The following is a 72,089-nucleotide window of genomic DNA, read 5'->3' on the forward strand; positions in this document are numbered from 1 at the left end:
ATGATATCTACTAGACCAGATCTATCATACAGCACTAGTCTAGTCAATAGATACATGTCTAACCCTGGAAAAAGACACTGGGAAGCAACAAAATGGATTTTAAGATATCTAATTTGGTCTAAATAGTCAAAATTAATATATCAAAGTACTAATAAATCAAATTTAGAGCTATATGGATATGTTGATTTAGATTTTGCAGGTGACCAAGACAAAAGAAGATCATTAACAGGTTATCTATTCTTATTTGGTCCTAATTTGTTGTATTGGAAAACAAATTTACAATCAATCACAACATTATCAATCACAGAAGCAGAGTACATGGCTTTATCAGAAGCAATAAAAGAAGCATTGTGGCTAAAGGGGTTGATAAAGAACTTTAGTATTAATCAAACAATAGTAAAAATCTACTGTGATAACCAAAGTGTCATTCACCTATCCAGAAACCCTCAGTATCATTCAAGGACCAAACATATAGGCATCAAGTATCATTTCGTAAGAGACAGAATAGAGAAAGGAGAAGTTGAGGTGCTTAAAGTTCATACCACCGAAAACGCAGCCGACATGCTTATCAAACCTATGAGCAAACTCAAGCCAGCAAACTGTCTTGGTCAGATCGGATTTCAACTTCCTGAAAAAGGGTGAAGACATGTTAAATCCAGAAGGAGAAGAGCTTGCATGTTGAGCTTAAGGTGGAGATTTGAAGAATATAAACTCAAACATTCAACATTCAAGAACTATTTCACATTTCGTTAACTTTTACAATCTGTTATTGTAACTACTTGTATCATAAAAATTAGTATAAATACTCATCATTTACGAATTTTCGTAGCATACAATACAATAGCTTCAAGAAGAACTTGAAATCTATAAAAGAAAGAATTTGTGACTTAGCTCTTAATAAAAGATCTCCCTCCTTCCCGTGGATGTAGGCAACAATAAGTCAAACCATGTATATCGTTGTGTTCTTCTTCTCTTCTTCCCTTCGTCTACACGATTGCATGCAATGTTCTTCATCGTTTACTCGAAGCAGTCGCACAAAATCAAACAGATACATTAGAGTTAGAAGAAGTTCAAAGAATTCGAAAGGACAGAGAAGAGAGAGCAAGAGAGAGAAAGGAAATTAATTCTGATTAATCACCCATCAGAAAGATAATTTTTCTTTCACTTCCATCAGGCAAAGAGTAGTGGAGCAACCACATGGAGAGCATCAGTTGGAAGTTCGTGGTCAATTGATAGCCAAGCATTCTACCAAACTAGAATTAATTTGGGGCAAAATGGGCTCACGAATTGGATCAGCAAGAAAGACCACAAAATCATTCATCATTTGGGCTTAATTCAAACATACATTAAGAAGCAGGCCCAACATTTACACTAAAGATCCTCGAAAAAAAAAGTATTCAATAATCAAAATGACTCAGTTAAGAATATGTATATTCTAGGAGAAATCCTAAATATAAGTAATCATAAGAATCTTGAATTAAAAGAGGATAATAAAAAGATCTCAATAAATTATATATCATGACTTGAAAAAGATGGAACCATACATAAATAGTTTGACAACTTTTTGCATACAATGTTGCTCACGATATCATTTATCAAAATGAGTATTATATACTCATATATATTTTTTTTAAAAAAATGTTGCGACATAGAAATGATTGACTTATGTGGAATGAAACGATGTAATAGAAATAAACTTAATTTTTTAAATCATGAGAACTAATAGTTCAAACATTAGAGAACATCAAATATATGAGATACAAGTGAATATTTGTAAGAAAAACAAATAGAATGGGGTCACATTATATCATATAAGACAAATTCTACAATAATTCTCACAAAAAAGTAGTATTGATTATAATGAGACATATTCTCCTATGGTGGATAATTACCATGAGATATCTAAATTATCTAGTTGTGTATGAAAAACTTAACATACATCTTATGGATATAGTCATTATACATTTATATGAATCTCTTAATAATTATATCCTTAAATGATTAAAGGTACCAAATTCATATAATTCAATATATATAGCATAGAGATTCTTATAAAACATTCTTGACGAATGTGATATAATCATTTTATTAAATATTTGTTGATACGAAGGTATTAAATTATCGCTATTTATCCATATGCTTTTATAAAGAAATCACAACTTGAGATTTACTATAAATTATTTATATATATGTTGATAATTTAAGCATAAGCTCCTGAAGATTTCAAAGACAAATAGAGTTTCTTAAGAAATAAATTGAGATGATAAATTTTGCCTTAGCTTGCAAATAAGGCATAAAGCAGAAGGAATTGCATTAATTTATGCATATAAGATTTTATATGGACTAGTTCCACCATTGAACATTCCTATGATAGTTTGTGTGAAAATTTATATCACCTGATATCATTAAGATAATAAAGAACTTTGGGTCCCAAAGAACCTTATTTTTTTAAAAATAAGTGTACTTATATCTTTACTAGTTTATACCCTATCTATCGTAGCATAAATATAATATTCCTAGAGAAAGATATTGGAGCAGAGTTAAATATATGTTATGTTTTTATTTGAGAATTAGTTTACATAAATTTATTTTATTCTCATAAATCTAATTGTGATCTAGTTAATTATGAATATGTAAGTTACTTATCTAACCTATAAGAACTAGATCTTAAATAAGTTATTTAGTACATAGAGAATAATTTTTATATCATGGCAACTTATGAAGCAGATTATAACAACTACTTTAAATCATGTTAAAATCTTGATGATGTACGAGGCTAGTCAATAGTGTTTTTATATGAAGATGATAAAGCATAAAGTATAAACATCATTATTTAACGAATTTCTTCAAAAGACGACTTGGGAGACTTATTGACGAAGGAGTTACCTGCAACAACATTTGAGAAGTTAACCCACAACATGAGTATCAAGTGATGTTTATATGATGAAGAGAATGTGTTATACTCTTTTTCCCTTGACTATGGTTTTGTCCCACTAGGTTTTCCTAGCAAGGTTTTTAATGAGACAGTTATCAAAGTATATAAATGATGTACCCTTTTTCCTTCACTAAGTTTTTATCCCATTGATTTTTCTTAGTAAGATTTTAACCGGATATATTCTATACATTATGGACATCTAAGTAGGAGTGTTATAAATATTTTAATTAGATATAGATATCCATAGATTATATATCCCTGGATATTATTTCCAGATATCTTCCCTGATATCTTCCCTATTATCTTCTCCATATATTTACCTTTTCCATATCTTGTAAACTCTATAAATATTTATCTTATTCTTAAGCATAAACTTCATATTGAACAAAAAAAAATTGTGCTAATTATCAAACGAAATAATAGATTTGTTTTTAAACTTTCAATATTATGAGATTATTTTTAAATTGTTGAGGCAATTGTGTGAGCCGCCTACTATTAAAATGGCAAGTTGGGGTTTTTGTAATCTTTTATATTTTGATGCGTCTAGGAAATTGACATTGGAATTAAATTATGATGGTCAAATTGAAACTGCTATCCAAATGCCTTTCTTTTTTCATAGTATTGTTTCTTGAATGGCAACTATATGTTCCACATCTTTTTGTATATATTAAGCTCACTATCATATTATATATTTATTTTCATGGAAGATGACTTATCTAGTACTATTAATGAAATTAAGTAATCACTAATTCATGCTAGTGTAGTTAAATTTTTAGACCTTCCACTAATGCCTAAACAATCCTATAAAGTGATGCAAAATCGTTTTCAAAAATGAAAAAGCTCAACAAAAAAAAAAAAAAAAAAAAAAAAAAAAAACTAAAAAACTAAAAAACTAAAAAAACTATTAAAAAAAAATATAATTCTAATATATATAGATAGATATTGATTTCAGTTCATAAACTCTAACTTGCATTTCATTTCTGTTCTCAAATTTTGAAAATGTTTATATTAGTCTCCAACCTTCAAATGACAACAAATTTAGTTCTCATTATTTTTTTGTTAATTGTTTAACATAGATAACATCGTTTTTAATATATGTGGGTTAATTAAGATGAACTAAAATAAGTATTACATCCACGTAGGTTAACTGAGACAAATATTAAACAGACAAAAAAAATGAATATTCTAACACTAATTAACATGATTATTATTAGGACTCTTTTAAAATATAGGAAAATAAAATAAAATATTTATAACTAATAGATATCACAGTCTATCTGGCCGTAATATGTTAAGGATGCCAACACATAAAATACAGTCTTGTCTCTCTACCAAAAGAATAGGGCTTACCAAAGGAATAGGTTGGTTACAACAAAGTGTCTAACCATTTGTTTTGTTGAGTTATTCTTGCATTCCCAAATTAGGGATTCCAAATTATATAAATACATCACCTATGTACATTTCAACACACAAGAAATTATAAAGGAAAAGTTGGCTTGCCACTGTCATGTACTGTCTGAGTTATCGTCTGTCTGATTGAAACTATCGTTTACCTTTTCTGATACTATCGTCTACCTCCTGACGCTATCGTCTACCCCCTGACATGATCGTCTATACGATATCATTTATCGTCTACCTCCTGACGCTATCGTCTACACGATATTATCTATCGTCTACCTCCTGACGCTATCGTCTACACGATATCGTCTATCTCTTTAAGCTATTGTCTACCTCTTTCAGATGTCATCGTCTACCTCCACCAAATGTTATTGTCTATCTCTTGACGCTATCATTTACCTTGTCTAAATGTTATCGTCCGCCTCTTGACACTATCGTCTAGCTGTTGACGTTATCGTCTACCTCTTCAGCACTATCGTTTACTGTCCAATCATATACCTCTTCAAACGACAACAAGCACTTTGACTTGCCGCGTGAGTCAGCCATATCATTCAACCTCACATTCTAACTTGGTATCAGAGCTAATACTGACCAACGTCAATCAAGGAAACCTGAGAGCCACCCTCGGCACAGCCAACTTCAGTGACCCACGCTTGAACCAACTTCTCAATCAGATAACCTCCATTAAACTTGATCACAGGAATTTCCTCCTATGGAAAAACTTGGCGCTTCCAATTCTTCGGAGTTACCGACTCGAAGGACACCTGGCTGGACAAAAGGTTTGTCTCCCAATGTTTCTGCAACCTACAATCGGTGAGAGCATACCGACTGGATCGACTGGAGCAGGAGCTGCTCCACGCAGCACAAAAGGAAGCTTCGGCAATGGTGCTTCCAGCTCGTTAATAGCACTTGAGGTAAATCCTCAATACAAAGCATGGATGGCTGTAGATCAACTCCATAACACCAGAGGTTGCCATTCAAGTGATGGGATGTGAATGTGCAAGGGATCTATGGACCAGCATTCAACAACTCTTTGGTGTTTAATCCAGAGCTGAAGAAGATTATCTGAGACATGTGTTTCAAACAACCAGGAAAGGTAATTTAAAAATGGAAGAGTACCTTCGAACTAGGAAAATGAATACTGACAATCTCGAGCAAGCTGGTAGTCTTGTGCCACCAAGAGCTCTTGTTTCACAGGTACTACTAGGACTTGATGAAGAGTACAATGCCATTGTGGCCACGATCCAAGGGAGAGCGGACATGTCGTGGCTTGATATGCAGTTAGAACTTCTCCTGTATGAAAGGAGATTGGAACATCAGTCAAACCAAAAGACGATAGTAGGCTTCAACCAAGTCAGTAATGCATCAGTGAATATGACAAACACTAGACATGTCAACCAAAATAACAAGACCAATAGTAGTAATCAGTCTATTGGGGGAGGACAACGAGGTGGTGGTGGCCATGGCAGAGGTCGAGGCAGGGGAAGAAACAACAACAAATCTGTGTGTCAAGTCTGTGGGAAGGTAGGACACATAGCGTTCTACTGCTTCAATAGGTATAACAGAGATTTTGTTCCCAATTCTCCTCAAAACAAGGGACAACCCTTCCCCAACAACCAGACCAAAAACACACAACCTCACCCACAGCCCTAGCCACTGCTTATGGAAGCAACCCCTTTCTAATAAGACAAGAAAATATGACTGATGCAAATTGGTATGCTGACAGTGGTGCCTCCAATCATGTTACCTCAGACTTCAACAATCTTGGTAATCCGACTGAATACTCAGGTACTAAAGCAGCCATTATAGCTAATGGTAATACTTTAGAAATTTCTCATGTTGGAACTACATGTCTGTCTAGTGATGCCTGCAATTTGAAACTGAATGATATGTTATGTGTGCCTGCCATAGCAAAAAATTTGGTCAGTATATCTAAGCTAACAAAAGACAATTACGTGTTTATTAAATTTCACACGGATTACTGTCTTGTTAAGGATAAGGGTACGAGACAATCAGTAATGAAGGGAATGCTTAAAGATGGACTATATCAGTTAGAGGGTGCAGAAGTCAGCTCAAAGCCAGTAGGAAACGGAATACCATCACAACCAGTGCATAAGAATAAAGATCTTTCTGCTCTTAGCATATCTTCGAAGCATAGGGTGTCTAAGGTTACATGGCATAGAAGGCTTGGCCATCCTTCATAAAAAATACTAGAGTTTATTATCAAAGGTTGTAATCTCCCTATGTTATCTAATGAATAGCTCAAATTTTGTGATTCTTGTAGCTATGGCAAATCGCATTCTTTAGCCTTCTCTAACTCTATCTAAAGAGCATCTGCAACCTTTGAACTTATACATACTGATTTGTGGGGTCCAGCTCCTCTCTTGTCTACAGATGGGTACAAATATTATGCTATCTTTGTTGATGATCACAGTAGGTACACATGGATTTATCTTCTGAGGTTAAAAAGTGACACACTGGCAGCTTTTCAACACTTTCTCACCATGATACAAACTCAGTTCAATACACTGATCAAGTCCCTACAGTCGGATAATGGTGGAGAATTTTTCAAGATACACAACTCACCGATCGTTTACCTTCGTCGTCCACTGCCCAATCTTCACCCAATACTGTCTCACACCCTGTACCCATGTCTACTCATCCCATGATTACCCGAGGAAAGGCAAGCATCTTCAAACCCAAAATACTATCCTCCCAAACCCAGAAAGACTGGTCTCTAACTGAACCTACTCGCGTCAGTGATGCACTCAAAACTACGCAGTGGAACAAAGCGATGAGTGATGAATTTCAAGCACTGATGAAAAATCAGACTTGGACTTTAGTTCCTCCATCACCATCGATGAACGTTGTTGGTAATAAATGGGTATTCAAAATCAAACGAAGTCCTAATGGCTCCATTATACGCTACAAGGCATGCCTCGTAGCAAAAGGCTTCCATCAAAACCCGGGCATTGATTTCTTTGAGACATTTAGTTTAGTGGTAAAGGCATCCACCATCCGGATCGTCATTAGCCTTGCTGTATCCAAAGGGTGGCACCTGAGACAGTTAGATTTCAATAACGCCTTCCTTAATGGTGTCCTCGATGAAGAAGTTTACATGTGCCAACCACAAGGATTTATTGATCCTCAACTACTAAATCATGTATGTCGTTTATAGCCATATATGACCTCAAAACAAGCGCCAAGGGCCTGGAACAACACACTGAAAACAGCACTATGTAGCTGGGGCTTTCAGAATGCTAAGCCTAATACATCTCTCTTCATATATCAAGCACTTCTACCTTGATACTATTACTGTTGCGGGTAATCAACAACTTGTAACAGCCTTGGACTCTAAGTTTGCTCTAAAAGATCTTGGCCAATTCCATTACTTCCTTGGAGTCCAACTGCACACTGTCCCCAATGGAGTTCGACTGGATCAGGAAAAGTATGTCGAGGACCTACTTAACCGCCTTGACCTTGGAGATCTAAAACCGGCACCCTCTCCGAGTGTTCTAAACAAGAAACTCTCCATCTCCGATGGCACTCCTCTTGAAAATCCCTATATCTATCGAAGCATGATTGGCCCCCTACAGTACTTAACCACCACAAGACCTGACATTACATATGTGGTTAATCATCTAAGTCAGTACTTAAAGCAACCTACGGACGTTCACTGGTAAGCGGTGAAGAGAGTACTAAGATATGTAAGTGGCACTCGATACTTTGGCCTCTATATTCAACATGGGTCCGACCTGTCAATTTCGGCCTTCTCCGATGCTGATTGGGCAACCAACATAGACGATCGAAATTCAGTTGTTGCTTATTGCATCTTCTTTGGAGATAATCTTGTCTCTTGGTTCTCAAAGAAAAAATTCGTTGTCGCCCGATCCAGCACAGAGTCTGAATATAGAGCACTCACTCATGCCTCTGCAGAAATCATCTAGATGCAACAACTACTATCTGAGATTGGTGTCAAACATAAGGCTCCAGTCTTGTAGTGTGACAACCTCAACGTCGGTGCTCTAGTCGTCAATTCGATGTTTCATGCACGGACCAAGCACATTGAGATCGACATTCACTTCGTTCGTGATCAAGTCCTCAGTGGTCAGCTTGGTGTTCGTTATGTACCATCCTTCGACCAAATCGCTGACTGCCTCACCAAGACCTTAACACACTCACAGTTCTTCCACCTTCGATCCAAACTCGGTGTAAATGAGAGGGGGGGGGGTAATTAAGGATGCCAACACATAAAATACAGTCTTACCTCTCTACCAAAAGAATAAGGTTTACCAAAGGAATATGTTGGTTACAACAAAGTGTCTAACCATTTGTTTTGTTGAGTTATTTTTGCATTCCCAAATTAGGGATTCCATATTGTATAAATACATCACCTATGTACATTTCAACACACAAGAAATTATAAAAGAAAAGTTGGCTTGCCACTATCGTGCACTGTCTGAGTTATCGTCTGCCTGATTGAAACTATCATTTTCCTTTTCTGATACTATCGTCTACCTCCTGACGCTATCGTTTTACACGATATCGCCTACCCCCTAACGCTATCGTCTACACGATATCATCTATCGCCTACCTCCTGACGCTATCGTCTACACAATATCTTCTATCGTCTATCTCTTGACGCTATCGTCTACACGATATCATCTATCTCTTGAAGCTATCGTCAACCTCCTTCAGACGTCATTGTCTACCTCCACCAAACGTTATCTTCTATCTTTTGACGCTATCGTTTACCTTGTCTAAGTGCTATCGTCAGCCTCTTGACACTATCGTCTAGCTGTTGATGTTATCATCTACCTCTCCAGCACTATCGTTTACTGTCCAATTGTATACCTCTTCAAACGATAACAAGCACTTCGACTTGCCGCGTGAGTCAACCATATCATTCAACCTCACATTCTAACTTGATAGACTACTATCAGTGTGGTCTATCACAGATAGACTATGATATATTGCTATTAGTTATAAATATTTTTAGTAGTTCTGTTATAGTTCTGTCATTTAAAATAATTTTCTTTATTATTATTTTTTTTCTTTTTAGTTAAAAGGGCCAAATTGTGTATTTAAAAAGTTGAACCAATTAATTAATTTTAAAAATTTATAAAACCTAGATTGAACTTAAAAACACTTTTTTTTCTCTACAAATTAAAGTGAAATACTCATTATAATTTTTTTTTAAAAAAAAAAGAAATCATTAAATTCCGATTGGAATTATATTGTTTGGTGAAGGAATTTGCTTAAGTCGTTGACCAAACACGCGAAATATAATAAGATTGCACAACTTGGCATGTTGCTGTTATATGCATTTGCCACCCACAAACCACTCTCCCCCTACACCACCAAAATCAAAACCTTTCGGCATTCTACAGCCCACGTGTCAAACTTCTAGTGGACTTACGTGTTTATTCATCTAGATTTTTCCCTTACGTCCACGGCTTATATTATTAATGTAAATTATCTAAGCCTAATCCTACCTTATAATAGTTATATTTATTAAAGAAATGAAATTAAAAAAAAAAAAACCTTATAATCATTTAGCCACGTAAAGTTGGTTAAATTAACGTCGCGTCTGGAAACATTATTTTAGTTTATTTTATTTCATAAAAAATACGTACAACTTATATCAATAATTTTTTTGTTTTATTTCATAAAAAATTTGAAACCTTTTAGGTCCTTAATTTAGTTTCTTTTTAAAGAAAACTAAAGACCCGTTTGATAAAATTCTCATTTCCTGTTTTCTGTTCTCTATTTCCTATTTTATGTTTCTTCTTTTTTGAGAACAAGAAACAAGAATATGTTTGATAACTATTTTTTTTTTTTTTTAACATTATAATATAAGAAGAGAATATATGTCATACATTAAACATCGAAAAAAAATATTATCAAAAGTTTATGTCATCTAATACAAGTAATTCCGGTAAAAACTAAATATAATAATAAATTGTATCATATCATCTCTAACTTGAGTCATTTGTCTTAAATGAAGTTAAGTCAAATCCAACTTAATTATATTGTTATGTAAATGATTAAAATTAAGCTAAATGAATGTGTCAGTCAAAAAAAATTATATATATTAAGTCAAATCCAACTTAATTATATTGTTATGTAAATGATTAAAATATATAGCTAAAATATTAGAATTAAGATAAATGAATGTGTCAGTCAAAAAAAATTATATATATCGTAAAAGTCTACTCAATTTCATATATACTAAAATATTAGAATTAAGATAATATATAAACATGCATATTGCAAAATTTAATAATCAAAAGTTGAAATATAAAATATATATATATATATATATATATATATATATATTGAAAATTAAAGTAATATATGGGAGCATTTTAAAATTTAAAATTAAAATTATAAATATAGCAAAATTATTTTTGAAAATGTAAAATTAATAAAGAAAATAAATGAAATATAAAAGATGGGGATAAATATAAAAAACAAAGAATAAATAAAAGTGTCTCTTGAAATTTGAAATATAGAAAAATTAACTACCTATTGAAAATTAAAATAATATATAAATCTAAATATCGGAGAATTTTAAAATTCAAAATTAAAATAAAATATAAATATAGCACATTTTTTAAATTATAAATAAAATATGAAAGATGAAAATAAATGTAAAAGAAAACAAATTAAAAGTGCCCATCTTAGGCTTTGAACATGCAAAATTATCAATAGGGGAAGGATGCATTTCGTTAAGTAAAAGAAATAGTTTAATATAAGATAGAAATAGGAAAAAAAATTACTTTTTGTAATTTCTCAAAATTTGTCATTTTTTAGCAACGTTCTTCAAATTTTAGAAATAAGTAACAGAAACGGTTATCAAATAAATCTGTTTCTTAAAAGATGAGAAACATAAACAAGAAAAAGAGACAGGAATGTTATAAAACGGGCCACTTCGATCATTTTACTTTCAGAATAATTTTAGGATTTTTTTTTTTTTTTTTTTTTGAAATATAAAAAATAAGAAACTTATTTAACAAAACCAGACAATTAAAAATGAACCCAAATAAGATTGGAGAACCTTTTTTCCCTGCTTTGCGTTGACCTTCCATGCTTCATTTTCACGTGAAAAGTTGAAGATCACATTGATTTATATGAATAATTATATTAATTAAAATAATAATAATAATAATAATAATAAAGTAACTTGCAGTTTCGTACAATATATTTATTTAAATTAGGTTAAATGTCAAAGTTTGGTTGTAGCGTAGTATGTATTCGGTAATTTCTTTCAAAATTGTGTAACTATCATGTACTTGCTTAAAAGAGGTCCTAAAATTGCTTTCAAATTTGAGTCTATTAAGTTTAAATAACTTTTAAACTATTCATTAGTTTGGTAACAATGAACAAATTTGATTTCAAATATTTGGCAACAAACAACAAAAAGTATTAGTTATTAGTTAAAATGATAAGTACCTATTAAACACTACAGATCAAATATTTAAAAAATCAAGAATCTACTGAAAGATATATATAGATATGTATAAAATAAGGAGAAGGTGAAAGGAAGGTAAAATTGAACCTCAAAAGTAATGTAGAATAATAAATATATAGTTAGGTCCTTATTAGTAATTAGAAAGAGTATGTATATTATAATGGTTTTGCCGTTTGGGAGAAATTGAGACAAGTTGAAACCAATCCAAAATGTAGAACACAAGTGGACGTAAGCTCAACGTCCCAACCAAAATCCCTCTTTTAACTTTTCTTCTCTCTTATCATAAACTAAAACCACTTTATAAATACTTACTTTAATTTCTCCATCTCCATTTCATTTTAAACTCTCTTTCTCAAAAATAAAAGAAACAAAAAACAAAAAATCCACCACCATGCCCCGCGTCTCTATTTGCAGAAGTAGGCCACAGTCTTCACGAACCCTAATCGACGCCGTCTCCTGGTACTGCGCCGTCGGCCTGTTGGGCCTGATCTTGATTGGGTCCATCAGAGAAACTTCGTCCTCTTCCTCCTCCTCCGATGACCGGTTGCTGATCAGAGGGAACTTGGAGACGGGGCGGCCGTGCGATGAGATTTATGTGGTGGGAGAAGGAGAAACGCTTCACACCATTAGCGACAAGTGCGGTGACCCGTTTATCGTGGAGCGGAACCCGCATATCCATGACCCGGATGATGTCTTCCCCGGTTTGGTTATTAAAATTATCGCCTCCCATAAACCTTCCAACTTCGGATTAATCCAACCTGCTTAATTTTCATCCTTTTCTCTTTTTTTTTTTTTTTTTTTTCTAAATAATTTCCAATTTCCAAACCAATAATTTAAACTCTTCCCGGAGTTTTCAGGCAAATTTATACCCCCACCCCAAAATATATACATATATATAAGCTTTAGATTTTTTTGGAATTATAATTTCCCAGACACAGACTTGTATGTATTTTCTTTCTCAGGGATATAGAGGTAAAATATGGCTCATCATCTTTCTCTTGTATGTACAAATATCCTAATTAATATATATATATATTTAAGAGAAAGAATATGTCTATTTGTAATTTGTCTTTTTTCTTTCTTTTATTTTTTATTTTTACTTTCAAATATCTAAATTTAATAAACAAAATATATATGAACTATGGTCATTTCAACAGTAACTCGCATTTTTACGGTAGCTCAATTTTTCTAAATATTGCTTTTCAAAGGTAATAAATTATAGTTAATTTTTATGCTGTAAGCTCTTATATGACTTGATTGGCCTACTCCTAGAGCTCTTACTTTTATGATTTATTAATTGATATTTCTAATTATATTCAAAGTTCAAACAAATAAAATGTGACGGTTCCTAGTAATGTTATGTATAATTGAATCAATTTATCAAATTCGAGTCCATATATCATCAATTAAAATATTAGATATTTGAATTGCTTAGCAATGGAATGATGTTTAGATTAATTAATTTTCATAATTAAATATTATCACATATTGTATAGCTCATTAGGCAAAACATGTAATATTTTTAGCTTTAGTTGTAGGTTTGGCCCCTACATTTGTTGAATTTTTTAAATCAATAAATTCAGTATCATCAATTCCATTCAATATATATACAAATAATATGGTTCATAAGAGCATAAGTTAGTGAATAAAACAATAATTCGTAGATTGATGGTTTAATTGTTCAACTAATTGAATTGTAAATAATTAAAAAAACTATAATAGTTTATTTTTTTTAAAAAAAAAAAAAAAGTATGCGTAAGAAAATTATAATAAATAAATAAGAGGGCCGAACATTTGGCGGTTGCAAAACAAAGCAACGGATTCGCTTCTGAAACTAATTGTAGTAAGCAAGAAACCGTTTTTTGTATTGTATACGCTACCATAAAACTGATTATTCAGATTTTGTCTTCTTCTATTTTTTGAATTATATTACCAATATTCTTTTAAAAAAATTGTTTAACATTACACATTGAACCAACACAAATATCGACTTATAGTCTTAAAATTTAGAGGTCGTATTAACTAAGATATCAAACTAATAATTGTATCATTTTAAACTAGAGTTTTTATAAATGAACCTAAGCTTTCATAATTACACAAATTTTGATTCGTAGCTATTTTTATTTGATTCTATTTAAAATCAGCTCAAAATTACTTATAAATTTGTTCTACATGATCGAATTCCACTAAAAGTAGCAAATCATGTGATTGTAATTCTTTCTAAATAAGTCTAAGCAACATAGAGGAAGGCAAGCAAATGTAAAGTTGTACATTCAAATTTAATAAAAAAATTGCAACTATCGATTTAGATTATGACATTTCTCTATAATATATAATAATCACCGTATACATCTAAAAAAAAGTCTCATGCATGTGTGAAATTTATAAATTAACGATCTTAAAACAAAATTCTATTGGATTCTAAATTAATTAACTTATGAAAGTTCAGGGTTTGTTTGGGATGTGTGTGCTGCTTGGGATGAGGTATGTTTGTCGAAAGTTGAAGGGGGTTTGGATATTCATCATACTTCTTTTTGGAATGTGGCGGCTATTTTGAAATTATTATGGTTATTGCTGGTGTGGTCTGGTTCCCTGTGGGTTGCATGGATGGAGGAGTATGTGCTTTGGGGTCGTTCGTTATGGGTGATTCGTACTGAGATGAAGCAATCCTGTTGTTTGAGGGTAATTTTACGCCGTCGTGATAGCTTAAGCCGTTTGTCAGGATGCAGGAGATGCTTTGTTTGGTGGGATCCGTGGCTGTCTGTGGGGTCGATTTTCAAGATTTATGGGGACCGCGTAACTAATGATGTTGGCAGTTGTCGTGAGGCTAGACTGTCATATTTTTAATCCATTGATGGTTGTTGGCTTTGGCCATCGCTTTCTTGAAAACTTCTTGAATTGTGGGGTTTGGTTCAGGATGCGGAGTCGAGGGTGAGTGGGGAGGATTGTTGGGTTTAGGTATCGAGTGGTAATGGTCAGTTTACTGTTGCTAGTGCTTGGGAGAGTCTACTCCGAGACGTCCTAGAGTATCCTGAGCTCATCTAGTTTGGTTTGGGGGTAATATTTCGAGGCATTCCTTCTGTGCCTGGCTGGCAATGAAGGACAGATTAGGTACTCGGGATTGGTTGAGGAGGTGGGATCGAACGGTGGATGTTGCCTGTCTGCTTTGTATTGATGGGGTAGAGTCTCGAAATCATTGATTTTTCGATTGTGTATTTGGGAGTGAGGTCTGGGAGGGTGTGTTGCGTCTGTTGGGTTAGTCTCATCGGGTTGCTGGGTGGGATGTGGAGTTGAGATGGGTGTGTCGGATGGAGTCAGGTAAGTGTGTTCGGAGTAAGTTATTTCGAGCCTTCTGGTGTGCGTCAATTTATTATATTTGGCAGGAGAGGAATCGTCAGTTGCATGGCGAGCGTCCAAGATTGGCGTCTTCTTTGTTACAGTTTATTGTCTCTATGGTCCATGCACGTGCGCAGATTGATTTTCATGGCCTCCTCTGGCTTGTTTGTTGTTCGTTGTCTTTTGTTTCCCCTTGGTTTCTATGGTTCTTTGATTGTTCCTGGTGTAGGGTTTTTTTATTATGTTTACTTTTTGCTTGTGTTTAGTTTGTTCGTCTCTCTATTTTTTGTTGTTCTGGTTTAGGTTGGTTGTTTTGAGTCTTCCGGCTGTACGTTTTATGTAGGTGCTTTGTTTGCTATGATGGCTTGATCCGGGGTTATGGGATCTCTTGTTGTTGTATAATAATATTACCTATTAAAAAAAAAGTTTAGGGTTTTGAATGGATATAATTGTTGGTTTAGATTTTAATGGATACAATTTTATAAATTATTATAGCTTAAACATTTCATTTGTTCTCTCATGGGTGTCAACGTTTCCTTCATGTACACTTTAGAGACTCAATTCAAATATTTTAAATAACTTAATATTTTACTTATCGAATAAAATAACTTCATTAGTAATTTTGTTAGAACTAAACTAATATAAAATCAAACAAAAATAAGACTTGTATTGTAATTAATTTTCATCTTACTCGGTACTCAGCAAACTAATACTTCAACTCGAATTGAATGAAGACTTTAATAAGCAATTTCAAAATTCGTACCAAAAAGAGTGAATTAAATATTGCAGTTTTTCTTCCTTTTCTTTCCTTTTCTTTTCTTTCTTTCTTTCTTTCTTTTTTCCCATTTTTTTTTGAAGAAATTAAATATCTTAGTTGGAATTCTAGAAAAAAGTAATATAATCAAGCTTTTTTTTTAATTAATTTCCAAAAAAAATTCTTTAAATTTTCAAAAAAAAATTAATAAAATGAGATATAATTTAGATAACTATAATTGAGTTAGAACGGATGAATGTTTATTTTTTTTTTTTGCATATTGTAACTATAAATCTAAAGATGGAAATTTTAGGGGGTGTTTGGGAGTGAGGACTCTCCTAATACTATAATAACCACACTTTGAATGTTATTTCAAACCTCCAATTAACTATTGTCAACACTATTTCAAGACCTCTATTTGCTACTGTTTTTACTATTTTACAATTATCATTTTTTTTATATTTTTTACTATAATATTTACTATTTTTTTCTCATACTAAAATAGTTTACACCTCAAACACATATTATTATAATTCAAACTAAAATAATCTACGCATCAAACACAAACTATTATAATCCAACTATAATAATCAACTTCTTGTTCCAAACGGCCTCTTAATGTGTTAATTTTTTTTTTTTTTGAGAAAATAATATTTGATTTTTCTATTTTTTTTAACATATTTAATTTTTCAGTCTTAAAAACTGTTTCAATAGCGAATTTCAATATCATAATTATTTTGTTTTATTATTATTATTTTTGGAGAACACGTCACATCCAACTTGATACGCATTCTAATTTTGATAAGTTTAGTTAATAAATGAATTGGGATTCTAATGGATTCATTAATTACTTCAACCATTTTGTGGAGCAATTAACCAAAACAAACAGTAGTGACGATCCAACTTGGCACAAAGGAGCAATGTGATTGGACAACCTTATGGTCCATTCACACGTGTGTTTGCGTGTGACATGCTCTAAATTTATTTTCAACTAATTAGATTTCAACTACACATTAGCAATTAATTTCCATACCAAATCAGAATTTCCACCCATTATATTTTAGTCACATAATAAACTCGTTAAATTGAATATAACTCAATTGATATTTAAATGTGTTGGAGACCACAAAGTTCATAATTCAAATCCCCACTTTTAGAATCTAATTTCAAATTAGAAAATTAATTATATTTTAAGTTACCTAAATGAATACTTTTAAGATTAAAATGTTATGTGATTTGGTAAAAACCTATATGACAACTTTTGTCCTAGATCTCATTAGGATAGTAACTCTGAAAAAAATGAAGATAAAGTGGCAAATTACAAGCATTTTTTAGTATATATTGTGATAATGCTTTTGGCCTTTATTTCCTTCACCAAACTCCCTTTATGTACATGATTTTTACACTGGCATTAGATCGTAATAGTTAGGGGCGTTAAAAAAATCCAATGATTCGAAAAAATCGATCAAATAAATGAAAATTTTATGGGTTGGATTGGTTCATGGATCACCTAAACCAATCCGAACCAACCCGAATTTATTATTAATTTTAAAATATATTTTTTTGTTACTTATAACACAATTATTTATACATATATTTATTCTAATTTTATGTAATTCCAATATTTTTTTAATAACTTATTCTTCAAAAACTCTTAAAAGTAGTTTCTTTACATTTTAGAAAGAAAATTTGCATTATATAAATTGAAGTTGAGTAGTTAATCTTAATTCAATATATGAAAATAATTAAATTAGATTTTTACATATTTACGTTTTGCATATTTAAATAAATAATTTAATTAACCTGAACCAACCCAACTCAAATATTTCATGGTTGGGTTGGGTTGGGTCATTTTTTAATAAGGATTATTTGGGTTAAAAAAAAAATTTACAACCCGAACAATTGGGTTGAGTCTAAAAAGTCTTTTAACCCAACCCATGAACACCCCTAATAATAGTAACTTGAGTTTTACTTCTATATAAAATATAAAATTATTAGGAACCAAGTTGTAAAATCCATGAATTACTACATAACTCTTTTTTCGAAGCAGAAGAGAACTAAACAGCATGGATTCTTTGACAAAGAAAATTACTTGTAATATTCATAGGTTTGATGTCCCTAATCAAAAGTAATCGATAAAGACCTTATGTTATGCTAATGATTTCTTGAAAACAAACAAGTAAAAATATATATATTTAAAATCACTCATCCCGCCATGATCGCCCCCACTTGCACCATCAATTTGATATAAATATGTTGATGAGGGAAAAACAGGAAGGGCCTAAGCTTCTAATTTGACGGGAGGACACTGAATCTTTATATGAAGTGGTGATGGGTGTTGTTGAACTGTTAACTCTAGATGCTGCTTGTTTCTGATGGAAAAAGATGGCTAAGTGAGTTCTTTTTTGGGAGATTAAAGAGTGTTAGGAAGCTAAAATTTGGGGTTCTGAGTTATTTAAAGGACAGAAGTTGGTGGTGTTTTCTGTAAAACAAGAGACAGAAGATAAGTGCTGTAATTGTTTATGCATTTTGGTATTGACAATGAAGCTGTGGAATTTTTCCGAGGCCTTTGTTGCTGGTTTTCTTGTATTTTCGAGTTTCTCTTGCTCAGAGATCCGTAAGTTTATCTCTCTCCATCTCTCTATTACCCTTTTGCTCATTTCTTACACTATTTATACGTGTTGCAGCTCCTTATAGCATGTTTGTTAGAAAGGCAACTTCAGCTCCGCCGGTTGTCTACTACGACTACATTATAATCGGTGGAGGAACTACTGGCTGTCCATTAGCCGCCACTCTTTCACATGGTGCCACTGTTCTAGTTCTTGAGCGCGGTGGCTCGCCATACAGCAATATGAACATAACCCATATCAATAAATTTGCCACCACCCTATCAGACACCAGCCCCTCATCTCCAATCCAAGAATTCGTCTCTCAGGATGGAGTTATCAATGCTCGTGCACGAGGTTTAGGGGGTGGTTCGGCTGTGAATGCAGGATTTTACACCCGATCAAGTCCGCATTATGTGAAGAAAGCTGGTTGGAATGAGATTATGGTGAATCGATCTTACAGATGGGTTGAGAAACTGGTGGCATTTGAGCCACCAATGTTGGAATGGCAAGCTGCAGTGAGGGATGGTCTAACTGAAGTAGGAGTTCTGCCATACAATGGTTTCACTTATGATCATATCCATGGGACTAAGGTCGGAGGGACGAGCTTTGACAAAGAGGGATGCAGGCATACTGCAGCTGATTTACTTCAGCGTGCTATTCCCAAGAATCTTAAAGTTTATTTACACGCAGTCGTCCATAAGATCTTGTTTCAATACAAAGGTAAATTTTCAAAATGATAAATGACCAATAAGAAAATCACAAACTTTCATGACTCATTCGGGTTACAATAATGCAACTTCATGTCCATTCCATTATGAACATTTTTTATGCAGAAAGAAGACCTAAAGCTTTTGGAGTGATATTCAAAGATGCAAATGGTGTTTAAGCACAGAGCATACCTGAAGAGAAACTCCAAGAATGAGATAATTCTCTCAGCTGGGGCAATTGGAAGCCCACAGTTATTGATGTTGAGTGGTATGGGCCAGCCCGTCATCTTATGGCCCATAAAATCAGGTTGGTCTTGGACCAGCCCATGGTAGGCCAGGGAATGGCTGATAATCCAATGAACATACTCTTCATACCTTCGCCCCGACCAGTTGAGGTCTCTCTAATTCAAGTTGTGGGAATAACAAAGTTTGGCAGCTACATTGAAACAGCCAGTGGATTAAGCTTTGATCGTTCTTTGGCTCATAGACTCTCAGAAAGCTTTGAATTACTCTTCAATCAGGTTCTTGATTTTTATCATTGCAGCTTGTTTTCATTTTAGGCCTAATAATTGGTAAGGACCCAAGTTAAATTCAAAGAATTATTGGACTTGACATGTAAGAAAGCTCAATGCGTGAAGTAAAAGTAAAAGATTTACTTACCTAAATCAGAAGAGATTTTTTATGAAATGTGCAGAGTGACAAACCATTCACAATAGCTCCAGAAGCACTGGGGAGAGCAACTCTATTCATAGAGGCAACCTTAAGAGGTGGAATCATATTGGAAAAATTAATGGGTCCAAGTTCCACAGGTCACTTGGAGCTCCAGAACACTGACCCACATGACAATCCTTCTGTAACCTTCAACTATTTCAAAGAACCAGAGGATCTGAGGAGGTGTGTTGAAGGGATGAGAACAATTATAAATGTAGTAAACTCGAAAGCTTTTTCAAAGTTTCGTGATAGAAAGTATCCAGTGCAGACCCTTCTCAATCTGATAGTGAATTTGCCTCTCAACTTGAGACGTAAGCATGCTAGAGCTGCTGTTTCTTTGGAACAGTTTTGCACCGACACTGTCTTGACCATATGGCATTACCACGGTGGCTGTCAAGTTGGTAGAGTCGTTGATCAGGATTACAGAGTTTTCGGTATTGGTGCTCTTCGAGTTATTGATGGATCAACCTTTCATCAAACTCCTGGAACCAATCCTCAAGCTACCGTGATGATGCTTGGAAGGTGAGCACGAAGAAGTTGATAACATTGAACTTACGGAATCTTAAATATAAATATCCAAAAGAAATTGATATGAGCATTTGGGTTATCCTATGACATTGTTTCTGTTAACGTAAATTTGGACCCATATATAACTCATAATTTACGTTAACAGTTGCAATATCACATCAAGTCTTCATCATACTGGCTCGGGGCTCTAAATTTTCCTTAAAGTAACTTTTGTATCCAAGAATTTAATTTAAATATATCTATAAAAATTAGAAAGTTAATCGGTTGCCTTATTGCCCAGTAACTGGGACCTTACTATACTATGAATCTTCCATGGTGCAGGTATATGGGAAGAAGGATATTAAAAGAGAGACATTCTTTTGGAATGAAGCAGAAGAGAGTTTGATACTCTGGATTTCAGAGTTGAAAGTTGAAAAAGTAAATGTAGCATAATTATTTGTACCCATTTTCAATTGTGATTTGGAATTTTGCCCGGTCTGAAAGTTGCATAAATATTTTGTTACCAAAAGAAACATCGCCTATTGAAGAACCTTTAGATAAGAACCATCAAATGAAATATTGATGATCTTTTCCCATGAGATTCTTCAAGAGCTAATCATTTCAAGTTATTTTGTTAGAATATAAGATTAGAGAGAAACTAAAAAGAAGCAACTGCACACCGTAAATCATTAATCACCTACCTTGCTGCAAGACTTCCACTTGATCTACTAAAACTGCTGGCTGCTTTCTCATCTGTCATTGAAATAATTTGATTAATTTGGCATTTTGTCCACTCATTATTGAAAAATATTTCAGATGTCCTTCCTTCAAACTCCAACCCAACCTTGACTCTTGGAACTCCAAAGAGTTTTCTGGATTTAGTTTCTGCCTTTCATGAAAAGTTAATATTGTTCTTAGTTAAAAGCCTTTTTAAAATGAAACTGAAGATAGGGGTCCCCATCATTTTCATCTAGCTAAAAACTTCAAGATAATCTGTTACAACGTAGTTGTGGCTATACCAATTACCAGCAGATGAATCAGCCTACACAGGGTTAGGACTTGTTCTCCAAAAGACATGTCTGTAAATGGACCAGCAACCTATAATGGATGCATCAAATGGCATTCATGATAGGCAGAGTTAATGAGGTTTAACAATTTCTAGATTTCTTCAGTTTGGAGGTGGCTAATATATCCAACCAAAAACTCGTGAGCCTTACCATCCACCTCAATGACACTTGATCCAGATGCTTTTTTCACACCTCTTTCCTTCATCAACCTCCTTAATCGAGTCACAACAGACCATCTTTTTGGACAGCAGCATGAAGACTCCACTATTCTCTGGATCAAGTTCCAAGATGTAATCTTATATGTGATGAGAGAGCTCAACATTTCCAGCAGTTCTGCAAGCATCTAGTAGCACTCCCAAGATAAGCACATCTGGTCTGGCTTCATTGCCACGGTCCTTGCCAACTCCATAACTTCCTCCAAGAGTCCAGCTCGACAGAACAAATCAATCATGCATCCACGATGCTCCAACTTTGGCAACAAATTGTAAAGTTGACTATTCATATTGTTACAATACTTGCGCCCTTCGTTGACCATACCAGAACGGCAGCAAGCTGTTGTAATCGCTAGAAACATTACCTCATTAGGCTTGACACCATATATTATCATTACTTCAAAAAGATTTAATGCTTCATGCACAAGTCCATGCATTGCCAGACCGCATAACAGGGCATTCCAAGTGAAGGTATTTCTTTGAGGCATATTGAAAAGATTTGCAGTGCCATTTTGATTCATCCACATTTGGCATACATGTCAATAACAGCAATTCCAATTTGGATATCCCATTTGATTCCTCTTTGATTTATGTACTCATGGACCCATGTGCTGAAGTCAAAGGTTCCTAGGCTAGCACAAGCAGGGAGAACACTAGTTAAAATAATCCCATCAAGGCTAATACCCAAGGTTCGCATAATTGAAAACAGTTCCAAGTCCTCTTTTGGATGGTCACTCTGCACCAATCCAGTGATCATGATGGTCCAAGACACAATATCTCTCGTTGGAAGCTCGTCAAAAATTTTCTTAGCTTCACACAAACATCCATTCTTTACATACATATCTAGCATCGCATTGCCTAGTACTAAATCCAACTTAAACCTTCGCTAGATCACACCATGAGTTCCCTTCCCTGTGCACAAGTCACTCTTTCTTGCACAAGCAGTAGACACACTGACTAAAGTTGCAATGCTTGGCTCCACATCCATCCCGAAAAACAAAGAAATGGCCTTATCAAAATGCCCCGACTTCATGAACCCAGATATCAAACTGTTTCACGAAACAACATCTCGTACAAGCATTTCATCAAACACCTTACCTGCACAAGAAAAATCCCCACAAAGCTCCCAAGCAACGAATCGATGAGTTTTGTCCATAATGATCAGCCAAAATCCCCAACTTAACCATCATGCCATGAACCTGTTTGAAATTCATGAAGCATGTGTAAATTAAGCTTGATGCTCATAGACCAAATAAAGCCGCATACACTCTTACTACAAAGATGTTTATTTAACAAAGTTTGGCGGAAAGACCACCTTAGGTTCATTGGATCATCAACATCAACATGGATACACCTGTTTTTCTCATGAATGGAGATGGTTTCTCTTTTTTTTTGTTTTTTTGGCACTCAAAAAAGAAGAAAGAAGTAAGGAAATAACACTGATTGATCAAAAGATATTCTTCACCAAACATAAATGAAGCAACAGGATAAATGACCAAAATAGAATGTGTCTTAAAATAATGACCAAACTAATTTTGAAAATGGACTAATTTTGATACTATTTAAAATTGAAGGGTGGACAAAGATACTCTCACTACCAAATCCCTATGAATATGGTGAACTTAAAAAAATCTAACTTAAAATAGGATCTAATAAACTAAATCATCCTAAATCTCTCATAAATTTGAGTTCCAAATATGAATATTCTCAAGCAAATAAAAAAAGAAAATATATCAAAACTAACTTTAATTCTTAAAAAATAATATCAAAAAAAATATATATATATATCATTGAAACAAAACTAGATCTTTAATGGTTGAAAATAGAAATGAAAAGTTATAGCTTTTAGGTACCAACAAAATTAGTTAATCATGAAATATATTTAACTATAATTTAACTCAAAATTTAAGAAATAAATAAATAACTTGTATTACGTACTTTGAATCTTCAATCTTCATGAGTATGAATCATACATATACCTTGTATTAGTTGAAATTTTCATCATATTCCGTCACAAATTTTATTCTAAAAATAATTTAAATCTCACATACAGGTAATAGCTAAAAACTTCATCAAGCCATGCAAATGAAAATATTATATATTAAAAACGTCAACTAATCCACACAAAATACTTTCTTATACTAAAACCTAAAGTCTTTGATGCTTACTCCAACAACTTCCCCATAGATATACAAATTCTTCAAATGCCCAATTCATCTTTCATTCTAATCACCATCATTTGAAAATCTCACAAATTAATATGCAAAAACACTTTGAAACCTTAATTTAAAAACACATTACATACCTATAGGTTACAAGACATGGATTCCGGTCGTCACATCCTAATCCAAGGGCATCCGATAATAGGGGCGAAAATTTTGTGTCCAAGAAACGTTGTCATGGTTTTAGTCATGGTGTTCCGGTGTTGTATGAGTCATATTTTAAAATTGTGACCGTTGTTGAGGAAGATGAAGTTGATAATGCCAAAGAGATTGAAAATTTTGCTCGTTGTTAGAGATGGAAACTTAAAGAGAGAGAGATTTTGTTAAAAAAATCTAGAATTTGTAGGAGTAAATATGGAATAATCTAATGAGTAGGGGGTCTCTCCTCAAATACTAATGGCCATATTTCAGTATATTAAAAAAATGGACCTCTTTCAAAATTACACTCACATTTTGGCCATTCACGGTAATTTCTCAACATAATAAAACTTAGGATATTTGTAGTAGATAATAAAATAAGTGAAAAAAATCTAAAAATATATTATCATTTTAAAATATTTGCAAATAGGAAATGGTTGATTAGTCAACCTTTGAATTTTTTCTAATTTCTAATTTCATCCACCCTTATCTTGTCTTGTTATACACTTTCTTCCTTTTTTTTAATCTTTTTATTTTCTTTATTTTCTTCGATTTTTTCTTATTTCCTTTCTTTTATTTTTTTGTTTTCTTTCCTATATTGGTTTTTGCTTCTTTTCTTTCTTTTTTATTTTTTATTTTCTTTTCTTCTAGTTTTTGCTTCTTCCCTATCTTTTTTATTTTCTTTTCTTTTCTTTATCCGGTTTTTGTTTCTTCCCTTTTTTTTATTTTTTTAATTTTCTTTCATTTTCTTCCTCTTCCCTTTCTTTTTTTTTCTTTTTTTATTTTCTTTTCTTTTTTCCTTTTTACTTATTCCCTTTCTTTTTTTTAATTTTCTTTCATTTCTTCTATTTTTGCCTCATTTTTTTTTTAATTTTCTTTTCTTTCTTTAGTTTTTGCTTCTTCTCTTTCTTTCCTTTTTTTTTTTTTTTTATTTTCTTTCCTTTATCTAATTTTTGCTTCTTCCGTATCCAAGACTTGAAAGTATCCAATTCATAAGTGACTTAACACCAACAAACCAATCATCAAGTTTGATTATTATAACGAAAGTCTATCAGCGATAGCCACTAATATTTTCTATCATTGATAGCTTAATCTTTGATGGTTTTTTTCACAGTTAATGGTCACTTATAGAAGTCTATCGTTGATAGCCAACTTAGTGAATTTAATTAATAAAGTTGAATCTCGAACTAAACTGTATGTGAAATGCATAGAAGTTATTACTAATAGCATGTTTATATGATAGAATCTATCGACGATGGCATGTTATTTGATGGTAAAAAGGAATGATAGAGATTATCTCTAATAGTATATTATTAATGATAGAAGCTATCACTGATAACTACAATATAAGTGATATCAGTGATATCGGTGATAAAACTTAGGTGATATCCACATATCGATGATATCAATGATATAAAAATCAATTTGATTTAATGAAAGTCTATCATTGATAGCCACTGCTAAAAGCTATCGGTGATACCCATTGATTGAAGTTTTCAATGATAGTCATAGCTATCAGTGATATTCATATATAAGTGATATGACTTAGGTATATATCAATAAAATGAATGATATTAATGATATTGGTGATATGACTTGGGCAATTATTAGAGATAGTCATATAGACCTCTTATTGATAGACTTCTGTCACTTATAATTTTAAATATTAATCTTTAAAAGATGATAATTTTCCTTTAAAAGTCGATAACTACATATAAAAGTCTATCATTGATATCTACTGCTAGCCTTAGGTCTTAATATTTCAGGTTTGGTTCTAACTGATCGAGTATATCAATGATAGCCATTGAAAACTGATAACAAATAAAAAAGGTGATATTTCAAGTGTTACTATTTAAGGTTGTATTAATATTTCTCAAATTGAAAATTATCACTGATAGTAGCTATCAATGATAGTAACTGATAGTAGCTATCAATAACTATCACTAATAGCTACTATTAGTTGCTATCGTTGATAGCTACTATCACTAATAGCTACTATTAGTTGCTATCATTGATAGCTGCTATCAGTGATAGTTTTCAATTTGAGAAAAACGGAAGAAGAAGCATGAAATGGTGGGTTGCGTGTGGGCTTTTTGGTCAATTACCTATATAGTTATCACTGATAGCTGTTATCAGTGATATCTAGTGCTAATTTTGTACTATATCCCTAGTGTGTTTATCCTTGTTTTACGTCTTTTATTATTTTAGGTCTGATTGTTATTCATGTGACCAGCTCTAAAACTTAAAATTGTTGGGTTTGATGCCCTACATCTCGTAAGGTCCTATAGTTTGTAATTGTAATGTACAACATTTTATTTATGTTATAAAATATTTTATGTTTTATTTCAAAATTAGTTGCATTAACCACAAACCAATAAACCAACATCCAAGGTTATCTTGTAGCTTAAACATGTATGTAGAGATATACGGATGGAACATGTTTAAGTGGTGACCTAAAAGGTCTTTAGTAGATGGATAAGGTTGGATACCTTATCCTGGTGACACTATGAGTATGACCCACTTTGTAGGTGTTACAATTGTTATAAAGAGCTACAAATGATCTGATCCTGATTATTCATGTGAGAACATATGAGCGGGGATATCCTATATAAAGAAGTTTGTATAAGATCGGACCACAAAATGTTTAGTCTCATTATATAACGTTATTCGTAATAGATACTTACATTTCACCAGGATAACCAATAGATAACATAACCTGAATCTTGAGTAAGTTGTAAACTTCTGCTTATGAGGGCAGTCATTTGGTTTGTATGAGTGAGAGTGGCCAGATTGCGGACTCAACAAGCCTACCGTTTTGGGGATTCATCTGATTGAGGAGTTGGGAACACAGCTACACAAGAAGGAATTTACTCTTTCCCCAATGTCGGGGCAAGTAGATAAATTGCTCCTTTAACGACTGATTCCAGGGCTTGAACAATGTAGCGCCACACCCTCTTCTAGCTCGGGAGGGGTTTTGATCATAGTTAGACTATGATTTATTGTTCATTAGAGAGATCATGGTACTTAAGGAGTTAGATGTAACTACAGGGGTAAAACGGTAATTTTGGCCCTACTGTACTTACGAATAATTTGTGAAGGGTCATTGTATTTTTTACTTGTTATATCCAACGGACACAGAAATATATATGTAGTGCGAAGAGTGCAACTGATGGTCTTTAGTGGAGTGCTCTTCAGTTATTAGATGGTGAATAATTTAATTAAAAATTTTAATTAATTATTCATGTATCGTTGGAGCTTCAATTTACAAGTCCATGAGGTCTCGTTGGTAGCTCAACGGGATTAAATGAGAATCAATTTTTGGATTAATTTGAATTGTTCAAATTTATTGAGAGAATTAATTATATATGATATAATTGTTATAATGTATTTGATACATTATAATATAAAGTTTATTTGAGAGGAAATAAATATTTGAATATGATTGAAATATTAGTTATATGAATTGGATTCATATTTTTAAATTTAATATAAATGTGATTTATATTAAATGTCATTAGTGAGAAAAGAGAAACTATAGGTTCTATTGTATATGATACAATATTAAAACTATAAGTTATATGTTATATTTGATATAACATATATTTTAATATATATTATATGATAAAGTAGTTATCATATTAATATATATTAAATTATTTATTTAATTAAATGTATTCATTAATATTTAATTATTTTAAATTAATTAAGGGAGGGAGTTGACTCCCACCCCTTTTTTTCTCTCCTAATCGTGGAAGTGAGAACCTGTAAGAATACACAGAGGCACAGTGCTCCCTTGAGATCTCTTTTCCTCTCTAAATCTCTTTCTTTCCCTCAAAATTCAAAATAGTCAGAGCCCACACTTTCTGAATTCTCATCCTAGAAAATACCAAACTTCCTTGCAGTGGTGCCCAATTAGCCATTTTATTCACAATTCGTGATTGTTCGTGGGAAAGGATACTTGTGGATTTAAGTTCTTCAAAGGTAAGGGTTTCAGAAACCTTTAATTTTGTGTTTAGAATGTTGTTTGTTTTAAAATTAAATGCATATTTTTTCTTTCTTCTTGGAAAAATTTTAAATTCTGAAAATTTGGGATTTGGGAGATCCGCTTCCCCTCAAGGGTACCTTCGTTGTGGATCCTTCATAAACAACTAGAAATTTTTACATAAGAAGCCTATCTTTGACCATATATTTTCATAAAGATTTTTTTCAAACAGGTATTTTAGCATTATTTTTGGACAGTTTTACCTTTTTATTTATTTATTTATTTATATTTGTTATATATATATATTTCCTATTTTCGAAGCTACTTTAATGATGGAGAGAGAAATTACATTTATTATAAAGAGAGAAAATGCATTTAATATTGTTTTTTTCATTTATCAATTGGAGAGAGAAAATGCATTTATTTTAATCTTTTTTATTTTCTAGTTTGGAAAAAAAATGTATTTAACGAAATTTTATTTTCTATTTAAGTTGGTTTTCACATATCAATTTATTTATTTATTTATTTTACAGATCAATGGTTATTTTAAATATACTTTAGAACATTTTGACGAATTCATGATTATTTTCAATATACCTTAGAACATTTTGTTAGTTACTTGAAAATACTCTTACAAACATATGAAATATATTACAGTTTATAAATTAGAGATTGATTCAATGTTTGACATAAGTTATAGTAGAAACCAATATATGAAATATACCACAGTATATAAATCTTCATAAATTTCATTTACATCACAGTATATATATCATAATACAATAAGTCTAAATAAAAAAAAGCACTAGTTTATATCAAATAAACGAATACATATACCACAATATATATCAAATTTCCTACAAAAGCTAAAAAAATACATATATATATCACGGTACATACAAAAAATAGGAAAAAAAAATATAAAGTCCATCTTCATATGAGGGTTTATAATGCATAACCCTCCATCTTCATCTCTTCTTCAGCCATGACCGCCACGATCTCTCTCTCCATCTTCGTCGATCGAATTTTCTCACCCTGTTGTGCCGTCGACCGAATCTGCGTAACCTGTCACCGTCGATTCGTTCCACGCCGTCCGCGCCATCGATTCGTCCCAAGTCATTTGTGTCATCTCGTATCAAGCCATCAATTCGTCCCACGTTGTCGTCTACTGCTTGCAACTCACATCGTCGGAAGGAGAAAAAAGAGGAAGGGGAAGAGAGGGAAGAGGAAGAAATGAGTATGAATTATGCGGGAGAGAATATATGAAATATATTATTGGGGAGAGAGAATATATACATGAGGGAGAGAAAGTATGCATGGAGGAAAGATAAATAGGTGTGTATATATATATATAAATAAACGTAGGTGAGAGCTGAATTGTAAATAAATACTAATTTTATTGAAAATAGAGTGATCAATAGGTCTTTCAAAACATTAATGGAATATTAATAGAAATCTCAAACTAAAGCTTTGTCGGCTTAGGGCCAAGTCAAATCAGGCCGAATATTATTTGGGCCTAAATCCACTTTGGGCTTTGAACCATTTACTGAATATTGAATCTTACAATAGACCTAAAATTTAACAAATATATTAATTCTTTTGTCCACCACCCATTTTTTGACCTTTTCGATCTTAAATATAGTAGTTCAAATAATTGGAAATATAACCAATAATAACAATAATAAAAGGAAAATACATGTAAATTAGTTACAATAAACCATATTATATAATAGACTAATAATTTTAAAAAATTAATATCATAAATTATATTAGTTAATTAATAAATAAAAATAATTGAGAATCAACTAATTAAATATTTTATTGACAACTACATGGAGATATATTTTGAATAACTTTTTAAAATTCACATCTAATTTTAAAATCTTTTAAGACATATTTTATTATGCTCGAACGTAAAAAAAGTACATGAATGAAAGACTCCATTCTAACAAGTAGTTGACAAAGAAACATGAATACCTACTATTTACCTCCCTCAATAAAATGGTCTTCTCCATCGAATGGTTGTCTGAAGTTAAATATTTATGCTTCTTGGACTATCTCTCCTCCGTCCATGGGGCTGGTGTGCAGTTCTGCGAAATTCACTGGGAAGAGTATTCAAATTTTGAAGAAATTTCAGTTGTTTTCACCCGAGAGTTTGTAATATATTAGCAGTTTGTATTGCAAAAAAGGCTAGGTTAAATTCCCTATCTGGAGTTTGGACTGGGCCTATTCTCCAGTGGATTGAGTTGCTAGCTGTCAACGATGGTATCATTTTAGCCCATATGGGGTTAAATAAAAGTTCTCCTCTTCTAAATTATATATATATATATATATATATATATATAAATAGTAGTTAACAAAATTTTAAAAAAATGTTAAATGCGATTATGAATATATTTAAAAATATATTATAAATTAGCTACCTCAAAGTTCTCAAATACTTAAAAGTGACTTGTTACTACATTCAATTAATGAAAAATGAAAACTAAAATGTTTCATCCTCGTCGCTTAGACATTTACAATTACATAGAAAGAAACAAAATTATTTAAACCTTTTCAATTAAAAAGTTTTTAAAAAAGTGCAGAGAGGAGGAGGGGGACGAAAAGCAAAGAAATGTTTGACCAAAGAGAAACGTGGCAACATCTGTGGAAGTAGTGACTGAAATAAAAGATCTGAGCCGTCCATACATTAAACTTCATAATCATAAATAGGGTTTGAGGGTCCCTCTTCAAAGGATAAAGTGGGGTTGGCTTCTGGTCTGGCTCCTACTGCTTCTCTAGGGTTTGTTTCTCTCTTCCTTTCTCACTTTTTTCATCCCTTTTTCTTTTCTTCTTAAAAAACTTAGAAATTTCTTAACCCGATTTTTTGCTTTTCATTTCTCAATTAGTCTATCTAATCATCTACAGTGTAAACTGAGATCAGATTCACTTTGGTCTTGGTCTGGTCAACCCATTATTCCCTTCTTCTTCTGCTTCTTCGAACGCTTCACTGATTTCGTCTGCGAAATTTCACGATTTTCAGGATTTTTCTTCATTCGGCGTCTGTGATTTGATCTCAATTTTCTGGGTTTTACTTGAATTTTAATTTGGGTTTCTTCATGGAGGAAGCCAATCAAAACCATCGCCTTAATGAAAAGGAAGGAAGCTCTAATGGCGGCTACGAAAACCAGACCAACAGCACGGTAGATTCTTCAAATCTTGCCAAGACTGAAGAGATTTTATCGGATCCCCACGTCGAGCCGCCGTCTACCGCGGTTCCGAAGAAAGAAAAGGAAGGGATTATGGAGCACGGATTGGATATTATGCATCCTTTGAGTCTTTCTCAGGTACCGTCGACAGTGGCGAAGCCGGCGAAACGTCCTTCCAAGGATCGCCACACGAAGGTTGAGGGCCGGGGCCGGAGGATTCGGATGCCGGCGGCCTGCGCCGCCCGTATCTTCCAGCTGACCAGAGAACTCGACCATAAGTCCGACGGCGAGACAATCCGGTGGTTACTTGAGCACGCCGAGCCGGCAATTATCGAAGCGACGGGAACAGGTACCGTTCCGGCCATCGCTGTCTCCGTCGGCGGGACGCTCAAAATCCCAACCACATCTCCGGCGAGGCCCAACGGAGAAATTTCTGAAGCACCAAGAAAAAGAAGACGAAAAGGCCCAAACTCCGAATCCAACGAATGCAACGATCAAGCTTCTGTTTCCTCGGGTCTTACGCCGATTGCTCCAATGGCGGCTTACGGTGCTGGCCTTGTTCCTTTCTGGGGCAGCGCCGGCGGCGTTACAGAGCCGTTCTTCATGGTTCCAGGAACGTCGAACAACCACCATCCACAGCTCTGGGCGGTGCCGGCGAGACCCATATCTAATTTGGTATCGTCAATGAATCCCGGTTTGCAATTTGGGGGTGTGGTGCCGGTTCTGGCCAGAGCTGTTTCAAATAGTGCGAGCGGGTTGGAAAGTGGATCATCGCCGGCGATCGTTTCGCATAATTTGACTCCGTCGACGGCCAGTGCTCCGTCAACAACCAGTGGTAGCACTCAAATGTTGAGAGATTTCTCTTTGGAAATTTACGAAAAGAAAGAGCTGGAATTCATGGGTCGGCCAAGCCCTGCGAAGTCTCAGACGCCATGTTCAAAACCTTGAAAATGACTTTTTACTCTCACTGTTTCTTCGTCGTCTTTGCTGTGTTATAACTGTAGTTACAGGGCTCTAGAAGTGGTAGTTTGGGCAAATATTATTTTCCCTGGAATAAATCTTGTTAGCAGTGTAAAAATAGTAGGAAAGAACAAGTCCTTTCTGCCAATTTCTTTTTGTTGGTCTATTATTTTACTGCTTTCTCTCACACACAACACAACTTATATGCAATTTTTACTGGCCAGGAGTAATAGTGAAGAAACTTTTTAGATTAAAAACGTATAGTTTTCTCCCCCTAAAATTGATGTTGAAACTACTAAATTTGCCCATTATATTCTTTATATTACTCTTAGAAAGAGGAGAAAAGGAAATTACTATTGATTTAGTTCTTGTAGTACTTTGGTCTTTTTACATGTGTAGATTGATATGTTTCATACTTCCATCAACAACTATAAATTGAATGTTACAAAATTATTTAAAAGGAGGAATCAGCTTGTGTTGGCTTTCTTTACCGTGAAGAAGGGTGAGGGGTGTTCACAAAAATGGTCACGTGAGTCAGATGTTTCCACGTGCAGGGTGGTGGGTTACGAGAAGATTGGGATGCACGTGTAAGGTGGGTCCGAAAGCTAATAGCTAGGTAAGGCGTGCCGCGTGGGATGGGCCCACAAAGCCTATGGATTATTATTTTTAAAAAGTCAAAAAATGGGATTGTGTTTTGTAGAGGAGTTAGGTCAGGTGGGGTGGGCCACAACGTTGGGGGGGGGGCTAGCTGTCATGTGACAGATGGACACGTGTTCCAATTTGGACCGACTGATGCTCTAGGCTCCTAACTCCTAGTGGTGGTCCCCGCTTTATCCAACATTTTTTTTAACCATGAACACATTATGATTATTGGGGAAATTTTTCTATACTCCCTCCACCAATATTGTGAGTTCCAATGATATTAATATGTGATCTAACTAATTTTTATGAAAATATATTTATAGTGTGAACCAAGACTGTATGATATTTTTGTAGTATAAATCAATTTTGATTTAATCCTATTTTGATTTTTGAACTTTCAAGTTTATTCTATGTCTCTAAATTTTAATAAATATCTATTATAATTTATGAACTTTTAAAAAGTACTTATTTTGGTCATTACTATTAATATTATATTAACTTTTAAATATAATGGTGATATAACTTCTATTTTTGGATGACTAGATTGACAAATAAGTTACCGATGCTAAAAATGTAGGTCTCAAATTTGAATTAGGTGATAAAATAATCTTCAATAGGAGATCTCATTTTGTGTCCAAGATTTTGATTATTTACTATTTTGGCATTGGTTGTTGATATTTTATTTCACTTTATCATGTTCAACCATATAATCTTAACAGGAGGGACCGAAATAAACATTTTTTAAAAGTTTTGAGATTAAAATAAATGTTTTTGAAAGTTTAGGTATCAAAATAGAATAAAGTTCAAAGTTTAAAAACATAAATAGGTCAATTTTTTTTTTTTTTTTTAAAAAAAATCATGGTTATTGCCTTATATTATAAATACAATCACATTCTTTACTTTTTATAGAAGAGCACATCCATAAATTACTTTACAACTTTGTATGAAAATTAATTGATTAATTAATTAAAGCTCTATTTGGTAATCATTTAGATCTCGTTTGATAACAATTTGGTTTTTTAAAATTAAGCTTATTTCATCCATATTTCTTACCATAATTTACACATTTCTTAAGTACAATAATTGAATTCTTAGTCAAATTTCAAAAAAAAAAAAAAAAAAAAAAAAAAATTGAAAGCTACTTTTTTAGCTCTCAAATTTTGGCTTATTTTTTAAACTATGGGTGCAAATTAGATAATAAAAGAAAAAATTTGGAGGTAGAAGTATTGTCTATAGGTTTAATTTTCAAAAATAGGAATAAAAACAAAATGTTTACCAAATGGAACATTAATTGTTGGTTTTTAGTATTTGAGAATTAAGCCTATAAACACATTTTCCACCTTTAAATTTCATGATTGGTTACTTTTTATCAATGTTTTAAAAAATTAAGCTAAGTTTTTTTTTAAAAAAAAAAAAATTTTAGAAACTTGTTTTTGAAATTTAATATTTGGCTAAAAGTTTAACCCTCTTAAAAAATATGCAAATTATGATAAGTAATTGAGAAAAAATAGACTTAATTTTCAATACGAAAATATTAAATAATTACCAAAACCTAACTTACTTCGCAACATGGGAATAATTATCCGCCTTCAAGTATTTGTTCTATGTATTTATATGATATGTGAGATGTTTGAATGGAAAAATATAGACCTTGCATGTCATATCATTTATCATTTTAGATTTTTTTTTTAATAAATGAAAGTTGGTCATGTCCAGGAATGATGCTCATCCCCACCAAATTGAGAAATGGAATAACATCACACAAGGCTTTTCTAAATTTCATTTTTGTCCAAGCATTACTATTATTTCAAAAAATATCCAAACGACTTCTTAATTATATAAAAATAGGTCCAATTATCTTTTTATCCTCAACCTATTATTAGTTTTATATATTTTAAAACAAGAAACTCAAAAGTTTCCTTAATTCACGTGCAAGATTTATTTCAACCAATATTTTTTCAAAATTTCCATTCATTCTCTCTAACTCTTGTACTCTCCACCTTCACAACAAATTTTGATTGTTGAGGTTTTTGATTACTTAAATGGTATATATTATATATATAATATGATGTAAATGAAATTTATCTATGATTATGTGGAACAATAAGCCAATATGAGATTTATATACTGTGGTATAATTCATTATTAGTTTATACATTTAGTCAATCTTTAATTTATAAAATGTAGTATGTTTCATATATTGGTTAGAATATTTTCAAATACCTAACAAAATATTTTAAAATATATTTAAAATAAGCATAAATCTATCAGAAAAACCAATAAGTTGATACGTAAAACCAATGTAAATAGAAAATAAAATTTCATTAAATGTAGTTCTCCTAGTTAACCAAAAAAAATTTCAACAAATAAATGCATTTTCTCTCTTCAATTAAACAAATAATAAAATCTCAACAAATAAATGAAACATTAAAGATGCTTCGTAAAAATGAAAAATTTCTTCCAATGCCATATTTTCACTCCAGTCGCCCACCACATTCAAGGGTATTCTAGTCCGAAAAATTCATTAAATCTTATATATAAAAATATAAAAAAGTTTAGACATTTATGAAAATAAGTTTGGAAAAAGGGATTAAATTATAATAATCTCTTGAGAAATTGATATATTCTACCTCTTTAAAGTCAGAGGTAAAAACTCTCCAATTGTTAAAAAAAAAAATTATCATCAACGGTTCACAATGAGTTACCTTGGTTTTGTGATATACATTTGGTAACCATTTCATTTTGGATTTTTAGTTTTTGAAAATTAAGCCTACAAATACTTCTTTCACCTCTAATTTCTTGTTTTGATTTCTACTTCCTAAGTTCGGAAAACTATTAAAAAAAACACATGTAATATTTTTTTTGAATTTGGCTAAAAGTCAACTATTTGTCTTTAAAAATATGAAAATCATTGTAAAAAATTGAGAGAAAATAGACTTCGTTTTTTAAAACCAAATGACTATAAAGTAGAGCCAGAAATTTAATTTCAAAATTAATATACAAAATAAGATATGACTTTTTTTTAGTACAATAGGGGTAGAAGGTTTTGAACCACATATTTTTTGGCCACCAACATATCCGTATACCAATTGAGCTATGCTTATTGTGGGAAATAAGAGATGAACTTAGCCATATCATAGATGACTTCCTACGGGTACCCATATTTTTTAGGGAGTGAAGAGATACTCAAATGTGGGTATGGTGGACATTCCACATGTGCGTTGCTTATTTTTTTTATTAAAAAATAATAAATTTTTATTTTCTATTTCTTTATTTTTAATATTATTTAAAAATAAAGAAAATTTCTTCAATCTTCAATTTTCCCGCATGCTTCTCTCGTGCACATTTAGTGGTTACACACGTTATTCTCCCCATCAGTTTTGCGCAACCGTTCAAGGCCTATAAATATACCCGCATTCCTTCATTTCGAACACAGCCATTTTCTCCTCTCTTCTATTCTTACTTCCATCTATTATTTCCTCTAATTTTACGTTTTCAAGCAATTTACATATTAAAGGGTGTGAGTATTCCGATCGGTTCCGATGTAGCTCCGATCGAGACAAATTTGATTTTTCTAGGCTATTTTCTTCTGGGGACAGCATGGCCTTTGTTGAACTACTTGTACAAGGGGCAGAGCTGCGAAACGTCTTAAAGAGAACGAGCTCCACGACTTAACATATTGTTGGGAATGTCCTAGAACTCGCAGTTCGTGTTAAACATTCTATTTTATCAATAATAATGACTTATTGATTTTGCATCTTATTATGAAAATCCAATAAGCGCATCCTTGGCTATACTCTGAATGCTGTAACTTTATGTAATGGCATAAACATGATCAAATTGACAGTATATAGCCTAAATGGTCTAATGAGTATATGGATGAAATTGGGTATCTCATCCGGGTAACACTGTTGGATGCGGCCTACTCTATAGTTGTTATTGTAAGGTGCTACAAACATTGTAATCTACAAATCGTTCATGTTGAGACATAAGAGTGGAGGCATCCTATGCAATGAGTTTGCATATAGACTGGACCATGAAAATAGTCACTTTTCTTTATAACGACCGTTTACTGTTAAAACTGACTATTTCATTTAATATGTAACCTAGGTTAACTCGATCTTAATCCTGAGTAGCTATGAACTCCTATTTGTTTGGGATTATTCTTTGATCTGCAAACGGTGAGAGTAGTCCAACAACATTGCTCAATAAGCTTACCTTTTGGGGATAAGACTGGATGAACAGCTGGGGACATAGCCTTGTAAGAGGGAATTCACTCCTACCCTATTTAGGGTTAGCAGATAGGTTGTTCGCTTAAGTACTAACTCCAGGTCTTGAACAATCGGAGCCCCACCTTCTTATGATAGAGAAAAGATTTGATTCATAGAGATTATGAATCAGAATTGTTCATTAGAGGATTACTAGGAACTTAAAGAACAAGATGTAATCACAGGGATAAAACGGTATTTTTGACCTAGCTGTGATTACGAACAACCTATGAAGGATCGACTTACTGATTATGGTTATTAAGTAGACATAATATATTTACAGCGAGGGGAGTTCAACTATGGGCTATAGTGGAGTGTCCCATTAGTTAACGAATGGGGATTAGATCGGACTAATGACTTTAGTCGATTAATCTCGAATCGTTGGAGCCCATGATCTGTAGGTCCACGATGTCCCCCTACTAGCTCGTAAATTGATAAGCTTTAGGTAGCTTGAGAAATTAATTTGAAACGTTCAAATTAAACGGAACAAGAGAATATATATTTAAATATGATTTAAATATATGAAGATGATTATTGTGCAAAAATTAATTTAATATTTGATATTAAATTAATTAATATTTTAAATTAATTTAAGAAAATCTTTTTTCAATTAAAATGGTTTTGAAATCATTTTATGTTTTAAAAAGAAAAGTGAAAATTGATTTTGCATGGTGCACAAAATGGAGAATGAATTTTTTCCATTACCTTCATCTTCATGCTCATACAAAAATCATTAACTTTTCTTCATTAATTCTCCAAGCATAAGCTGTAAGCCATGCACTTCACTTCTTAATTTGCATGTTCATATGCAATATATAAAGAAGATTGGAGTCATTGAGGAAAACTAATGCAGAATTTTTTAGAGAAAAATCTCTGTGAGAAGAAATTGTTCTTCTTGTCCGGTTGCTGTGAGTTCTTCATTGTTCTTCACCTTTTCAAGCTGTTCTTGAGTTCTACAACTTTACCTAAAGCTCCAAGAGGATAGTAGGGAAGGTTTTGGGGTGGTTTACGGTGATTTCTAGTGAAGATTGCTGTTGTACACTCGAATTCTTAGAGAGTTCTACAAAGGTATGATCTTAAAACTCACTTTTTAGAAAAGCATGCTTTAGTATTTGCCAAAATTAGTGAATTTGAATGCTTTTAGATCCCTGATACTTTCGCTGCATGTTATTTAACTCTTTCACCTATAACCAATTTTTGTTTTGCAGGTTAATTTCCGACGTCAGACGTTGTACGTTTGCAATTGTTTTTCTAGGCTGTTTTATTTTGGGGACGACGTGACCTTCGTTGAACTGCTTGCACAAGGGGCAGAGCCGCAAAACGTCTTAACGAGAGCGAGCTCCATGACTCAGCCTGCAACCACTTTTTGTTTTACAGGTTAATTTTCGATGTCAGACGTCGTTCGTTTGCAACTGTTTTTTTTTTTTTGTCCACTAAAGGTAGCTGTTCCAACAACAATAAAGTTTGAAAAAAAATAAAAATAAGTTTTATTTATTTATATTTTATTGAAGTCCCTATTTTTCAATTTCAATTTTTAAAAATAGTAACAATTGTTTGTTTGGTTAAAATTTGATTTGAAATGTTTTCGACAAGTATGTTTATAAACTTTGATTTTGGGAAAAAATTAACCTGAACTTATCAAAATACTCTACTAATCTTTATCCTAAACTATTACTTTCATCAATTAAACCTTAAAGGGTTGTTGGAGGCGCTGAATTGAGATATGATATTTGGAGTTTATATGTCTGTGTTTGGAATGTAGAGTTGTTTTGTCAAAGTTCATGTCTCTATTTGGGGTGTAAAATTATTTTGTCTTGGTTCATATGTTTTTGTAATGTAGAGTTAAGTTCATATGCTCCGGATATTTAATGCAGTTTTTTGAATTCTAAATAATTTACTTTTATGATTATTATTTTTGTTTTAAAACTTTTTTATTCAATAATTCTACTTATTTATGTTTGAATAAAATATAAATTGCAATTTTATTTCTTTTATTTTTAAATTTTGTTTCTTTCTTTCTTTTTTTTTTTTTGCCACTACATTTCTTGTAGAAATATGGTTAAATAAAATGGAAAACTAATGATAAATCAAGATTTTTTATTCCTAATTTTTCTCGATATTCATCAAATCTTTTTCTTCTTCCTTTTCTTCTTCATCCTTTTGTTGCTTGTATTTTTCCTCTGTCATGAATTTTTTTAATTGAATATCTCACATCATCTTATCAATCAATAAAATGCCACCACATTTCTTAAACAATTCCATTTTCAATTCCTTCAAATTTGGAGGATTATTTGAGAACAAATTTCCATTTTCCACTAAATTCTTACAAAAAAAAATGTGTCATGAAAAAATCTCTATTTTATGAGTTTCTTTTTTGTTATTTGTTACAGACTTTTTAACTACATACATAATTTTTTAAATATTCTTAACACTCATTTGATAGGTAAATTCAATTAAATAAAAATACATTTTACAATTTTCTACATATAAATATTGGACTTAGTCGTCGGTTTTATAACAATCAAAGGTAATTGTCGAAGTTGATTACCAAAGATGATTTTCTCCAGAGTTTATAATCGAAGGTGGTTGTCAGAGTCCAAAGTTAGTCACATAAAGGTAGTATTAGTGTTGCTCGCCATATTTCATTTTCAGAGGTGGTTCTATATCATATTGTAGTATGTATATTTTTCAAACGAGAAATTCATTAACCCCCTAACACTGGCAAAACCCAAAAACAAACTGTCCTAAAAAAATATTTAGCCTAACAAGGTTATGAAATTATAAACCTAACAACCCTCCAAATCATCAAAGATGAACTACAATTGAAGGTGGAAGAGTGAGATTCTGAGAGATGTAATAGCATTGAGACCTCAGCATCCAACATATCTTGATAGGCCATTTTTTATTATCTTTTTGAAACTAACACAGAAGGGAGATCCAAGGAAGTCAAGTACCACCCACCCAAAACCACCATAAAGCTTGGTGGCATTCCAAGAAGTATTTACATTTAGCTTTCATTCATTTAGCCTTGGAGGCACCTCGAAAAGGAGAGAAACTCGTCGTCATGCATAAGAGAAAACTCCCCCAAATACAAATACAAGTTAATGTTCCTTTGAATTTGGTCTGGAGAAGCTTTGGCCCCACTAACTATGATAGAATTTTGATAGCTCTATAGGCACCAGAGAACGGTTATAGCTTCACTGTGCTCCACGTCCTTGAGCTTATCGAACATCCAATGCCAAAAGTCCAGGGGAGACCAATCATCCTTGCCATTCGGAAACATAGATCAAGTATTAGAAATGAAAGTGAGCCAATTTTTCTTTGCAAACTTACATGTCCATGACTCAAGGACTCCTTAGCGTTCCTGCAAAACAAATGCATAGATTAGCATGAATCCCCTTCTTAATTAAATTGATTTTAGAAGTGTTGATATTCTGAATAAACTTCTGGATAGATTATTTTGCTTTGGGAAGTGCTCTGGCACTCCAAAAAGGCTTCCACATCAACAAAGAACCGAAGTCATTCGAAGGAGACCACTTCACGATGGTTTAAAGAAACTGCAAGATGATACACACTCTTAATCGAAAAACAATCTTTAGGGTCGTAGTTTCAGACTAAGGATAGCCATTCCTACTGTGAACTTTTGTGTGTATTTTCCCTTTCATTAATAGTGTAAAATACAAGAGTATAAATAGGTATACAAGATACCTAAAATAGCTAACTAAATCTTAACCAAAAGTAAAACAAACATAACCAACCAAAACCAACCTAACAATCCTAACAAATTTACAATTTAACATCCCCTCAAACTCAAGGTAGTAGGGTAGAGAACAGCTTGAGTTTTCACAGTAGCTGATGAAAGCAGATAGAGGAGAGGGTTTTGGTGAAGATGTCGGCCGGTTGCTCAGTTGTAGATATGGATTGAAGGTGCATGATAGAACTCTGGAGATGGTGGCAGACAAAGTGACAGTCGATCTCAATGTGCTTTTGTCTGTTCATGAAAAACATTATTATGTACTATCTGAATAGCACTATGATTGTTACAACGAAGAATAGTAGTAGAATCTTGGGGAGCCCCCATGTCAGCCAAGAGCCAACCCAGCCATAAGACCTCTGAAGTTTCACCGAAAATTGTACAATATTCTGATTTAGTGTTGGACCGAGAAACAACGGTTTGTTTTTTACTCCGCAAGGAGATGAGAGAATCACCCAAATGAAAACAATAACTTGTGGCTGATCGTCTATCCGTAGGGTTATATGCCTAATCGGTGCCAGCATACCCATAAAAAACCAATGAAGATTGAGAGTAGAATTGAAGTCCATGTCCTAGTGTACCTTTAACATAACGTAGAATATGAAGAACAACTGTGAAATGGATAATGCGGGGAGTAGACATGCACTGACTGATAACATGAACTGCATAAGTTATGTTGGACGAGTTACTGTTAAATAGATAAAGTTGTCAACTAGCTGTCTATACAGGGTTGGATTCTGGAGGGGAACACCATCAAAAGAGGTCAGACGAATATTGGAATTCAACGGTGTTGGTGCTGTGCCAGAATCAGTGATACTTGAACAAGCTAAAAGATCTGATGCATACTTTACTTGAGATAAGTAATATCCATTAGAGAATGATGAAACCTGAAGACCAAGAAAGTAATTGAGTGGTCCCAGGTCTTTCATTTCAAAGTGTTCTCCTAGATAGCGTCGGAGATCCAAAATAGCCTAAGGATAATCACCAGTAATAATCATATCATCCACATATAACAGGAGGAGAACAATACCGTGGGAAGTTTTACGAGTAAATAGAGTAAAGTCATGAAGATTGGAAGTAAACCGCAGCTGGGTAATGGTAGAACTGAAGGTTGCAAACTAGGCACGAGGAGCTTGTTTGAGCCCATATAATACACATCAAAGAAGACAAACCTTTTTTCGTGGGGTGAAGACGTCAGGTGGTAGCTACATATAAACTTCTTCAGATAGAGTGTCATTGAGGAAAGCATTCTTAACATCCATTTGAAGAAGGAGCCACTGCGTGGCAACTCCGATGGTCAATAGACTCTGAATAGATGTCATTCGTGCAACTGGAGTGAAGATTTCCTCATGATCAATACCATACTCCTGTTAATACCCTTTGGCCACCAAACGAGCCTTATAACGTTCGACAGATCCATCAGAGCGAGTTCTGATTTTATAAATCCACTTACATCTGATAGGTTTCTTGCTATGAGGTAATTCAACATACTCCTTAGTATGAGTCTTTTCTAAAGCCTGAAGTTCCTCATCCATTGCTTGTTGCCAAAGAGGGTTAGTACAAGCCTCATGATAAGACTGGGGTTCAACTAAAGACATGATAGTGAAAAAACAATGATCATCTTGGAGATAATGAGGGGTTTCTTTTACCTGGGTAGATCAGTAAACAGATGCAGAATCGTGGTTGGCATCAGGGACAGATGGTAGATCTGAGAGTGTAGTAGAAGGAGAAGACTGATCAAGCTCTAGGACGGGTAGAGTGGGAGATTCAGGACTAGGTGAAGAACCACGGCAGGGAATAGATCAGTGGCGAGATTAGTGAAGAATGGTTGGGTACCAAGAAGGGAAGCATGAAAAGAAGAAATACTAGAAAACACACGATGTTCCCAAAAAGTGACATGGCAAGAGATACGTAACCGGTTTGATATGAGATCTCAATATCGAAACCTTTTATGTTCAGTTCTATAACCAAGAAAGCAACACAAACGAGCCCGAGGTCAAGTTTGGAATGTTCATGAGGATGAAGTAGAACAAAGCATGCACAACCAAAAACTTTGAGATGAGAATAAGAGGGAGAAGTACCATACAACTGTTCAAAATGAGACAAGTTTTGGAGAATAGAAGAGGGAAGACGGTTAATAGCATAAACAGATGTAAGTGCAACTTCACCCTAAACTTTTCAGGACAAGACGCGGAGAGAAGCTGTGCATGAACAGAGTTAAGAACATGCCAATGCTTCTAGTCAGTCTAACCATTCTATTGAGAATTATAAGGACATGAACGTTGGACAAGAGTACCCTATTGGGCAAGGAAGGAAAGCAGGTGAGAGTCTTTATACTCTATTGCATTGTTAGTCCAAAGGATTTTAATGGTTTGAGAAAAGTGAGTTTGAATCATTTTAGCAAGCTCAATGTAAATTTGGGGTAAAGAGGAACAATTTCTAAGAAAATATAACTAAGTAAAACGAGATTAGTCATCAGTAAATAATAAAAATACTGATAGCCATTTATTGTAAAAATAGGAGCAAGGCCCTAAATATCAGAATGAATAAGATCAAATGGTTTATCACATAATGATGTTGAAGCAGAAAAAGATAGAGCATGTTGTTTTGCCAGTTTGCAATGTAAACAATCAAATGAACGAAATTGAAAAACATTATTTAAGGTACCAACAGAAATTAAGCTACGAAGTTTGTCAGATGACGCATGACCAAGGCAAAGGTGCCACTGATACGTGTCAATATCTGTGATAAATGTGGAAATAGATGACATGACAGGTGGCTGAAAGGATGTGAACTCAAATAATCTTCCCACCTTGCGACCTGTACCAACCATCTGACCCATCCGCGGATCCTGAACCTGATAACCATGAGAGGAAAAGAGAACAGTTAGTCCCAAGCCACACAGCTGTCCAACAAATACAAGATTAAAGGTCAGGTTCAGAACATAATAAGTAGTAGAGAGGTTAATCCTCGGTGTACTAACAGTCCTAATATGTGAAATAGACATGTGGTTACCATATGTGGAATGTACCGAAGGAAGGGATTTTACAGGTGTGGAAGAAGACAACAAGGCCATATTTGAGGCCATGTGATAGCAACAAGCTGAATCAAGAAGCCAAGATGTACCTGGTGTGACAACAATGGCAAGAGAATTGGGAGATAACACCTGTTTCAGCAAGTTCTGAAGGTCGCTGATTTGGATACTCAGAGGATTGGAATGTGCCACATCGGAGGTAGTAGCGGCAGCCATAACAGATGGAGAGCCATGCTTAGAGGATTTCTTGGATTTATTGGTGTACCTTGGAGGCTGAGGTAGTTTGTAAAATAGTTGTACAAGATATAACCCTGTCTGTGGTAGTACCTGCACTCATGTTAGGGTATGTGCCCTAAAGTATTGTGTCCTGTAGTTTGTAAACAACTTTGTAAGAACGCTTATGATGTATAATATATATGTTATTTACTTCACTTCTTGACTTTATACATTTAGATGTTTTTATTTTACCACAAACTAATAAACTTAATATCTCTGGTTGTCTTTATGTAACTTAAGCATGTATGTAGTGACATACAAGTGGATCATGTCTTAAGTGACAACCAAAATAGTTTGTAGTATATAGATATAGGAGGGAAACCTTATCGTGGTAGCACTACGGACGCGGCCCACTTTGAGGAATTGTTACATGTGTTGTGACTTGTCACAGATGGTCTGATCCTAATCATTCATGTAGCAGACATGCGAGCGGGGGCATCCTATACAAAGAGTTTGTATAAGACCTAACCTTGAAGTGTTAACGTATTGTCATATAACTTCGTTCATGAGTGAAACTTCACTTCACTAGGATGACCTTAGGTAACATGACCTCAATCCTGAATAAGTTGGAAACTCTTGCCATTGAGGGCAGTTCTTTGATTTGCATGGGTGCAGTGACCAGAGCATCGACTCAAACCTTATACTTTGAGGATTCATTTGATTTGGGATCTGGGAACTCAGCTTCACAAGATGAAGTTCACTCCTCCCCCGAAGCAGGGGTAAGTAGATAGATTGCTCTCTTAAGGGCTGATCCCAAGACTTGAACGATGTGGTACCACACACCTTCTCATGGCCCGAGAGGTGTTCACACATAGTAGGACTATGTTGTATTGTTCATTAGAGGGATCAGTGGTACTTAAGGAGTAAGATGTAACTACATGGGCAAAACAATAAATTGGCCTGCTGTAATTATGAGCATCTGTGAAGGGTCATCGTACTAATGATTGGTTATATCTAATGGACATAGAAATATATCTATGGCAAGAAGAGTTCAACTGTTGGTCTTTAGTGGAATGCCTGGCAGTTAACGGATGGTGGATATCGTGACTAAAGAGTTTAGTCAGCTATTCACGTACCGTTGAAGCTTCGAGCCATAGGTCCATAAGGTCCCCTTGGTAGCTTGGTACAAGTTGAGAGTTAGTTTTTGGGTTAGTTTGAAATGTTCAAGTTGACAAGAAGGAGTTCGATTATATATGATATAATTAAACTAGTTAATTATATATGATATAATTAAACTAGTTAATTATATATGATATAATTAACTTTATGTATGAGATACATTAATTTGGAGGAAATTGGATATAAATATGATTTATATCTAGTGGAGGAAAAATAATATGATTAATATATGATATTAATTCATAAGTTATGAATATGATGTGATCATATTCATTGAACGATTAAAAGGGTAATGGGACGACGTCTCTTCCGTTCTAATAACGGATGAGTAAGATGAAAGATCATTTTGAGAGCATAAATAGCTCACGGTGTGTTAAGCATGGGATATGCACGGTCATTGTGTTGAAGTGTGTCATCGCTTAGAAAATTTGTGCTTATATGATAGTGCCTGCACGATTGCTTATCTATACGATAGTGCTAAGCGATTGATTAATGATTACACCCCTGCGCTATTTACTAAACGATCGTTTTACCTTCTCCGAAGCGATCGTTTAGTGCCCAATATTTACTAAACGATCATATAGATGATCGCTTAGTTTTTCTACACAATCGTTTAGACGATCGTTTATCTTTTCCTACATGATTATTTAGATGACCACTTACCTTTTTTCTACACGATCGTATACTTCACCTAAACGATCAAGCATTTTGTCTATATGATAGACGAGCCCATCTCTCACTTGCTTGATCGTTGTATACGATCTCTCTTCCTCCTTCCCTCTACCAAATCCGAACAAAGCCCACCCTTTGGATTCTCACTCCAAGAATATTGAGGGCTCTGAGTGGTGGGATCATCTCTGTTTCTTTCTGTTTGTGTGGTGAGTGTTCGAGGTAGACGATTGGTTTTTGTTGAGCAATAACTTACCATCTCAGAAAAAGTGAGATTTTCTGTGAAGAATAAGTCTTCAACTGGTATGATCTTTCGATCTCTTTAGCATTATGAATGCGTTTTAGTATGATTGAATGTATATGTGGAAATCATGTCACAATGAATTGGAAAGATCCGCTTCCGATCGTAGGTACTCTTGAATAAGAGTTCCTTCAACTCAATAGTGGGGCAATTGGAAAACTTGTGGCCATGCTGTTTATAATTCTTGCAAAAAAATGACTCAGTCGAAAACCGTGAATGGGTGGTTGCGAGTACAAGATTCGAGGATGGTGAGAAGACGAGCCCAAGCCACTTCTCCTCAAAGAGAATTTTCTGAATTGTAGCATCAAGAGATAGCTCAGAACTGCGATGTAACAAGGCACCACGAACATGTTAGCTTTAGGGCTTCAATCAAACCAAGTATTTTGATGATAACAAACTTAGATTTTTTGTACTAACATTTTCAGTGTTTCAGAGTCACTATCTTGTAGAGCTCGGAAAGACGATTTCAGTTCAAACGAGCAAGTTATAACCAAAAGAAGATTGAAGAGGAAATCTGACGTGGCAGTGACACGTGGCACTTTGCTGACGTGGAATCTGACACGGTGGCTGACGTGGCACACAAACGATCAATATTGATGATGTGGCAGCTGACGTGGTGCTCCAACAGTCAATATTGATGATGTGGCGCTCCAACCGGTCACTTTTTTGCTTACGTGGCGACCATGGACGAATGAGATAATGACAAGTGGCAGCTGATTTTTAAAGGAGGAGAAATCGTTAATGTGCGTAGATCAATAGTATGGCGACACGTGACGCAGGTTAAGATTGTTCAGCCTTTTTAAATTTAATTTCCTTCCTAAATTGTCATCCTTCAAATCCTTTTTTATTCTCCAAATCTCAATAATTCCAATTTTTCAATTCCTACAAATACTTTCCTTTTCAATTCCTCTCTTAATTACAAATCCTTTCCTTTTCTATTTTCATTCAATCTCCACCCTTCATTTGTAATCATATCCAATGGCCAAAATTTATCCCCTTCGCCTATAAATTCGACTTGATTTTACTCTTCATATACACACACCAAAAGCTATCAAGTCTTTAGCTCTCAATTTTCTCTACTCTTAAATTCTTGTCCTCCTTGCCCCTAAATTGGCCTAGAGTTATTTTGTGAGTTTTTTTTTTTTTAGTGCTCAATAGTGCTCAACTTGTGTATTTAGCCTTCAAGAGGTAATATTGTGAGGTTTTCTTTTATTTTTTTGGGAATTGTATTAAGGTGTGGGTATATCTTGGGTTGTGAGAAAAAGAAATTGGTTTGATCTTGAACCAGTAAAAAGGATCTTGGGTTTCTCTTTAGCCTAGGAAAAAGAGGGTCATGTGTCGGTGTGTCGGTTTTGTCCTCACCTGCAAGAGGATCACTTAGTGAAATGTCCAAGAAGGAGTCTTGGAGAGTGGAGTAGGCAATTTTTCGAACCATATAATTCCCGGTGTTTTCTCTTCCTCTCTCTCTTTTATTTCTTGTTTTCAAATTTTTTGCTTCTTGTCTTAGTTATTTTTTAATCTTTCCCAATTGCATTTAATTTTTAGTGTGTTATATTAAATTGTCTTTAAATTTGAAGTTATCATAGCTTGCATGATTTAAGTTTTGTCTTGCATAAATTTTCTTTAATCAAATTAGTGGGTTAACTTTATTGAGCATTGTTTGAAGATAAAATTATTTTTTAAAAAATTGGTAGTCAACCCTATTCATCTTTCCCTCTAGTGTTGCCTTTAGATCCTACAAAACAAACTCATACTCTGGACGAAGTCCCATCAAATCCTTGACAAGCCGTATATGATCTAGACTAATCTTAGCCTAGCCTAACTAAGTTTAAATAGGTTGGAGAATGGCAAGATACTCATTAATAGATTGCTCGATCTCCTGACTTATGCCCACCAGAGTAGTATGAAGTTGGTAATAATGAGCAAGTAACAGTTTGAAACCGTACATACAAAAAATCCCAAAGTTCTTTAGTTGTATCGAATGCACTGGGTATGGATAGCTGGGATGGAAGTGTTACCCAACCAGGTGATTATTTAATGATTCTTGCTATCTCAGTCTTTTAGTCTTTCTAGAAACTTACTGTCTTCTTTAGTAGCTCCTAACAACTCGCCACAGCTTACGCCAAATCAGGAAGCTATTCATTTGATAGGCCCAAGTAATGTAGTTAGTGCTATCAAGAATAGTGCTAATCGGATGAAATATGTCATTTTTTTCCATTATAACGAGAGAAAAAAAAATAGAAACAGACATATTGGTCTTGATCATCTCACTAAGCTCGACTCAGCCTAACTCGGCTCGACTCGACTGGCTCGACTCCCTTGGCTTGGTTCACCTGTCTCAACTTGCATGGCTCGTCTTCATAGATCGACTCGGCTAGGATTCAACTCGGCTAGGGTTGTTCGCAAACAGCTGACGGCTTGCCCTGACAATAGAGATCTGGATGAACGACCATGACAGCAGACGATCGGACATCATGACGAACGAACGGTGTAGATCTGGGCGAATGCCTTCTATGCTTCGACGTGAACGATGACATGTGGAGATCTGAGAGAGATCTGGGTGGATGGTGCTTTGACGGACGACTTGCGGACGAAAACGGAGATTTTAGATCTGAGATATGGGTGGATGCGAATCGATGGGAATCTTGCGTACGAAAATGAAGATCTAAGATATGAGATTTGGGTGAACGCGAATCGACGGAAGGCTTGCAGACAGAACCAGACGAAAATTTTGTGGATGGAAACAGACAAGAACTTGTGCTTGCGGACGAAAATGGACGAAAATCTTGTGCTTGTGAACGGAAACGAATGAAGGCTTGCAAATGGAAACGATGGATCGTTTGAATGGCGACGACAGGCGTAAACGAGAGAGTAATAAATATTTAATATTTAATAGTAAGGCTCTGATACCATGTGAACTGTATTTTTCCTTTCATCAATAGTGTAAAATATAGAGTATAAATAGGTATACGAGGTACCTAAATCTTAACCAAAAGTAAAACCAACATAACCAACCTAACAGTCCTATCAAATTTACAATTTAACACCTACATTTAATCTTAGATCCATATACATTTCTATAACATCATAAATTGCAAGCTTATATCGATGTTCTCTTAATCTATTTCTATCTTACACCAAGGACCTAACAAGAACACATTCCTCTTAATTTTTATCTTTAAATTTTTATAAGAAACGGTGGAACCAAAACTATTTGATTTTGCCAAAATTACACGTTAAATGCTGAATTAGAAATTAATACATTTTGGTTGTACTTAAAAAAAAAAGAAAGAAAAGCAATATATTTATAAAATAAACGTCAACAACAAAACAACCCTAAAATAAAAGTTAGTTTATACAAATACCCCTAAACTTTAATGGTTTCAATTAAATTATTAAATATATTACTTTTCTAAATCGTCTTATCAAATAAAAAAATTAATGTGTGATAGTCAATATATGAAACTAAAAGTCTTACATGATATTATTTATAGTTATATGGGAGATTTTTTTTTTTTTTAATACCACCTACTTCAGTCTTAAAACCTTCTGGAAAATTATAATCACTCTTCTAGCTATATATGGAAGATTAGAATCTTCTTACCGCCTACTTCATCTCAAATGTTAACATGAAAATCCTTTATATAATCAATTTTTACTAGGAGTGAGTAGTGATTAGTCAGAGTCGATTTTCTAACCAAATCGTTGTTGAACCGACCGTGATCGGTTTAGCTAATTAGCAAACGATCTTGACCGCTGAAGAACACAAAACCGATCGATAAGTTCTTGTCGGTCAACTCAGTTTTTCGGTCTATTGTGTTCACCCTTAAATACATTAATTGTCAAATCAATATTTATGTGAATGTTATTGTTGTAAAGTATGTCACATCCCTGTGAAGATATTTTTCGAAACAAAATTCAAAGTTCAAGGATAAAAAAGATTTTTTTAAAAAAGTTTATAGACATAATAAAAGCATACTCTAAAATGGATCAAAAGTATTAAAGAAAAATGAACCAAAATATTTATAAATATAACAAAATTTCATTGTCTATCCGCGATAGACCGTAATAGACTACTATCTGTGTGATGATAGATACAGATAATAGTTTATCACGGTCTATTACAACCCATCACAGATAGACTATGATATTTTGTTATTATTTGTAAATATTTTTTAATAATTTTGTCATTTAAAATAATTCTCTAAAAAAAAACTATTATTTAGAATATTGAACTATTGGTTTGGTTAAAACATTTTAATGAAATGTAAGGTGTAAAGATGATTAAATAAGAAGATACGCTAAAGTATTAGGAATATGATTCAACAAATGGGAAAAGTGAATGTTTCTTGACGTCCAAACAGCGACTTAAGGTGAGGGAATTTTGTGGTACGCATTGTTTGTACTTCAGTTCTATATCACTTCTTGCCCCACCCATCACACCATACACAAACCAAACCCTTTGATGGATATTGCCTAACCAATCTCAACCTTATGTCAAGTACATATATAACTTAACTTTACCCCCCAATTTGGTTATGCTCAGTAAACTATATTCAATTACAATTTCGTTATATTAATCACTCATCAATTCAACCAAACACTTCAAAAGAAAAAATCACTTCCCTCCTCCTCTGGAAGTTGAACTATAATATTTGAAATTTGTAATTGGTTCGATTGAATTGAATTTGTTTGGTCCTCATTATACTTTTAAAACTTCAATCATCTCTCTAGCTAAGTTACATACATAAGTATGACCAATATGTTCAAATTGACAATATCGGTGGAAAGTTATTAATGTCATGAGCTTTTGTGTTAATTTATGGAGAGATAGAAACTATCATGATGGACAAAAATCAAACTTTTTTTTTTTGTCATTTGATTTATATATATAATTATTTATGCTTTTTGGATGGTTGCTTAATGAGTTCCCAAAGTTTGAAAAGAGAAAAAGTGAGCAGTACAACTGATCTCTTCTTCCACAATGGAGTAGCTTGAAAGTACAGTAGGATCAATCCAAATCAAACAGCTAATTTGCTTCATTAACGATTAATTAAGGTCTTCCAAATCTTGATCATGAAATGATCTCTATATAAAGATCAACACTTTATGAAACTATTTCACTACAGAATACTACCAAGTAAGCAACTTTTATGTTTCAAAGTTCAAACAATGGCAAGAAATGCATCATTCTTGTTTCTAATGATGATGGTTTGTTTGTCGGAGGGAGTTCTTGATGGCCATTATTACTCAAACACATGTCCCGATGCAGAAAAAATCATCCTCCAAACCGTCTACAATGCTTCCATTCATGACCCCAAAGTCCCTGCTCGTCTTCTCAGGCTCTTCTTCCATGACTGTTTTATAAGGGTAATCTCCCTAGAAACTTTTTGTCATTTGTAAATGTTGTGGACATGACTTGAAATGAGTGAGTATTATGGAGAATTGTTCATATTAAAGTGTACAAACTGTTGCCTTTTTTATAGGGATGTGATGCATCGGTGTTGATAGACTCGACGCCGGAGAATCAGGCAGAGAAAGATGCACCTCCAAACATCTCGTTGAGATCATTCTATGTGATCGACGAGGCCAAAGCCAAGCTTGAAAGTGCATGCCCACATACTGTTTCTTGTGCTGATATTGTCACCATCGCTGCTAGAGATGTAGTAACTTTGGTATGTAACTTGATTTGCCCCTAGAATTTTAAGATTGTCTCTTTTGTTTTCATACTAAAAAAATTCTAGTAGATATATGAACCTTTGAAGTTGTTCCAAAGGTTTTGATAACTCCTTCAACTTTCATTTTGTGTCTAATAGATATCATTGTGGTTCACTTTATTAGTTTAACAATCAAGTAACATAGTGATCATATTACTTAAAAGAATGATGTGTGATAAGCTGATCTAGGTAGGTTTAAACTATTTTGAAATCAACTATCAAAGAAAAAACAGAACACATAAACAATAGAGAAATCGACACAAAAATTTATATGATTCACTAATAATGTATTAGCTATATCCATGGAGCACATCAAATTTATAAATATCAGAATTTGAATTACAAAAGCACCTAAGTAACAACGAAATGCTCGTACTTGGTCATTTGGAACGTCAGATAATAGTTCTAAGGCATTCCAACATAGACATTTGATTTAAAAGTGTAAAAGAAACTGGACTAATAGTAGGGAACTCTTAGAAATAAGATTGAAAGTTTGGACCGGTATAAAGCATGTAAAACTTTGAAAATTCAATAGACATGGCTTAACAAGTTAACAAGTAGGCTAATAATTTAAGCTAAATGTAGAGTTCATCCTAGGATTTATCATTTAAGATTAGTAATATTCACTTTCCCTTCCTTTGTGTTTGAAAAATATGCAGTCTGGAGGCCCATATTGGAGTGTACTCAAAGGAAGGAAAGATGGGAAGATTTCTAAGGCTTCTGAGACTATCAACTTGCCAGCTCCAACTTTCAATGTGTCTCAACTCATCCAGAGCTTTGCAAACAGAGGGTTAGAAGTTAAGGATTTGGTTGCTCTATCTGGGGCTCACACACTTGGATTCTCACACTGTTCTTCCTTTCAATCTAGACTTCGCAACTTCAGCTCAATTCATGAAATTGATCCAACTTTGGAATCTAGGTTTGCCCAAATTCTAAGAAACAAATGTCAAAAACCGAATTTGGACAAAAATGCTGGACAATTCTTGGACCCAACTTCCTCAACCTTTGACAATGTGTATTACAAGAGACTGTTGGAAGGAAAGGGTGTGTTTGGTTCAGATCAAGCTTTGTTTGTTGATTCTAGAACTAGAGGACTTGTTGGGTTGTTTGCTCAAGATCAGAACTTGTTCTTTAAGGAGTTTGCAGCTTCAATGGTGAATTTGGGTAATCTTGGGGTAAGTCAAAATGGAAATGTCAGACTCAATTGTCGGGTGGTGAACTGAGAGAGAGGGAGAGTTTTTTTTTTTTCCACAAAAGTTATGTGATGTTGAATCATTACTGTTTCAAATAAAGTGAGAAAGATGTCTCTTACATTAAGAAAGTCTTTATATATAGTATGTCAAATACTATAAATCATTGTAACAGACGAATTTGAAGAACAAGATCACTAAAGAATACCGTGTTTAACAATAACCATCTTCATCTATATCATACTTGTTATCAGATAGACATATTTTCTACCCTTGGTTTCTGCCAAAAATGTTGATTTCAAACATAAAATAGTCCTCCGGTATTGATTGCTCTGGCTGATCGAAGTGTTGTGTAAACCCCAACCGAACTTCTCATGTCCCCTTCCCAATGATAGAACTTGATATGCTTAGCACTTAAAACAATATTTGTTGAAAATGCGATCAAAGTATCACATTAAATAGTTAAATGAAAGATCATTATAAGATATGTAGGAGTTATGTTATTCCTTTCAAGTAGTATCAAAATCATATCCTAACTTAACCGGGTCAATGGAATCGTCAAATGTCAAACAAAGAAGTTATGAACCTCAATGACATAATCATACTTAGTCATAGTGAATTTGTGGTTGAGCTTATTGGACCAGCAGGGGAGGATTTTGTTTTTTTTGGACTTATAATCCTTACCGTGAAGGATTTCTCTTCCCAGCATTGTTGGAGATGAAAGAACTGTCAGCTCAACTTTGACCCTTAATAGCTTCAGGTGTATAAACTTCAACAAGGCAAGTTGAAATTGGTGAAGTAAATTTTCTGGTAACAAAAGTCATCAACTCCATGTCCATCTTCTACTGCAAGGGAAAGTGAAGGATAATTCAGATCCCATCCTCTTCCATGTCTAGAACTGTTGCGAACTCCTTGATCACCATCAGAATTTGAAGTGTTGTAGACTTGTTTGCAAAGAAAGTTGTAGTCTAATTTTGATATATTGAAATACTTGGATTAACTGCTTTTGCAGGTTTTAACTAACCAGTACTAAAATGTCATTTTCTTTTCAAAGGCAACTCCATTGACATGGGACACGACATTGATATTCCAGACAAAAACGTTACCATAATAGACTGACGACAAACCAACCGGTGAGTATCTGCCACTGGGCACAATGAGATTAGGCTGTCTGATTGTGAACTAAAACCAAACCTGGTTTAGCTTTATTTTATATAGTACATAGAAATTGCACTCTCAAAATAAGGTTTCAAGGCATACCTTGAACATGTCTGAATTGATATGTTCGCCTCTAGAGTAGAACTCAGCAACAAAAGGAGCTGAGTGACCCTTCCAAGTTTGACCAAATTGAATAGTGGCTTTTGGGTCCCTTAAAATGCAATTATCATGAAAGTCAATCTTTCAAAAGGATTAAAAAGACAAAAGTAAGATACAGTTGGTTGGTGTTACATTATGAAGACATTGGCAGCTTCTTGAGAAACAACTGCTGTAAATGACAAGGACATGGCAAATGCAATAGGCTTCATGGTAATCCCTTCCCCTCCTATTTCCATAATTGAAGAACCATCAATTATGGTTTCACATAGAACGATCTTTTCTCTAATCGTTTGAGCATCCATGACAGATCTATAACAGTATTTTGTCTCAAAGGAGCTGGAATTTGATGAATAGTTAGCAGCATTGCCTTCCCAAATCAAAGGAAATGAAGTTCCATTCGGTTTGCAAGAATTGATACCTATTAATCTTGTTTCTCAGCCATCGAGGAACCAACTGTTCGGTCGAAGTTGTTGCTATGCTATTGTGAAAGTTGATACATTCATTTTAAATAATTTTCTCCACATTAGCTCTAAGTATAACTTTGCATTGAAGTGACATACAAACGTCAAATTTGTCATGTTACAAAATGATTCTACACTTATGTTAAACAATTAATTAAAAACTAACAACAAGAACATAAACTACGTCTGTATATTTAGAGTAAGATATAGGCCTTTCAAAGTTCAAAGGGACCAACTTCTTTAATTTTTTATTTTTATGCTAAAACCAGAGATACCAAAGCAACGTAGATTTGAAAAGCGAACATAAAACAAGATTTAAACTAAATCGTCTTTTGTTCTTTAAAATAAAAATTAAGGTGGGTTCAATTTCTATATGCTGAGACTTGTCGTCATCAATCCATCAACATACTTTCAATAATGCTAATGGACCCCCAAAATTGTGCACAAGAAACTTATCATAGGGCATTTAACAAAACAAGCCAATATATGAACTTAGAAAAACTCTTATCATCTCATACTATAACAAAACGTCGTTCTCTTGATAATTAGGGGGTAATTTTTTCCATTGATTCATTAAGGATTAGTCAGATATACAAGCAAAAATGGCATAGTTTACCAATATATATAAATGGCCACAAAAAGATGGCAACTTTAAGTAACACGCCTAACAAAAGAAATGAAAAATCAAATTTAGAAAATTAAATTCCTTAGGCAGAACAGTGACGATGGTAAATATATCAGAATGGCATCATATGCAGTAGAATGTCATATAATTCAACCAGCCACTTAGTAGTACAACTTACAAGATTATGAACCACGTCATTTCAACAAATGATAAACTGAATTCTATAGCTTATTCCAGGAACCAACCTGGATGCAAAAAAACAATAATAATAAAAAATAAATAAATCGACATTGACGGAGCTCTTTTCCAAGATAAAATCTGGTGTTTGGCCATAGAATCAAATGAAGAGGCTACCTGAGTGATCAATTTGCAGTAATCATGACATCAGGAGGCCTATAAACAACCAAATCATCATTAGCACATTCTTGATCACGTGTAGATGATTCAATTTTATATGTGTCATATGTATGTATATGAGTAGATGAAGATACAAAGTTGGACATGTAAAATGGAACCAGATATTACAAGAAAACAGAAGGATTAGGTTACAAATATTGCTAAATAACATGAAACTCAACTAAAAAACCGCCAGAATTACCTGAACTAATCATGAAGAGAATATGACATCTGAACGGAAAACATATTTGACTCCCCTTGTAACATTGCGAGCTTCATGCAACAAACACTTGTCCCCATGAAGGTGCAGGAGAGCCATCCCTTCAGTAGGAGACACCTACCAAATGCATAGAAAAACAAAAATGCAAGGGGATTGAAACAGCAGGAAAAGGAAAAGTCGACAGGTCGAGGTTCGTGTGTGATTGTAGCTTTGTAAGAAACTTCAAATTAAATGGCGCAAAGAAATTGGATATAAAAGTTGGGGTTCACCTCAGCAACAACACCATTCCTTGAACCATAGAAAACAGTTTCCCCTCCAACCAGAGGCTCAGAAGATGGATCTTTGGAATTGTTCGTATCATTTTTCGTTTTGTTTTTGGAACCTCCACTTAAGTATATTAACAAAGTATAATATGTGCGCTTGCCTTCTCCAAGATCAACACTTTCATCAATATGACGTCCAAAGCGCTGACCAACCTTGTATCTGAAATACCATAGTTATTGCCAAGATGTTTGTCAAGGACAGACTACATCAGTTATAGAAGCTAATAAGCATGTCATATCCACCCAAAGTAGAAGGCAAACCAGATATATAGTGTGTTTGAAATAGCCTTGTAAAAAAAGTTGCCTTTAATAAAGTCTCTTTTTCTATAAACACCTTTGGAAGAATTACTAATTTAACGTGTATTTTAGTATAATAGCTCCTTAAATGATTTTAAATGGCCAACTATTTTTTTTTAAAAGCATAGTAGCTAATACTATTTGGAACTTGGGATGGTTTCGACTTCTAGAACCAACTCTCTTACTCCCTTAGACACGGGAAAATATAGTTTCACACATCATTAAGAAATTTAGGATCTCCATGAGAAGGTAAAGCACAGAAGTCACCTGTATAATCTGATATTTGGATTCAACCCAACAGCAACTTTTCCCCGAATTTTAATATCAGAAAATAGGTTATCAAGCCCTGAACGCCAAATGATGTCTGCTAAATCAGGATCATTCACCGAGATTCGATCATTATCTCTGTAAGCTTCTCCTTTAGTAGGACCAAGGCTCCCCTGATGAACAAAACCCAATGACTCTGCAGCCTTGATGAATCCTTTTGACTCAACACATGAGAAAAAACTTGGCACCTGCATAGATTAAACCATTACATTCATTCCCACCCCAACAACTACTGAAACAACGCATTTGGAATTAACTAGTTAACAGATATATTGTAAGCTACAGTTGAGTTTGAAAATTTTCAGGAGTCGAAAAATGTACCACAGACCCATATCTGCACCTATTAATAAAAACCTTATAGAGAAACGTAATTTAAGCATCTATATCCAATGAAATTTCTTAAATCATAGAATTCACAAAAATGAAAATTGAAGTGGGTGTGACCAGAAATATTCCAAGTTGCGTCAATAAGCGATTTATCATCATGATCTCCATCGTAAAAAGTAACCCATGAAAGGAAATTGGGGAAAGATGAGGCAGAAACAGAGAAAGGGAGAAAATCGACTCATTGAACACGAGTAAAGATGAAGAAAATGAAAACCTAATAGCAATTTGAGAATTTTAAGACAATCTGAAAATGAATTCTTACAGTGAAAAGATCATTATCTTTCAGGCGGGAGATTTGAAGATTCTGCTTGGGTTTAATGGCTGGCCACTTCGAAGAGGGATCTGTTTTCTTGAAATCCCCCTCCCATCTTCTACCCGCCATTTTTCTCTTCTTCCCCTGAGTTTCCGCCATCAGAAACCAACCTGTATCTCTATTTCTCGATGAAAGTTTGATGCGAGCCCAAATTAAGAACACCCAGTGAAATTTTCCAATTTCTTGGACGAATAAGTGGGCTTGTGAGAGTTTGGTCGGCTGCCTTAATTGGGCCTTCTAGATTACGGTAGTAATAGCCCCACATGAATAGAAATACCTTTGGGATAAGGGATAATTAGGAAAATTTCATAAAATAACCCAAAAATAAAAAAAATTCTATGGATGATCTCTTTCTAAAATCTTTGTTCTCATTGACCTTTTCCATATGTAAAATATCATTTTGGCCCTAGACTTTAAATGTCACTCTCCTATCGTTTATAATTTAATGCAACCATTTATTCTCAACCAACATTGTACCATTAGAATTCAATGCTATTGGATCTTAACCACGAGACAAGTAAACGAATATCATTTTCAATTCTTCAGTTTCACTCAAACATTAGCATCTTCCCCATTGTTCTATCACTTTAAGTCAAACACAGATCACTTTCAACTCCATTCAATTTATTTTATGGGTCTAGAGCGAGCATTCTTCGAAGAAGATCATTCTATATACCCAAAAATGAATACTGTAAGTCTTAACTAGAATTTGTAGAAGTTCGTTCACTATTATTTTTCTGATTGTGACCCATTATATACTTAATCGTGTACCATTGTATTTGCGATCGTATATCATTAGGTACATAGTCGTGTACCACAACATACACAATCGTATACCACAACATATACGACCGTATACCACAGCATACATGATCACATATTGTTAGATATTAGATCATATATCATTGTATATACGATCATATACATCATGGTATACAATTGTATACTTTATAATATACGATCGTATATCATTTTATAGGTGATAGTTATCACACATATTTATGTTTCTGTAATTTCAATGTTTGATCGATTATTAATGGTGTACTGCAGATCAATGATGTCACTTTGCATCTTTGTATGCTGTGGTGAGGAGTGGGACCAGAATGGAAGTAACTATGTTGGCAGTCACATGGAAGGTCTAAAGACTAAACATGATATATCGTGTAGTGAACTAGTGAATCGTCTACACCAACGACTAACTATCGATCTGGATAGATTTGACATACACATCAAATGTTGTTACATTCTGTTAGTCCAAGTCCTCCTCCTCCCCCTCGATCGATATAATTGATGATGAAGACCTTATTTTCTTTTGGAAGGTAGTGATGCATCTCGAATAGGGTTGGTAACGGGGCTGGGGCGGGGTGAAGGGGGGAGGGGGTCCCTCATCCCTGGCCTCGTGGAGGAAATCCACCCCCATCTCTACCCCCGTCCCCACCATTTGAAGGTGAGGATGGGGGCGGGGATTCGCCGTCGGGGAAACGGAGTCCTTGCGGGGACCCATTCCCCATTTCCTCGCGAGGATTCCCCTATTAACATTTTTTAATTGTTATTTTATTTAAAATTTGACTAGTCCACGAAAAATAAACAAAATTTAATAGACTAATCTATGAAATAAATACAATTTAGAAGCTCACAAATCCATTAAATAAGTTTACAACTTAAATTAAGTAAAGTTTGAATAAAAGTTGGAAGTCAATTAAAGATAATTTTCTTATACAATTACAAATACAACAACCACAATCATAAATTGCTCGTCTTTCTCTCTTCATCGATGACTTTACATTCAATTTTTTCTCCTTTCTTGACATCATACAATCCTTAGTTGTGAGTATTATTCCTACATTTAAAATATAATTAACAAATAATGTCACAAAAAAAAAAGAAAAAGAAAAAAACTAGACAACAAGCTTTAAAAAGTGTCATAAAAAAATAATGTTAATCCTTGAGCATACCTCAGTCACCACTCCATCTTCATCAAAATCGTTGCATCTTCTAAAATAGTTGTTAAATATTTAACCATTTCTTTTCCCGTGCTAGTACTTTATATTGTCACATATTTATAATAAAAGAAAATATTTATTAATATATTAAATGCTAAAAAGAGGTAAAACAAAATAAAGAATCTAACATACCTGTCAAAACTTCAGTTGCAATCCAATTTTAAGCGCACATCATTAAAATCAGATGATCGAGGTAAGACACATTCATCCAAATATGCATCAAACTGTTGCTTCTGATTCATATTATTGGGATTTGATACAAACAAGTCATAATCATTAAAATCATCAAATTCTATATCCTGTGATATTCCATCTAAATTTGTTGAGCGATAATCATCACCTTCACCTTCATGCTTCAACTGATATTCTGTTTCAAATCTGAACAATTTTTTTTTAATCCTTTTCACTCAAGAAAAAAAGTATCTCCATAAATTCTAGGGAAGTAAAACTCAATCAACTTCAATTTGTAATGTGGATCTAAAATTGTAGCTATGACCATTACCCCATGAATTTTCTTCCAATACTTATCAAACTTTGAAATCATATTTGAAGTCATGTCTCTTATCTCTTGAACGCTAGAATTCGTCCAGTCAGAAATAGCCGATTTCAGTTTATAAATTTTTGGGAAAAAAAGATTAATAGTAGGATATTTAGATCCAAAAGATATTTCAGTCACGTGATGAAATATTTTCAGTTTCTCACATATCTCTTTTGTTAATACCCAATCTTGATCCAAAGGCAAACACTTGAACTTTGGTTCTCGTTGTTTTAATCAATAAAAAACAGCTTTGTACTTCAATATAGTAGCTAACATAAAATATGTAGAATTTCACCTAGTACAAAAATCAAGAATCAACATCTGACCATCATAAACATTCAATTGACGAGCAGTTTTCTAAAATTTCTCCTTTTTTTTTTTTTGTATGCACCTAAAAAGACACACTACTACAAACTCTTTCAATCCCATCTCCTATCACTGCCTACCCATCTTTCACAATTAAGTTCAAAATATGAGCACAACATCGCATATGAAATAAACTCCCATCCAATATTAAGTTTCCACACAAACTATCAACAAGCATATTAATCATGAAGTTATTTATAGTACAATTATCTACAGTTATAAATGAAAATTTTCGATCAATATTCCAGTCTAACAGACATTCCATTATTTCGTCATGAAACATCTCAAAAGTGTGTGGAGAAAGGACATACATAAACCTGATTATTTTGTTTTGAAAGATTCAACCATCATCAACAAAATGTGCAGTGACAACCATATAACCTTTTGTTTGGTGGTTGGAAGTCTACATGTCCGTTGTAAGACAATTTTTCCTTTGATCTCATTCAAAAATGTCATGGTTTTCAACTTCTCAATCTCGTAAATTTTCAAAATCTCCTTCTCAGTCTCATTAAAAATGTCATGGTTTTCAACATGATCGTTTATGATTATATGAGCAATGAACTATTAAATACAATTGAAATTAGAAATACTTACATCCTTAAGCACCCATGTATTCTTCTCGAGTGTTTTGATGAAATCCTTGGTCCAAAAGGTATACACCACCATTCACTCTTCGTTTTTTGTTTTTGGATTGACTCTCTATGTGTTGTATGCTAACCATAGAACATCTAGGATCGAGAACAATAGGTCATATGATCTAACTATCCTAGTGGGAAAGTCAAGGACCGGGACCAATGGGTTCGGATTTATAACACATATGAGTGGTTCCAATTCCATTACAGGTGGGTGGCTCGTTTGGAGGTGGTTGGGGTTGTCTAGGGACATCTTGAGTTGGTTGAGCTTCTCGAGACTCACCCTTTTTTTTGCCCTTTTCACCTCTTCAGGTGTAAACTTTTCTGGCTTATTCCTTTTCCAGTGCTCAGGGCATTCAGCTTCCTCCTGCAGTTAAATTCTAAGTTGTTATAGTGTTAATGTTAATATTTCATACTACGATCGTACCTTGTTTTGAGTGACCTCTTCTTATGTTGCATTTCCTCCAACATCAATGTAATTCAATGGGAGAATTCAGGTCGAACTGGGTCCGCACATTGAATGGTTGTACAAGAAGTTGACCTTCATCGATGATTAGTCTAATTGATAGTTCATCGATGGTTCAACCTTCAACGTCTTCATCGACTGTTCAACCCTCAATAGCTATGTCAAGTATTGAAATCCTATGTTCATCAACTACAAATGGTTTCATGGGCTGCTCATGTTAATAGGTATGAATTATTCATGGAGAGGGGTTCGTCCTGCTAGTCGATCATCTTTGTACCTCATCTCATCTGTCATCAGTATAAGTTTTGACATAATAATAGTCTGTATATAAAAGTAGTTAACATTAGGATGAAAGATTTCTTGGTCAGTTACACGATCACACAGTTTAAGATAGGTGATCATGTAGTTAAAGCTAAACGATCATTTATAACTAGATGATCGTTTAGCTATAACTAGACGATTGTTTAGCTATAACTAGACAATCGTTTAGCTTTAACTAAACGATCTCACAATTTAAGGTAAGTCGCAGTGTATACATAAACACATTCTTACTTTTTTGGGTTTCCAAGATGGCGCTACTAAACATGTCCACTTTAGAATACGTGGGATTGCATTCTTGCTGACTTTAGTAGCTATGAACTTACTAGATGAGGACAATAATTCATAAACTCACACCTACACAATTAAATAGACAACATTGTTAGTATAAAACATCATAAATCAGTTGATATTGAAATAAATTGGAATAGTACGTGCCTGAAATGCATGTGCAAATCCCTTTATGAAGTAACATGTGACATGTTTGTGATTTGATGTCTCCTTAATTCGTGTACCTCCTTTTTCCCGCACAAAATGTTCTTCAGACTTTCCAATGTTCCTTTATATATGACCGAGGACCAGCCATAATGTCTGAAGACTTCGGTGTCATCGGCGATTCCAAGTGTCTTCAAATCAAATTGGGTTTTCTTATCTTTCCCCGTCGTCACCATTTTCTTTGTATAATGCCAATGCAACCCTCCTGGCGTCTTCGTCGTTTACAAATTTAAACTTTTTAAATACAGCCTCCACATCCTTACGGAGAATTGGTTTGTTATCTACCTCCGATCCTTTTCCTCCTCTATCGGCCATAACAAGTAACCAAATTAAAAACATCTTGTGTGAATGTTACCTTCTTCCCCATGATGTTGAAGCTTATGACATCTAAATTCTCATCGGTGACCTCCCTTAAAAGAAAATGATGCACAAGCTAGCCATTGAATACAAGGTTAGTGGACCAAAACATGTTTTTTGGAACATGTCCATATGTATTTTGTTAGTTTCTTTTTAGTCAATGCATTCGTCTTGCTAATGTACGCCAAACAAGTTATGGTAGCTGGAAAATATTTCTCAACTGGGTTTGAGTGCGCCATCTATAATATAACAAACATATATGATCATATATTAAAAGGTATGAGATCAAGTATGAAAGACTAAACGATCGAGGATGAAAAAGCTATATGATCGTTTAGCAAAAGCTATACGATTTTCCAATTTAAGCTATAAAATCATTTAGCAAACATTATATGATCGTCTAGTTTAAGCTATAAGATTGTCTAGATTAAGCTATACAATCGTTTAGCAAAAGCTATACGATCATCTAGATTTTAATAAACGGTCGTTTAGCAAAAACTATATGATCGATTTTATAAATATACACGACCTGGTATATAATCTATGCGATCTAATATTAAAAGCTATATGATCGATTATATAAAGCTATGCAATCTATATCCATATACTAAACGAACCTTAAACCTTAATCAAACGCATGTACTGAACTATTTCAAACAACGATAGATGAAAGTAACATACCTTTCAGATTACTAGAACGATGGAGACGGGGTTGAAATGAAGGCAAAAATGTGAAGATACGACTGACGAGCAGTGAATGACGTCAAAGTTGAAGGGAGATGTTGAGAGAAAACTGAGAGAAGTACTTGAGAGAAGTGTTATGAGAATGCAAATAGGTGCTGCTTGTAAACGAGATGGAATAGGTGCTTGTTTGGTTTTAAAAAGTAAGGGTATATCTGGTATTTCACATGTGGAAAAAGTCAACCATATAAAAGTTTTTAGAAAGAGGTCATCATAGAAAAGTTTTTTGTTTTTGGATTATTTTATGAAATTTTTCAGATAATTATAATTTGTAGACTCTCTACAAAACTTATTTTCATAAATATCTAAAGTTTTAGATATTTTCAATATAAGGATTTAATTAAAAAAGACAGAAATATTCTTTTTCATAGGTAGCCAGCGTGCATTTATTGCTATTTATTAGACAAAATTTTTCCATATTTTCCGAGCATTCTTAATGATGGAGAGAACTTTTAATAATATATATTAAATGTCGAAAATAGAATATGCATTTATTACAAATTATTATTTAGTTGATTTTTTTTTCATTTGCAACTAATGTGATTTTCTTTTTCATTTTCACGTATGAAGCTTCTTTGTTTTTTTTGAAGGATTCTTAGTTCTATTTTAAATATACATTAAAACATTGTGATAGATGTTTGAAAATATTTTAACTAAAATATGAAATATATCCCAATATATAAATCACAAATTGACTCGACTTTAGACATAAATAACAATTTATATCACGATATATATTATACATTGCATTTAAGTAACCAGAAATCCCAATAAATCAAATTTTAATAATAATTCTCTAATAGAAATGTAATTCAAAATTAATTTAACAACTTCAACATACCGCTGTATAATATATCATAAAATAGGAGTCTAAATAAAAAATCATCTTTCACACAAAATTATCAAATAAGAAAATATAACACAATATATATATATATAAGAATCCTACAATAGAGAGAAATATACTCATATATAAATCACAAATTAACTCAATATCAACCTAAATCACAATCTATATCGTACATTTCATCTATATCATAGTATATATAAACAATTCCAATAAATCAAAATTTAACAATAGTTAACTAACATAAATGTAATTCAAAATTAATTTAACAACTCAATATACCACAGTACATAAATTACAGATAGATCAATGTTCAACTTAAAACATATATATAAACAACGTATATATCATATAATAGGAACTCTAAATAAAAAATCATCTTTTAGACTAAAATACATATATCGCAGTATATATCATGACAAAATCTCTAAAAATCGTAGGGTTCCTTTGGCACCAAATCTGGACATTGAGGGTACCTTTCGTAGTACGAGGCGATGACACGAACGGACGTGCGGTTGATCTGAAGATCGGGCGTGCGACATGAACATTTATAGATTTGAAGATTGGACGAGCGACAGATGAACTATGTTGAAACATACTATTGTGCAACAGAAGTGACCAAGATCCATAAGTACTGTAATTCATTAATTTTGGCAGAAATGAAAGCATGCTTCAGCAGAAATAAATGGGTTTCAAGACATACCTTTGTAGAACTTCCTCAAAGCTTGAATCCAACTGCAAATTTCCTCTGAATCTTGTTGTAGACCACCTCAAGATCATCCATACTATCCTCTTGGTACTCTAGATTAAGTAGTGGGACTCAAAATAAGCCTGAATCAAGAGAATTTGGAGACAAGCTCACTACAACAACCCAGCGGAAGAACAACTTTCTTCTCTCGAATTTTCAGAAAAATTTGATCGGTTGCATCGTTGCAAAACACTTCAATCTCTTCAATATATTGCAGACACTCATGCAAAGAGATTTACTGCATGAGATGCAGCTAATGTTTGGATTAAATGAAGCTTGAAGATGTGGGTTGTTAGTGAGCTATTTGGAAGAAGACAATGGAGAAAATCAATTTTTCTGTATGTGTTTTTTCTTTCTTTTTCAATTTTGATAAATATTGATTTTATAAATCAATTCTTTTAATAAAATTAAAAATATTATTAATTTTACAGAATTAATTTCATAAATTAATTTTCTTAATAAAATTAATAAATATTTATTTAAATAATTTTAATTAATTTAATATCAATTATTAAATTAATTTTTACACAATTCCATCTTCAAATATTTAAATCATATTTAAATATTATTTCTCCAATTCTATTTAATTCTAATTTGAACACTTCAAATTAACTTATCACGCTACTCTAGAGCTAATCTATTTATGAGCTAGTAGGGGACTTCGTGGACCTACAGATCATGGGCTCTGACGATTCGAGATTAATTGGCTCGGCTAAACTCATTAGATCGATCTAACCCTCATCCGTTAACTAATGGGTGATTCCACTAAAGCCCATAACTGAACTCCCCTCACTATAGATATATTATGTCCACTCGATATAATAATGATTAGTAAGTTAACCCTTCACAGGTTGTTCGTAATAATGGCTGGGTCGAATCTTTGTTTTACCCCCAAAATTACCTCTTGTTCCATAAGGCCCATTGATCCCCTAATAAACAATTGATTTGTGATCCAATCAACAAATCAAATCCCTCTCGGGCCAATGAGAGGGTGATGCCTTTTGTTCAAGATCCAAAATCAACACTTGAAGGGAACAACCTATTTACTAACCCTAATCGGGTAGGAGTGAATTTCGTCTTGCACCCTATGTCCCTAGTTATTCATCCAATCTTATCCTCAAAATGGGAGGATTATTGAGCAGAGACAGTTGATCTACTCTCACCGTTTGCATGTCAAAGGATAATCTACAGGAGTTCATAGTTAGCTCAGGATTAAGGTTAAGTTACCTAGGTCATTGCTTTGAAATAATCAGTCTTAAACAGTAAATAGCGTTATAAAGTAAGAGTGACTCGTTTTGTGGTTCGATCTTGCACAAAACTCATTTGCACAGAACACCCTCACTCCTCATGTCCCAACATGAATGAATTAGGATCACTTCGTTTGTAGCACTTTACAACTCTTTGTAACAACTACAGAGTAGGCCGCATCCAATAGTGTTACCAGAATATGGCACCCAACCTTATTCATATACTATAGATCATTTTTACTATTTACTCGAACCTGATCCACTTGTATGTCTTCACATAAAGTTCAAGTACTCATGTAATTGTCAAGGGACTTAGGTTTATTGGATTTCTAAAAAAAACAATATATTCAATAGCAACTTATTGAATTTTCAGAATAAGTTCTACTGTTTACAAACCACGAGTTTTAGGACATAAAACCTAACAAACTAATGGAGGCGGCAGCTACCGGCGACAAACTGATGCAGACGATGTAGATTTTAGAGAGAGAGCCGTGTGAGTGAGAGTTTTCCAGAAAGAGAGAAACAAGCTCCCTCCCCTACGCAACGGTTTACGATGATGAAGAACGACGATAGACAAACTTGGGTGAGCAATGAAGAACGGTGACGGTTTGAAGAACAACTCTGGATGGTGAATGTTAAAAGATAGAGTTTCTTCCTAATTATTTTGTTTTCCATTATTATTTCCTTTTTGCTATTTTTCATTTGTGTATTCTCCTATATTGGTTTACTGATGTCTATTTATTCACCTTGTAGAAGGTTGATTATGTACTCTGAATTATCCTGATTTATTCAATAATATACAAATTTAACATGGTATCAGAGCTTCAGGTTTATTAGGGTTTTGTCTTATTGAAATCTAGCTATCACAGTCATATTTGTTCTTTGCCTCTATTGACCTCGATGGAGGCAGACCCAACGCCATTAAGGTTTTAGTATAGTTTTTTTGTCACGCACAGACCATCCCAATTCGCTAGACCACACAAACCTTAGCTCATCTATGTGTTCGCTACCACTTGTTTATTGCCGTTCACAACAGACCAGAATCTGACCCATCGACAAGAAAAATGTCCGATCAGGAGGAGTTAGGGGTGGAAACAGTTCGGTTCGATTTGGTTTAGTGGTCAAACCGAATCGAACCGAATTTTCTAATATGTGAAATCAAACTGAATTGATTTGTTGGTTCAAATTGAACTGACGGTTCAGTTTCAGTTTCAAATTCAGTTTTGGCATTTTAAAAAAATCTATGTTATATTTTTTTAATTAAAAAATGGTTCGATTTGGTTTGGTTTTAAATTTGGTTTTGTTCTTTAAATTAAAAATGGTTCGGTTTTAAATTCGATTTTACTCTTTTTAAAAAATATATATATATTAGTTAAAATGGTTCAGTTTGGTTTCAAATTTGGTTTTCGAAATTAAAATCGAACCGAACCGAAATAATTCAATTTCAAAATTTCTTCAAACCAGATTGAACCGAATTTTTCGATTTCACTAAATTTTCGATTCGGTTCGATTCGATTTTTAGAAACGGTTCGATTTTTACTGTTTGTATGACCACTTCTAGGAGGAGTAGCAGCGTCCCTTTTCATATCTGTTCACCACCGTTCAGTCCGTCCATTTGCAGATCCATAGATGTCCGTCGTTGCTCAATCCGTGCCGTCGATGGAATCTTCCTCGTTTCAGATTTCGCTCAATCCACACCGTTGATGTCCGTCTATCTCCGGTTCAAATCCGTCTGGTCCCATTTCACCCATCACACTCTATTTTGCCTAGACCGCGCTATTCCGATTTATTTAATAATATAAAAATTTGACATTGCTTCCCAAATCGCGCCAACAACCTGCTCCGATTCGCATCTCTATTGACCATCGATGACCTTTGATTTGCACCACTTCTCATATCCAAAAATCCATGTCATCCGTGTCAGATGCGCCACCTCAGAGCCTCAGATCCTCATTCTTCATCAACATAACATTTTATTTTCAAGCCCGGTTCACATTCCAAACTGGTTTGGTTCAATCAACCTAGTTCGGTTCAGTTAGTTTGGCTCGGTCCGATTCAGTCAGACTGGTTTGGTTCAGTGCAACCAATCTAATTAGTTTTCTGTAGATTAGTTTGGTTCAATCATTTTGGTTTGTTCAAGTTGGTCCAAATTGGTTTATTTGCAATTATGGCAAATCTCCTTTTGTACAAAGGTCTTTGTTCCATTTTCATATCAATCGTTCATGGGTTTTGTTTTTTAGATCTCTATATAAGGATCTTTGTTTTTAGCCCATAAGTTGTTGTAGGTTTTGTTATAGATCTCGATATGAGGATCTATGTTTCTAGCCCATAAGTTTTTGTTTCTGTTCTTCGTGGGTTTTTTTTCTAGTCTACTTTATGTTTTCGTTCTTCATAGGTTTCTTTTTCAATCCCAGATCTGATGATTTGTTTTGAAAGTTATCTTTACAAACTCAAGTTGTTTGTCAATTTATCACCTTGAGTTAGAGGAGAGTGGTAAAGGAAATTAGGGTTTATTTCTAATTATTTTATTTTTCATTATTATTTCCTTTTTAGTATTTTCTATTTATGTATTCTCTTTCATTGGTTTACTGATGTCTATTTATTCACCTTGTAGAAGACTGATTATGTACTTTGAATTATCTTAATTTATTCAATAATATAAAAATTTAATAGCGGGATAGAGAGTGAGAATCTGGGGGGTGGTGGATTGCATGTGGGAGGGATAGAGAGGAAGACTAAGAGAAGATGAAACTATTTTCTGAAAATTGATTTGAAAATATTTTTAAAATACTATATTTTTCTTAAAAAAGCATGTCTGCCTGTTCAGTTTCTCATTTATAAATCATGTAACTAATGGATGGTTAGGGTTTAATGGTAATTGTGCCCTTTTTTTTTTTTTTGTAATTTTATAAACCAATTACGTTCTTGTAAATAATGAAAAACTTGAATATAATTGAAATATAGGATATTTATTAGGGTCTTACGTGTTCTTATCCTAATACCTTTTTATGAATATTCAACTCTATATTTTGTTCTAGGACCACAAGTGGAGTATGGAGATTTGAACCTCTCGAATTTAAAAAATACGAAAATTTGTGTTGAGCTACACTTACGATGACATAAGATGACATTTGAATTTGTTGGAATGTCTTGAATATGTTATCTGGTATTTCAAATGACCAAGTACGGGGTCTTAAATTGAATTTGTATTTGAGATATTTAATTATTTATGGTTTATTTACGATTATGATTCTAGATTTAGAGAAATGTACTATATAAACTCTCTAACCCTAGAGACACTATTTTGTATTCTATAACATTCTCCTTAATAAAATTGTTCTCCCTCTATCCTGTAAATGCAACTAACACACTGTTAGTGACCCATGTAAATCTATGTGTCAATTCCTACTATTTTACGTTTTCTGTGTTCTTTATTTGTCAATTTCGTAACATAACTTTATAGCAATTAAAAGACAATTTATGTATGATTTGAAAACATTCATTTGGGAGGGCATTTTGGATACTTGCAAGGTACTTTTTTTTTTGTTGAAATTAAAATCGTGGAGATTTTTTATGTTAGGTAATTTTTTTTTATAATATAATTAAAGTATAAATTTAGTTTCTATAATTTAAAGAGCATTCTAATATTAGAATTTAGTCTTGTAATTATAAAAATTAGAACTTCATCTTTATAATTTGTTAAAACTTCATAGATAATCCGAAAATGTGAAAATTGTTCCTTTGTTATTGAGGTTATGCATCTCCCAAAGGTATAATATAGCTAAAACTATAAGGATGCACAACCTCCTCTAAAGTTCACTTTTAATTAGCAAGCTTTTCCCGGTATCTAATATTATATATGCACAGGTGTGACAATGTGAACTTTTAACATATAAAAGAGGAATCTCTTACAAAACAAGAGGAAGAAAACCTACAAAATGATATTACTAACAAATAACCTAACCTGTTAAAATATGGCCAAAGTAGTTTTAATTGGATAAAGTTCATCGAATAGATTAAATGTTCAAATATCTCTCCCCGAAATTATAACGTCCTATTTGTATAAAATAAAAATGATTTTTTAATAAATAAGTTTTGTATAAGGTCTCAATAACATGGCTAATAGATTTAGAAAAATCTCACCTAGTGGCTTTGAATTTTTTTAAAAAAATCAATGTTATTTTAATAAATATTAACAAAAATAGGACTAGGCTAAAACTATTGTAAAAAATAGAGTTGTGTAATCGTGGACTTAGTACATGATTATCCCTAAATCGTGTACCCGATACATGACTTCCTATAGAGCATGTGAATCTGCCACACCTGGTAGTGACCTAGCATGCACAGACTGCCACATGGACAGTCACGCAACGTTGACCAGGTAATCGTAGACGGGATCCACAATTACCCTAATTCGTGTACCGGTACATGACTTAGTGGTCCCAAATACACCCCACGACCATCTCCTTCCCTTTCTTCCCATCTGAAACTGTCCAACTTTCTTCCTTTCTCTCTCACAGCCACCAGTTCGACTGCCACCGCCGTCTGCTGATCTAGTTGCTGTCGCCATCCTTCTTGCCTCTGGTCTACCCTCCGCCGTAGGTAAATTTTTTTTTATTTTGTTTCCAATATATGAGATTGTACATAAAAGAATAGATTTTTCTCCATAGATTTACCATTTCATTTTCATTTGGGCTGATTTAAGTGTATGATCCATATGGATCACCTATTTTGTTTCCATTTGGGATGATTTAAATGTATACTCCATAGATCTCATATTTGGGTTGATTACTTTTTTTTTTTTTTTTTTTTTTTTTTTGTAGTTGAATAACATAACTTGGACGGTTATAACTTGGACCGTCAATTTTTTAAAGATTTTTTGGGCTATATCATAACTTATTTTTAAAGTGACAATTGAAAAATATTTGGACTGACTTAGAAAATATTTAGACTGATTTTTTAGATTTTTTGGGCTGACTTAGGAAAATATTTGGACTGTTTGGACTGGTCATAAAAGAAATTTGGACTGTTTGGAGTATTAATTTATTTGGATTGCTTAATAGAAGAAACAAACTTTTTATCGTATTAAAATACTTTTTGTCAACTATAACAGTTGTAAAAATTTGAGTAAATATGTTGATGCATCTTGAAGATTTAGTCATTCTTGAAATTGGAAATAATGAAGACAGTGATATTGAAGTAGAACTTGATGAGTTATTTGGAAACGATAGAAGTGGGAAACATAATCTTAAGTTGGTACCACCAGAGATGTTCACACAAATAAATTGGGAAATTACAATTCAACCTGTGAATAAGGGTCAACATTGGAGGAAAATAGTAGATGTGTAGATAATTCTAGTTTAATACAAAAAGGAATATTATTTGACAGTAAAGAAGATTTACAGCTGACTATAAAAAAGTACTACGTAACAGAACACTATGAGATTGTAGTTGTAGAATCAAATCAAGATATTCAACATGTGAGATGCAAACAT

General features: G+C 33.6%; 6 protein-coding genes, 1 long non-coding RNA gene and 1 pseudogene across 12 annotated transcripts; 4 read left to right on the forward strand and 4 right to left on the reverse strand.

Annotated features, from left to right (window-relative positions):
* Nucleotides 1–12,043: 12,043 nt before the first annotated feature.
* On the forward strand, nucleotides 12,044–12,853 carry LOC150038377 (peptidoglycan-binding LysM domain-containing protein). Its single transcript, XM_090309392.1, is given in 2 exon segments — nucleotides 12,044–12,536; nucleotides 12,538–12,853. Coding segments are annotated over 2 exon segments (360 nt in total). The 5' UTR covers nucleotides 12,044–12,198; the 3' UTR covers nucleotides 12,560–12,853.
* A 5,527-nt stretch (nucleotides 12,854–18,380) lies between these two features.
* On the forward strand, nucleotides 18,381–21,030 carry LOC120075754 (Glucose-methanol-choline (GMC) oxidoreductase family protein). Its single transcript, XM_039029435.2, is given in 7 exon segments — nucleotides 18,381–18,514; nucleotides 18,585–19,226; nucleotides 19,340–19,389; nucleotides 19,391–19,481; nucleotides 19,484–19,734; nucleotides 19,908–20,446; nucleotides 20,774–21,030. Coding segments are annotated over 7 exon segments (1,713 nt in total). The 5' UTR covers nucleotides 18,381–18,438; the 3' UTR covers nucleotides 20,838–21,030.
* On the reverse strand, nucleotides 19,164–20,012 carry LOC150038378 (uncharacterized). The gene is made up of 2 exons (XR_016526477.1): nucleotides 19,874–20,012; nucleotides 19,164–19,775 (listed from the first exon to the last, which is right to left on the reverse strand). It is a non-coding gene; the product is annotated as an uncharacterized LOC150038378 (long non-coding RNA).
* A 315-nt stretch (nucleotides 21,031–21,345) lies between the features above and the next one.
* LOC120075689 (pentatricopeptide repeat-containing protein At4g38010 pseudogene) lies at nucleotides 21,346–23,014 on the reverse strand (annotated as a pseudogene).
* Nucleotides 23,015–30,700: 7,686 nt separating this feature from the next.
* Nucleotides 30,701–32,348, forward strand: LOC120070151 (transcription factor TCP19). The gene is made up of 2 exons (XM_039022015.2): nucleotides 30,701–30,834; nucleotides 31,075–32,348. The coding sequence occupies exon 2, from the start codon at nucleotides 31,151–31,153 to the stop codon at nucleotides 32,186–32,188; it is 1,038 nt and encodes a 345-aa protein (XP_038877943.1). The 5' UTR covers nucleotides 30,701–30,834; nucleotides 31,075–31,150; the 3' UTR covers nucleotides 32,189–32,348.
* Nucleotides 32,349–51,178: 18,830 nt separating this feature from the next.
* On the forward strand, nucleotides 51,179–53,393 carry LOC120067101 (Peroxidase superfamily protein). Its single transcript, XM_039018513.2, has 3 exons — nucleotides 51,179–51,633; nucleotides 51,750–51,938; nucleotides 52,640–53,393. The coding sequence occupies exons 1-3, from the start codon at nucleotides 51,373–51,375 to the stop codon at nucleotides 53,201–53,203; spliced, it is 1,014 nt and encodes a 337-aa protein (XP_038874441.2). The 5' UTR covers nucleotides 51,179–51,372; the 3' UTR covers nucleotides 53,204–53,393.
* A 202-nt stretch (nucleotides 53,394–53,595) lies between these two features.
* On the reverse strand, nucleotides 53,596–55,500 carry LOC120067120 (uncharacterized). Of its 5 annotated transcripts, none has more exons than XM_090306213.1 (4): nucleotides 54,620–55,500; nucleotides 54,431–54,539; nucleotides 54,277–54,311; nucleotides 53,596–54,015 (listed from the first exon to the last, which is right to left on the reverse strand). In XM_090306213.1, the coding sequence occupies exons 1-4, from the start codon at nucleotides 54,787–54,789 to the stop codon at nucleotides 53,994–53,996; spliced, it is 336 nt and encodes a 111-aa protein (XP_090162339.1). In that variant the 5' UTR covers nucleotides 54,790–55,500; the 3' UTR covers nucleotides 53,596–53,993. The 5 variants fall into 5 exon arrangements, with proteins under 5 accessions (XP_090162339.1, XP_038874493.1, XP_038874484.1 ...); XM_039018565.2 differs by having other exon boundaries at nucleotides 54,277–54,352; XM_039018556.2 differs by having other exon boundaries at nucleotides 54,195–54,352.
* Nucleotides 55,501–55,683: 183 nt separating this feature from the next.
* Nucleotides 55,684–58,057, reverse strand: LOC120067107 (2-oxoglutarate (2OG) and Fe(II)-dependent oxygenase superfamily protein). 2 transcript variants are annotated; one of them, XM_039018535.2, is made up of 6 exons: nucleotides 57,786–58,006; nucleotides 57,077–57,324; nucleotides 56,459–56,672; nucleotides 56,172–56,306; nucleotides 55,928–55,966; nucleotides 55,684–55,818 (listed from the first exon to the last, which is right to left on the reverse strand). In XM_039018535.2, exons 1-4 carry the CDS (start codon nucleotides 57,933–57,935, stop codon nucleotides 56,181–56,183), a joined length of 738 nt encoding a protein of 245 aa, XP_038874463.1. In that variant the 5' UTR covers nucleotides 57,936–58,006; the 3' UTR covers nucleotides 55,684–55,818; nucleotides 55,928–55,966; nucleotides 56,172–56,180. The 2 variants fall into 2 exon arrangements, with proteins under 2 accessions (XP_038874463.1, XP_038874454.1); XM_039018526.2 differs by having other exon boundaries at nucleotides 55,684–55,966; nucleotides 57,786–58,057.
* Nucleotides 58,058–72,089: the final 14,032 nt, after the last annotated feature.

The sequence above is a fragment of the Benincasa hispida genome, chromosome 1, assembly GCF_027475165.1.
Source record: "Benincasa hispida cultivar pf3 chromosome 1, pf3_genome.v1.1, whole genome shotgun sequence".
In the NCBI taxonomy this organism is placed as follows: domain Eukaryota; kingdom Viridiplantae; phylum Streptophyta; class Magnoliopsida; order Cucurbitales; family Cucurbitaceae; genus Benincasa; species Benincasa hispida.

Bases quoted from the DNA above. Each gene is read 5' to 3' on its own strand.
- LOC120070151 (XM_039022015.2), top strand. From the start codon at position 31,151: ATGGAGGAAGCCAATCAAAACCATCGCCTTAATGAAAAGGAAGGAAGC.
- LOC120067101 (XM_039018513.2), top strand. From the start codon at position 51,373: ATGAAACTATTTCACTACAGAATACTACCAAGTAAGCAACTTTTATGT. The intron at 51,634-51,749 runs GTAATCTCCCTA...CCTTTTTTATAG, and splicing joins TCCATGACTGTTTTATAAGG to GGATGTGATGCATCGGTGTT. The intron at 51,939-52,639 runs GTATGTAACTTG...AAAAATATGCAG, and splicing joins CTAGAGATGTAGTAACTTTG to TCTGGAGGCCCATATTGGAG.
- LOC120067120 (XM_039018556.2), bottom strand. From the start codon at position 54,789: ATGGATGCTCAAACGATTAGAGAAAAGATCGTTCTATGTGAAACCATA. The intron at 54,540-54,619 runs GTAACACCAACC...TTGCATTTTAAG, and splicing joins GCTGCCAATGTCTTCATAAT to GGACCCAAAAGCCACTATTC. The intron at 54,353-54,430 runs GTATGCCTTGAA...GTTTGGTTTTAG, and splicing joins TCAATTCAGACATGTTCAAG to TTCACAATCAGACAGCCTAA.
- LOC120067107 (XM_039018526.2), bottom strand. From the start codon at position 57,935: ATGGCGGAAACTCAGGGGAAGAAGAGAAAAATGGCGGGTAGAAGATGG. The intron at 57,325-57,785 runs GTAAGAATTCAT...TAATCTATGCAG, and splicing joins AAGATAATGATCTTTTCACT to GTGCCAAGTTTTTTCTCATG. The intron at 56,673-57,076 runs GTGACTTCTGTG...ATGGTATTTCAG, and splicing joins CCAAATATCAGATTATACAG to ATACAAGGTTGGTCAGCGCT.